The 70,977-nt window shown below is 42.9% G+C and overlaps 3 protein-coding genes across 12 annotated transcripts in view; 1 reads left to right on the top strand and 2 right to left on the bottom strand.

Moving 5' to 3' along the window:
• AP1G1 (adaptor related protein complex 1 subunit gamma 1) overlaps positions 1-13,824 on the bottom strand; it is an 80,019-nt gene extending 66,195 nt beyond the window's left edge. The window contains exon 1 of the mRNA XM_055305465.1: positions 13,438-13,824. The gene's annotated coding sequence lies outside the window, so the exon portion shown is untranslated. The remainder of the gene's footprint in view (positions 1-13,437) is intronic.
• Positions 13,825-37,934: 24,110 nt separating this feature from the next.
• ATXN1L (ataxin 1 like) lies at positions 37,935-48,833 on the top strand. 3 transcript variants are annotated; one of them, XM_055306466.1, is made up of 3 exons: positions 37,935-38,062; positions 39,968-40,035; positions 41,177-48,833. In XM_055306466.1, exon 3 carries the CDS (start codon positions 41,294-41,296, stop codon positions 43,355-43,357), a length of 2,064 nt encoding a protein of 687 aa, XP_055162441.1. In that variant the 5' UTR covers positions 37,935-38,062; positions 39,968-40,035; positions 41,177-41,293; the 3' UTR covers positions 43,358-48,833. The 3 variants fall into 3 exon arrangements, with proteins under 3 accessions (XP_055162441.1, XP_055162442.1, XP_055162443.1); XM_055306467.1 differs by having other exon boundaries at positions 41,174-48,833; XM_055306468.1 differs by lacking the exons at positions 37,935-38,062; positions 39,968-40,035 and adding an exon at positions 40,063-40,936 and having other exon boundaries at positions 41,174-48,833.
• A 1,841-nt stretch (positions 48,834-50,674) lies between these two features.
• ZNF821 (zinc finger protein 821) lies at positions 50,675-68,852 on the bottom strand. 8 transcript variants are annotated; one of them, XM_055306556.1, is made up of 9 exons: positions 68,581-68,851; positions 67,907-67,969; positions 66,627-66,714; positions 65,218-65,334; positions 57,218-57,343; positions 54,436-54,581; positions 53,722-53,826; positions 52,398-52,564; positions 50,675-51,629 (listed from the first exon to the last, which is right to left on the bottom strand). In XM_055306556.1, exons 4-9 carry the CDS (start codon positions 65,255-65,257, stop codon positions 50,975-50,977), a joined length of 1,239 nt encoding a protein of 412 aa, XP_055162531.1. In that variant the 5' UTR covers positions 65,258-65,334; positions 66,627-66,714; positions 67,907-67,969; positions 68,581-68,851; the 3' UTR covers positions 50,675-50,974. The 8 variants fall into 8 exon arrangements, with proteins under 8 accessions (XP_055162531.1, XP_055162533.1, XP_055162532.1 ...); XM_055306558.1 differs by lacking the exon at positions 66,627-66,714; XM_055306557.1 differs by lacking the exon at positions 68,581-68,851 and having other exon boundaries at positions 67,907-68,256.
• Between the last annotated feature and the right edge of the window lie 2,125 nt (positions 68,853-70,977).

The following is a 70,977-nucleotide window of genomic DNA, read 5'->3' as shown; positions in this document are numbered from 1 at the left end:
AGAGACCCGCATCAGGTTCCCTGCTCCCCAGGGAGCCTGCTTCTCCCTCTCCCACTCCCCCTGCTTGTGCTCTGTCAAATAAATAAATAAAATCTTAAAAAAAAATACAACAGCTTAAATATCTATTATTAGTAACAACTATCCTTTAAAAAAAATAAGGCGGCATGAATATGGTGTATACTGATGACTCAGCTAAACAGAACATAGCTGAGAATCCAAAACATATTTTTATAACTTCATGAAGCATTACAGAGAGCATCACATCAACATACTAAAACATCTACTTTACTCTATTTGCAGGCTCTTTTTTTTTTCTTTTAAGATTTTATTATCTACTCATGAGAGACACAGAGAGAAAGAGGCAGAGGGAGAAGCAGGCTCCATGCAGGGAGCCCGGTGAGGGACTCAATCCCAGGTTTCCAGGATCACGCCCTGAGAAGGCGGCACCAAACCGCTGAGCCACCTGGGCTGCCCTGCAGACTCTAATTTACAAATTAAAAAACTGGAGGGGAAATAACGGAGGGTGGGGAAGAGGAGACAGGCTGTTTTAGGGAAGAACACTGACAGTCATCAAAATGTCATCTAGCAATAAGAAACAGAAGTAACAAAGCAAACAAAACCCATATATAGCAGAAACAAGTATCCAAACAACATACCAGCAAGATTAATATATTCTACAGATTTGATATACAACACTGACCCTAGAGACAACAGTACTGTATCGTGCAACTAAAAATTTGTCAAGAGTAGAAATCTACTTGTATTCCTACCACAATTTTTAAGTTTGTGCCCTTTAAATCAGATTTTTATTTTATAAAAATGTTTAAATGATTAATCAAAAAGAAAACAATCAAATCACTGATAATCTCTACCTTTGAGTTCCATAATCTTAAATTATAATTTTTTTTTACAAATCCAAAATTAAAGTCTTTATCTTAAATACACACACACACAGAGCATAGTAACCTGAGCTTATTTAGTGTACTAGCAAAAAGCATTTGATTCTCCCTAAAATCTTAAGAGTTTTAAATAACAAAGAGTACCATAATTAGTTTTTATAAGACCCTGATTACCAAGAAATGGTTCCAGAACATCAACATTTAACATTTAATGCAAAGGATAGAAAACCCTGAATATAAAATTGTACCCTAACATCAAACTACATACATTTTGTGCATTCCTGCATTTATGTATATATTATATATAATTTATAATCCAATCCATAATGCAATTACAATCCAATCATAGGCATTTTATAAATACTGTGCATACCTCAATAAGGAGGTTTTTAAAAATTAAAATGACAATTACATGAAAACAAAAAGTGTACTTATGAAACAACCAATTTCTAAAAATTACATAGTTCAGAAACTGTTTGCTCTTATTAATTACCTGACCCATCCAAGTCTGAGAAAGATATGTTCAAGTCTACAACTATAGGGATGCCTAAGTGGCTCAGTCAGTTAAGCATCTGCCTTCAGCCCTGGTCATGGTCCTAAGGTCCTGGGATCAAGCCCTACGTCCAGCTCCCTGCTCAATGGGGAGCCCGCTTCTCCCTCTCCCTCTGCCCCACCCCCACTCACACTCTCTCCCAAGCCCTCTCAATTAAATAAATAAAATCTTCAAAAAAATAAATAAATAAGGGTTCCTTGGTGGCTCAGTCAGTTAAGCGTCTGCCTTCAGCTCAGATCACAATCTCAGGTCCTGGGATCGAGCCTCCTCGCATGGGGCTCCCTGATCAGTGGGGAGTCTGCTTCTCCCTCTCCCTCTGCCCCTCCTGGTCCCTGTCGTGTTCTCTCCCTCTGTCAAATAAGCAAATCTTTTAAAAAAAATTTTTTTAATTAAAAAAAAATAAAGCCTACTACTACAATTGTGGTTCTGTCCATTTCTCCTTTTATATTTATTCACATTCAGCATTTCAATAGTTTTATTCAATCCCTAAGTGTCCCTGTTTTATATTTACATGGCTTGTACACTTCATAAAAATAAGACATCCTTTTTTGTCCCAAAATACTTACTAGGGCAAGGATGGAAAAGGAATACAGAACAATTAAAATTTTGACTTAAGATACAGAGATTATGGATAAGTGTATTTATTTCGTTAATGGTTATCTGATAAATAATCCTGATCAGTTAAAGAGACGTGTGTGGTACCTGAGTGGGTCAGTTGGTCGTGTCCAACTCTTTTGAAAGTTTTTATTTATTTGAGAGAGAGAGAGAGAGAGACAGCAGAAGAGCACAAGCAGGGGAGCAACAGAGGAAAAGGGAGGAGGAGAAGCAGGCTCCGCATAGAGCAGGGAGCCCAATGTAGGGCTGATACCAGGACTCTGGGATCATGACCTGAGCCAAAGGCAAACACCCAACCTACTGAGCCACCCAGGTACCACACCAATCTCTTTGATAAAGATTTTCCTCATACTGCAGTACTAATCTCAGGCCATGAATTACTTTTTTTTTCTTGGAAATGTGTATTTTTCCCACTCAAATATAAGCTCCTAAAAAGCCAGATCCTTGTTAAGTCTTATTACTCTTGTATTCCCCTTATGTAAGGCTAGGAACTTGATAAATACTGTATTTAACTGAATTCTAAATGCTAGAAGAGTTTTAGATAAAATGCCCTTGTCCTTTCCAAAGCAAACAAAGTAAAGGCGCACTGGCTACTTACCAACGGCCATAAAGGCATCAGGCCTCAATCCAGTCCTAGATTCTACCCTGCTCAGTTAACTTTCTACTATTGCGCTCATACTACCTGGATGTGAGCTCTGAACCACTGACAGCCCAGTTAAGAACACAGAACCAAAAAGCTGGGGCTCTTGCTGTATGATGTCCTTCCCTCCCTAAACCTGAAGCTATGTGAGCTCTAATCTAAAAAGAAACCCTAAATTAAAAGCAATTTCTCAATATTAAAATTTCCTCCTTTTCTATCACAAAATCTATACTTGAAGTGTTTCTTGCTAAACAATGAGATTCAAGAAACTAGATTTCAATTAACTTTGCCAGTGATTACTGTCTAACATCCAGTCACAGATGTAAGTATGGCTAAGAACACTCAAGGGACGTAAGTTAACACTAGGCAAACCCTCCAAAAGAAGTTACTGCACTCTCTCACCCACATTCTCCACAAGGCCATTTTTTTTTCAAATTAATAACAGCAGTGCCTTTATTTTGTAAAAGATTTTATTTATTTGTTCATATGAGAGGAAAGGAGAGGGACAAACAGACTCCCAGCTGAGCACAAAGCCAGGTGCAGGGCGCAGGGCTTGATAGCACGACTCTTGAGATCATGACCTGAGGAAAAATCAAGAGTCAGAGGCTTAACCGACTGAGCCACCCAGGCTCCCCTCTCCACATGGCCATATTTTTTAGATTATGCTCCATACAGAAGCCCTATTTCAGATTTTTATTCCATGTATCTGAATTGCTTTAATGCATTTACAACTTACAAAACACTAAAACCGAAAGAGTAAAGCTTACACCAAACTGACCCACAGTATTAAAAGCTTTGATCAGACCTTTACTTTCCAATATATCTTATAGATACCAGCTGTCATTAATCTGACTTAGGTTCTTTTTACCATCTTTGTGGATTTCTTTCTTTTTTTTGGGGGGGGGGGGGAGGCAGTACACATGTATCTTCCCGGTATGAAGAAATGAAATGTGCTTAGAGAAGGGAAATGTTCTACAGAGTGAAGAAAAAGGGAGAGTGCTGTTAATACATCACTGTTTGAAAAAGAGAGATTAAATCTGAGGATAAGTATTTTGGTCACTGCAGAGGTAAACACCATTGTGGAACAGGGATAGTTCTTTCATCAGGGCCTACAGAAATTAATCATTCAAGACCATTCAACTTTATATGCTGTGGCTTCAGGCTCATAATCCAACTTTGTCATTATCAATTGTCTTCCCAAGTATCTTGTCTCCCAAATTCCTCCACACAAGGAAAGAGGTGACCTGGAAATCAGACAGGTAATTCAGAAGAAAAGCATAGCCCCTTGGAAATTACAACACTGTTATTCTAGTTCACACATCAGTGAGTTTGATTAGGCTAAATCATCCCTAGATGTAATACTAAAATGGAATTTTTCCATCTCCAAGGCTAAGCAACAGGCTGTGAAATGTGTGACCACATCAAGATACCACCACACCCTGTCTAGGCAGCCAGCTGGCAATCTTCTAAGAAGTCTTAAGCTCAATTCTCCCTAAAATGTGAGGGTAATTACAAGAATCTTCTTTTAAAAGTATCCATAACCAAAATTCACTGAAACTGAGAATTAAAAAAAAAAACAGATGTATATAAATGCAAATATGCCTTCTGAACAGTTCAATGGCATAAAGATGCAGAATATAAAGGCCAAATAAGGGGTGCCTGAGTGGTTCAGTCGGTTAGGTGGCTGACTCCTTAATTTCAGTTCACCAGTCGGTTAGGTGGCTGACTCTTAATTTCAGTTCACGTCATGATCTCAGGGTCCTGGGATCACGCCTTACATCAGGCTCCACACTCAGCAGGGAGTTTACTTGAGAATTCTCTCTCTCCCTCTCCCTCTGCTCCTCCTCCTCTCATGTGTGTGCACTCTAATTTTTTTTAAAAAGGCCAAATAAACAAGGATAAACACAATCAGTATCTAATTTGACACTAATAAAAAGCAATATTCCACTCTCATCCCTAATACTATTAGCAAAAACGTCCTAAGGAGCCCACAATTATGAACAATTGTCACAAAATTTTCGAAACAAAAATTTTGTTTTTAAAGCTATGCCCCAAAGGATACAACAAATAAATGTTAAGGGAGATAGACTATCTGTGCCTTGTATAAATACAGATGCCTTTTAAAGTTCTATATATTTTCTGCTACCTTTTAAGTAACAAACATTTATTTGAGCAATAAATCTTGATTTAAAAATTCAAAAAAAGTAATATAAATCAATAATGGATGAGAAAGGAAAACAATGAATTTTCCAAATAACAAGACAGCATTCATTCTGAAAGGACAGTCACTTTTACCTAATGGCATTTTCTGCAGGATGACATTAGAAAGTTACAAGAAAATGATTTCATAGTAAGATAATAAAGTTTCCCTAGAATATTCTTCATAAATCCAAGTTATGTTAGTTCTGGATACCAAGAAAGGAAGGGAGGGGGATCAGGTCCAAAATTAAAGATCCATTTTTTTATTTAATTTTATTTATTTATTCATGAGAGGTTTTTTTTAATTTTATTTATTTTATTCATTTATTATTCATTCAATAATAAATTTTATTCACTTATTATTATCCATAGAGAGAGGCAGAGACATAGGCAGAGGGAGAAGCAGGCTCCCTGCAGAGAGCCTGATGTGTGACTCGATCCCAAGACTCCAGGATCACACCCTGAGCCAAAGGCAGATAGATGCTCAACTGCTGAGCCACCCAGGCATCCCTAAAGATCCATTTTTAACCCACGTTTCTGACATCAGTTAGAAATAGAGGAGGAAGGGCCACATGGATGTCTCAGTCCATTAAGCATCGAACTCTTGATTTCAGATCAGCTCATGATCTCGGGGTTGTGAGGTCAAGCCCCATGTTGGGCTCCACACTGGGCAGGAGTCTGCATAAGATTCTCTCCGAAAGAAGAGAAAGAGAGAGGGAGGGAGAAAGAGGGGAAGTGAGGAGCTGAGGGAGAGAGGGAAAAAGAGAAAGAAAGAAATTAAGAAGAAAGAAAAAAGAAAGAAGAAATAGGGGCACCTGGGTGGGGCTCAGTGGCTGAACAGCTGCCTTCAGCTCAGGGTGTGATCTCGGGGTCCTGGGATTGAGTCCCACATTAGGGTCCCCAAGAGGAGCCTGCTTCTCCCTCTGCCTCTCTGTGTGTCTCTTATGCATAAGTAAAATCTTGAAAAGAAAGAAGAAATAGAGGAGGAAAAGTCCCATTGACAATAGTATCAAAAACTATAAAATACCTAGGAAGGCCTAAGAATTACATGAAAACTATTAAATTTATGAAACTTTTATTGAAGGACTTAAAACTGAAAAAGGACCTGAATAAATGGAAATTAATCATAAGGAAAAGTTAAGATAATTAAAAATATCAGCCCTCTCAAAATTAATATATGAATATAGTGCAATTCCAAACAGTGGGCTTTTTCTGAGGTTTTCTGAACCCAATAGAATTATTTTCAATCAGGCAGCTCAGGTGGCTCAGCAGGCTCAGCAGTTTAACGCCACCTTTGGCCCAGGGTGTGATCCTCGAGACCCGGGATTGAGTCCCACGTCGGGCTCACTGCATGGAGCCTGCTTCTCTCTGCCTGTGTCTCTGCCTCTCTCTCTCTCTCTGTGTGCCTCTCATGAATAAATTTAAAAAAAAAAAAAGAATTATTTTCAATCAATAGATATAAAAATGAATGTTTAAGACTGTCAAGAAAATGAAAAATGGCAGTGATAGGAGCTTTTCTTAACAGAGTGCAACTTTTTACAAAGTTATCACACTCAAAAAAGTAAAATAATAGTACAGAGAAAAAAAGAACCAGAAATAGAGCAAACATATATGGAAACAACATATAAGATGGCATTTAATTGAGGCACCTCATTGGCTCAATTAAGCATCTGCCTTTGGCTCAGGTCATCATCTCAAGATCCTGGGGTCAAGCCCCCACATCAAGCTCCCTGCTCATTGGGAAGTCTGCTTGTGCCTCTCCTGCTACCCCTCTTTCTGTATATGCTATCTCTATCTCTCAGATAAATATTTTTTTAAAAAGATGGCCTTTAATTCACTGAGGAAAGGAAGATTTGTTTAATCCTCCTGTAGCTGGCTCTCTCTACAAAGCAAAACCTTAAAAGACCCACTGCTTTTTATCATATAAAAGTTAACTTCAGATGAATAAATACAGGTGTCATACAACAAAGAATATACCAAAAGGTGTTCCTAGAAGATAAGGGGGACAAACCACGTAAAAGAAAAATGAACTAAGGACATGAACAGAAGATTTTCAATAAAGGAAATCCAAACAGCAAAAACCACAATAAAAAAGGCTAGCTCCAATAATGGCCAGGAAAATTAAGACAAACTGAAAGAGGATTCATCATCTAGCAGACCACTAAAAATTATTTACATCTAATGATATGATGATACAGAAAACCCATTATTAGTGGAGGTGGACACTACTTAAAGTAGGTGACAACCTACTTAAAGAATAATATGGCAATAAAAACATTTCAGGGAAAAAAAAAAAAAACATGTCAGGGACACCTGAGTGGGTCAGCATCTGCCTTCAGCTCATGGCATTATCCTGGAGCCCTGGGATCGAGTCCTGCATCAGGCTCCCCACATGGAGCCTGCTTCTCCCTCTGCCTATGTCTCTGCTTGTCTCTCTTGGTCTTAAAAATAAAAATAAAATAAAATCTTTAAAAAACAAAACAAAACATTTCAAGTATATTTCCTTTAACCCAGAAATCCCACTTTGGAGAATCTAATATGTAGAAATTAAAATAGCAGCAAATAAGGTAACAAACATGTACAAGGATGTTCACTGTATCACTGTTTATATTAACAAAATCTTAAAACAACCTAAATGTTCATAAGAAAGTAACTGAATAGGAGCCCCTGGGGGGCTCAGTCAGTTAAGTCTCAGAAACCTTTTCAGTGCAGATCATGATCCCAGGGTCCTGGGATCAAGTACCACATTGGGCTCCACACTCATCTAGGAGTTTGCTTGAGAATTCTGTCTTCTGTCTTTCCTCCCCCTACCCCACTCCCCACACTACCTCTCTAAAAATAAATAAATCTTTAAAAAAAAAAAAAAGGAACTGAATAAATTACGTATAGTACACATCCATGCTGAGACATAATAGAGATGTTTAAAAAACAAGATCTAATTATATTTACTGACCAGGATGTGTTAAGAAAAGCTTATTACAGAGGCGCCTGGGTGGCTCTGTTGGTTAAGCATCTGCCTTTGGCTCATCCTGGGATCGAGCCCCAAGTTCATCTCCCTGCTCAGCCAGGAGTAGCCTTCTCCTTCTCCCTCTGCCCCTCAACACCTCTCATGCTCTCTCTCTCTCAAATAAATAAAATATTTAAAAATAAAAATAAATAAAAGCTTGTTACAAAGTAAAATAAAAAGTATGATCTCCCTTATGTATGTGCATATTTGTGTTACTATATACAACACTTGACCAAACATGGGAGAGAAATACTGAAGTATACCCATAACCTGGTAAAATGGCTAGGGAGTAACAATGAAGAGATTGAGAGAAATTAATAGCTCTAAATGTTTTTAGATTTTTTAGCACTATATAAAAGTTTATAATTCAAACAGGAGGAGAGAAAATAACAAATCACTGAACTGTATCAACCAATTTTCATTCGGGGGGGGGAAAAGACTGAAGTTCTCAACTTACTATCAGTTTCTTTACCATAATGAATTACAAATTAGATATTCAAAAGAAAGAGATAGCGAAAAGAGTGATTTTTTTTTTAATTTCTTTGCTGCCACTTGAAACTTTTGCAAAACAAAGAGTCCCAGTAAATCACAAAGAGAATGATGTCAATTTCAAAGTTAAACATCTAAATAATATTTCCAAGGACAAAGACACAAGGTTTTATGTTTTCTAAATCTGAAAATAAACTTCCCTGACATCAACTCTGCACTTCACAAGTAAATGACTTGCAGTAGCTTGTCACAGCTCAGGATCCTGACTGCTATTGGCTCTGGTACCAACCAATTATCATATACCTGAGTACCTGAACATTTTCCCCATATTATTTTCATTCATATCATCTATTCCACGGAGTAGGTAAGGGCCAGGCACTGTGCTATGTACTACGGATGTCAAAATGAAATAGTCCTTATCCTCTGAAAGTTCAAGGAAAAGTAGACAATTCAAGTACTTTAAAATGGTACACCCCTTTGCCTGGGGGTGAAGAGGAAGGAAGAACATGTTCACTAGGTAGAAGGGAAAAAAGAAAAGCATTCCAGGTATAGGCAGAAAAGGTACAAAGAAAATGAAAGAACATGAAGTATTGGAGAAACAGTAAAAAGTTTAGTGTGCATAGAGGCGCCTAGCTGGCTCCACAGAGCATGTGATTCTTGATCTTGAGGTTGTTGAGTTCAAGACCTACACTGGGTGGACAGCTTACTTTAAAATTTTTTTAAATAAATAAATTTCAGTGTATGTAAATAAAAATAACAACTAAAAGCTAGTAAGCTACTTCCTCATTCTACTTTCTTATATATTCAACACCATTTATTATGCTTTTGCCATGGGATGTTTCTAAAGAAAATAAAAAGCTCAACTTCCACTGGTAGAAACAAACACACGTTTAAAAAACAGGGCAGCCCCGATGGCCCAGCAGTTTGGCGCTGCCTTCAGCCTGGAGTACGATCCTGGAGACCTGGGATCAAGTCCCACATCAGGCCTCCTGCATTGAGCCTGCTTCTCCCTCTGCCTGTGTCTGTCTGTCTGTCTCTCTCTGTCATGAATAAATAGAATCTTTAAAAATAAAAAATAAAAAAAATCACATATCCAGTGTACTATCTGAAAAAAAAAAAGCTCTTCTCACAACAGCTTACCTTCAATAAATCATACCCAAAACCTAGTTTCTACAAAAACTTTATTGTCACTTAGTTTCTCTATTCATCTCAAACCAATATTTTCAGTATATTTTAAAAGGATCGTGTTTTCAAAAATTTCAAAAAGTGGGAAGGACACCAAATCCTTTGTGCAGACTTTAAAAAGGAATTTTAAAAAATTACTTCCCTTCCTTTTCTTCAGCTTAAAACAGAATAATTTCCCAATAGTGAGGTTTAGTAAATAGCTTCACTAAAATGAGCTGTAAAAATACTAATAGAATTCCTTTTGGGTTGTACAACTATATGATCATTTACTAAAGCTAGCTCTTTTAACCCAATAGTGTACATCATCTATTTTGTCAGTCTCATTTTTAACTCAAAGATTTATAGGAAAAGGGGGGTGCAAAGATTTTACAGCCTCAAAAATCTAAGATCATGTCATTCTAATGTTTGCTCTTCCCAGAAGTCCATAACATTAACCTCAAGGCCAAACAAGCTGAAAAGCCTACAATGCTCAGTAAAACATAATCACAATCAGCTCCAACAAGAAAGCTGGAGTGAGCAAAGCAACTACCTATCAGGTTACACTTTGCTGCACTGTATCAACAGAGAAAGGAGGGAAAAACTATTTGCCTTTAAAATGTCTTCATTTATTTATAAAGTACAAAAGTCACATATGTTTCCATCATCTTTTTAAAAACTATGATTTTTTCCTTTGAAATCTATTTTTCATTGACAACATTTATCCCTTATCTTCTCTCTCCAATTGTGAGTAAGCCAAAAAACAAAACCTCCAAGTACCTAGTGAAAAACCATTTCTCGTGTCAACCATATTATCTTAAACCTTGTCCTGTTTACACATAAAAAGTGTTAGTTAATGCTGACTCAAATGTAAAGTTTTGTTGTTGTTTCTTTTACTTCTGGACTCTTCAAACTTTGAAAAGAGATTATGTAGTAACCAAAACTCATGCCAAATTAAGTGTTTTGAAAAAAAAAATTATTTTGTGTTACTCCTTCAGTGAAGGGGAAAAAAAAAAACTTTACATGTATTTTCAAGAGAGAAATGAATGCCTTCACACAATCAAAATTTTCTATACAAAAAAAGCAAATGGGAAAATCCTAATACTTTTTGAAAAGTTACAATTTTGAAAACCTAGAAGCCAAGAAATATGAGAGCTTAGACAAATCTATATGTTCTCTTAATTTTAAAAATAATTGTTAAATCTTATCCTGCATGAAAGAAACTGAATAAAAATAACAGAGATGAAAATGCCAAAATCAAGAACTCTAAACAATTCATAAAGCTGAGAATTAATGAATTTTAAGGACCAAAAATAGCTAAACAAGTAGTTGCAGTTTACAGAAAGGGAAAGTAATAGTTTTTAGAGTCTCTGAAGTTAAATCCAAGAGTTTTAAAGTTCTATTAGTTAAGTCCTGCTTTATACACAAAATTTTTAAATCCTCATCAAATGCAAGTAAGAGGATTAAGCATTTTGAAAATCTGTTTTGGTATGTAGTTTCCTAATTCTTTTTTTTTTTTAATTAAAAATAGTCTTTTGGAAAATATTCAACTTTTTCAGTATGTAAAGAGTTTTTATAAATCACAAAAAACTTGAGGGTGCCTGGGTAGCACAGCTGGTTGAGCATCCAACTCTCGGTTTCAGCTCAGGTTGTGATCTCAGGGTTGTGAGTTCCAGCCCCAAGTTGGAGGTAGAGTTCACTAAAAAAATAAAATTAACTCTCAAATCTACAAGGAACAAGCAACTGCTCCCAGAAGAAAATGAATTGAGATTTCCTAAACAATAATGTTTCTTACAAGTATAATCCCACCACCTTAGTTAGACAAAATAGACATTCAAGTATGTGATTAATCAACAGTGCAATCAACAGCACTTTGCTTATAATTTGTAAGGCAAAAGGACACTCTCCAATTGAATGTAAACCATTCAAGAATGAACGACGTTTAACTACCAATAATTATAACACAAAATGAATGAGTTGAGTAACACCTGATATTTCTTCCAATAACCTTTTAAAAAATTTAACTCAGAAAAAAATATATATAGCTCAGAAATGAACATTTCAATAACTACATGGGGATACTTGGTAAATGAGTTAGGTATCCCATACACGTTCAGGGGTTCGACAGTTCCTTCAAACCAAAAGAGAAATTCCCTATCTCAAGAGTAAATACATAAATACTAACATACTTTTGAAAAGTCTCTTTAAAACAAACAAGAACACTATTTACAATGAAAACATTCAGTCTTCTATTGAAACATCATATGACCAGTACAGGAATTTATCTACCTGATAAGAACAATGCACTTAGACATGGCTTAGAAGTATTAAAAGGTTTGATTCAAGTTATGTTTTTTTTTTTTTCATTTTCCTCTTCACTCCCTACATCGAGTCCATCAAGTTACAAATTTAAATTTCAGCAGTCCCTAGACTGTAATCTTAAATTATTTGTCTCTCGCAGATTTTAAAACCCAGGCTGCGATGAAATAGAGGGGATTCAATCACACTCGCCTAACTTAAAATGTAGGAAATAATCCGTGAATTACTGTGAAATGCTTTTTACTCAAGCACGCTACACTGCAAACATACTTTAAGAACAGCATAAAAGTGGTGAGATTATGGACACCTGGAGAGCCTATATTTTTAAGCCAAAAGGTTAAGGGTATAGTATAGTCTGACAAGTATTATGGGGAACAGTAGAAGCGAACATTTAAAATTCAAAGAGCTCCCCCCCCCCAAAAAAAAGAAAAGAAATCCCACACACGAGGTCTAAGTATTTTTAAGAATCAGCAAAGATCACTGCCGTACGAAACACCTGCAAGTTGAGATCACTAAGAAATCTTCAGTCCTCTCTTCTGTTAACTAATCGCGACAGGAGCCAAAAAAAAAAAAAAAAAAAAGTTACTTCCCTTACTACGGAGGTCGGATTAAGATCCTTCCTTCTCAGGCAATTTCCCTGCCCCGGGACATACAACACCAAGACAAGTACAGAAGCGTCAATAAACACCCCCTCCCCCCCCCCCCCAAAAAAAAGCCAACTGTTCAGCACAGGAAGAGAATTCACAAAGGAGAGAAACCTCTTACAGCCTTCTCCCTATCCCTCCCCAAAAGCCATTCAATCAGCTTTAAAACTGCTCAAGTGTGCTCCGAGCGAACGGCCCGATGGACCGCCTTCACCAAACCTTAACAAGGAAACATAAGCAATCGTCCCGACTCGTCCAGACAGGCGAGAAGATAGAATTAGTAGGAACTGACGTCCGCAGGGTCAGGGCTTTGCGAGAAGGCTAAGCAGTGGGACTCGCGGGTGAGTTCGGGAGTTGGGGAGGGACCCTGAAAATCGGGAAAGAAGTTGGTGGGAAGGTTAGGGAGAGGCGAGGCCGACGTCCGGTTCCGAGGGGCCGGCACTGCGGGGCAGACAGCGACTAACGGAGCCTCTGGAAGACCTTTAGAGAGTTCTACGAAAGACCTGACCCGAGTGCAAGACACGAGAACGCTGATACGTAGCTCGGAGACGACACGCGGGGGTGGGACCCGCCCCGCTAACCCCGGGCTCCCTGAACGAGCCCTCAAGAGAGGATCCAAGCCCGAGAAAGTCAATGGGTCCAGAGGAGGCCCGCACCGGCCGGGCAGCGCCACGACTCCGAACGCAGCCGCGAGGGGAGCCTCCGGGTCCGAGGCCTCGGGTCGGCCCTCAAGAAGTCGGAGCAGCCCCTGGGACTCCGCGCCCCTCCTGGGCCAGCCTCTGTCCTCTCTTCTCGCTCCCCGAAGCCGAGGACCGGACCCCCGGTGTTGACAGGAAGCTTCCGGCCGAGCGCTCCCAGCAGGCGCGGGGCAAAAGAAGCAATTTGTTCGTAGCGCCGCGAGTGACACTCACCGGCCCGAAACCTCGAATGAAACCAGCAGCTCCGGGGGCGGCGGCAGCAGTGGCAGCAGGAACCGAACATCCAAAATGGCGGCTCCCTCGGCCTCACCACCGCTACTGCAGGCGGAAGGATCCTCTTAGGAAGCGGGGAGTTTCTAACCAACTTCACGCAGTACTGCAGAAACTTGGGTCTCTATCCCCCTCTCCTTGTCGATTCCGTGTTCCCTAGCTGCAACTTCTTCTACCTCGCCTCTCCTATTAACCAAGAACTCGGACCCCGCCGAGGACTATTTGCCATGGAGGAGGTGACTGCTCCTAGCAGAGCGACGCAAAGCGTAGCAAGGTACGGGGCGGTCACTGATGACGAGAGACGCTGCTGCCGAGTCACCGCTGCGAAGAGTCTGAGCGAGAAAGATCCGGCTGACCCTGGAAGGCCTCCGAACATTGGTTCCGCTGGCGGGGGGCGGGGGGGGGAGCAGGCTGAGCTACCAGGAAGCGGCGGGGGCCACCGACAGGGGGCGGGACTACCGCGGACGAAGTGGGCGGGGCGAGGCAGGTGGGGGGCGGGGACTTAATGCACAAATAGCCCAAACTGCTTCCTCCGGTGTTTTGAGACCTCACCTTTCTAACTTCGGGGACATGCCCCAAGTGGTACTGGGTTCTATACTTTTGTGGTATCTCTGCAAAGTATCTTATAAAAAGAGCTAGAGGGTGATACAGAAGAATGGATCCCAGACCCAGTACCAGCCCTCAACCTCGTGTATAGGACAAGTCATTGAATCTCTCAGGGCTTCAGCTTCCTCGTGCGTAAACACAAAGGACTTGGACTAGTGATCGTTAGAACCTTCCAGACTGGGCTTTTCTCACTGTGTCTCCATCAGCTAAGGACCTGAGCCAAAGAGAGTCTACCCAGACGGTTCCTGGCTTGATAAATAATTACTAACACCTGACACAACTATTTTCCACGTGAACTTGCTAAAGAGGGTCATGATTATCCTAGCCCATTTAAGGGGGAAAGGTGACTTACCTAAACTAAAATCCTTCAGGTAGATTGGCAGTAAAGTTGTCCTGAAAGTGAATAAAGCACAGCACCTGGCTAGATGCCAAAAAGAACCCAACTAACCATAAATCTGGAGTTTAGGACCTGTCAGAGACAGGAGGTTGCACTCTCTTCCTTCGACAAGCCCTTTCATGCAGACATTTCAAAACATTTTCCAGAAATTGAACTGAGGAGGTCCGCCTGTACAGTTTTACTCCTTAACTACTAGGATTTAAAAAGTGACTGGAAACAAAGCCCTGGGGGCGTGATGGTAGTAATTATCACTTTTTTATTATCAAATATTCATATCATATTTTTTATAAAAGCATCTTCCTTGTGTAATCTAATTTGACCCTCCCACCAATCTCCTGAATCAGACTAAACAAGCATAACTAACTTAGTTTCACAAGTAAGGAGATTGAGAGTCACAAACTATTGCTTACTGCAAGACCCTCCTTCTCCCCTCCCACTTTGGGATTCTGCTGTTCAGTGCCACCTCCTGAATTAGAAAAGGGTACACACCTACCCACCCACACTCACACTCACACTCAGGGGGGAATCAGCCCAAATGGAAATGATCTGAGGAACAGAATGCTTATGGAATTCAGTTGCCTCCTACCCTGCAGTGCACTACTGTCCAATGCAGCCTTGGATCACGCAACTACTAAGCAGTAGCATGGAACTAGAACATGACGGGGCCCCTGGGAAGTTCAGTGGTTGAGCATCTGCCGTTGGCTCAGATGGTGATCCTGGGGTCCTGGGATTGAGTCCTACATCCAGCTGCCTGCATGGAGCCTGCTTCTCCCTCTGCCTATGTCTCTGCCTCTCTCTCTGTCTCTCATGAATAAATAAATAAAATGTTTTTTTAAAAAAACTAGGACATGGGCAGCCCTGGTGGCGCAGCGGTTTGGCGCCGCCTGCAGCCTGGGGTGTGATCCTGGAGACCCGGGATCGAGTCCCACGTGGGGCTCCCGGCATGGAGCCTGCTTCTCCCTCTGCCTGTGTCTCTGCCTCTGTCTCTGTTTGCCTAAGAATAAAGAAATAAAATGTTTTAAAAAAAATAAGTAAATAAACTAGAACATAATGTGACAAAGCATATTCCTCTGAAGTATAGCTAGACTTGAACACACATTAAGAACAGCTTGGGGCTGGGGATCTCTGGGTGGCTCAGCAGTTTAGCGCCTGCCTTCCGCCCAGGGTGTGACCCTGGACTCTCTGGATCGAGCCCCCCCTCAGGCTCCCTGCATGGAGCCTGCTTCTCCCTCTGCCTGTGTCTCTGCCTCTCTCTCATGAATAAATAAAAAATTTTTAAAAAGAAAAAACAGCTTGGGGCTCCCATGAGAATAAGGAGTTTGCAGGTTGCAAAGTAGTTGAAATGTTTTGTTTGCAACGTCACAGAAATTTGCTCAGAGGTATAATTCAAGTGTTTGCCACTGCAAACCACAAAAGAAAAATTATCTTCTTAAGAAAGAGGAAGGAACTTTTCTAGTACCATGCCAAGTCATATATCTCCCCTTCATGTATCTTTTTAATTATGTTTATCTTTATAATTACCAAACTCCAACTGAAAAATTAAAGCAATTGACCCAGTATATTAGCATGGTCACCATTATCCTAAGAGCTTTGGTTTCTGTGGTTAGCCATTAAAGTTAGGGAAGACTTACTATGCATCTAGTTAAGCATAATTCTTACTATCAGATAAATTATAGCACGTCAATAAAATAGAATGCTATGCTGCCAATAAAAATGAAGCTATAGCTCTATTTTTATTATCATGATACAACATATTAGAAAACATTATATTTATATTATATATATTTCATATAATAATTATATTATAATAATGTAAATTTATTTTATTATATAAACATTTCAATATTTGTATTATTTTAATATTTTATTATTTGTATTTTATATTTAATATTATAATATATGATACAATATAATAAATGATAATAGTACAATATTGTAAATTTATTTTACATTATATTGTATATTATATATGTTAATATATAATAATATTGTAAAAAGTGTATATAGGCGTGCCTGGGTCAGTTAAGCTTCTGCCTTTGGCTCAGGTCATGATCCCAGGCTCCATCCTGGAATCCAGCTCACTGCTTAGTGGGGAGCCCACTTTTCCCTCTCCCTCTGCCTGTTACTTTCTCTGCTTGTGCTTGTGCTCTCTCTCTCTCTGTCAAATAAATAAATAAAATCTTTTTTTCTTACAGTGTATATATACACAGAAAAAAGTTGAAGGATAAAAGTAAAATGTGAAAATGGCTACCTTTGGATGGTAGGATTATGGAGGATTTTTACTTTATTATGTTTTGTTTTTGCAATGAACATACTTTTTGTGGGAAAAAAGGCATACTTTTTTTTAAAAAGTTCTTATAATCAAGTTTTATAGATCCAAATGCTAAGGAGATCTTTGTTTTATTTATTTTAAAGTTATTATTTTAGTAAAACTGTATACCCAGTATGGGGCTGGAACTCACAACCCTGAGATGAAGAGTCACATGCTCTTCTGACTGAGCCAGCCAGGCACCCCAGGAGATTTTGTTTTTATACAGCAACATCCTGAAGGAATTAACAAAACTTTTAGGAAGAAAGAATGCTGGGAGAAAAGATAATTATTTTTATAGTTTTGTTTACTATTGATAACTCATGTATCAAATTTAACAAATAATAACAAAATACAAAAACTAAAGAGGCATCAGCCAGGAGTCAGACCATTCACATGCCAATCCTGGCTGGGTTACTAACTTCATGCTCTAAGCAAGGTGTTACTTCAGCTGTCCAATATTTATTTATGACTAGCCTTGTTCGAAAATGGATTCAAAGTGGCTTATTGGCAGGCTGGGTTGCTCAGTGGTTTAGCACCGCCTTCCGCCCAGGGCGTGATCCTGGAGACCCAGAATAGAGTCCCACCTCTGGCTCCCTGCATGGAGCCGGCTTCTCCCTCTACCTGTGTCTCTGCCTCTGTGTGTGTGTGTGTGTGTGTGCCTCTCATGAATAAATAAATAAAATATTTTTTAAAGTGGCTTATTATCCAAAAGGATCAAATATGTGAAAGTACTTTGGAAAGTATCAAGGATCATTAGAATGTAAGTGTAAATACTTTTTGTGCCACCAAATAATTCACCTAAGCCATTTATTGATTGTCCACTACAAGTCACAGTAGTGCATTGTGCCTTACAATTTACAAAAGTGTTTTTATATACATTGATTCATTTGCTCCTCACCTGTCATGAGCTTGTAAATTATACAGACATTATACCACAGTAGTTAAAAGTGTTGGTTTCTGGTGCTAGATTTCCTGGGTTTAAAAAGCTGCTCTTGGGGCAGCCTGGGTGGCTCAGCGGTTTAGTGCTGCCTTCAGCCCAGGGCCTGATCCTGGAGACCTGGGATCAAGGCCCACTTCAGGCTCCATGCATGGAGCCTGCTTCTCCCTCTGCCTGTGTCTCTGCCTTTCTCTCTTTCTGTGTCCCTCATGAAAAAATAAATCTTTTTTTAAAAATGCTGCTCTTCCTCTCTTTATTGTGTGACTTGCAGCAAGTTACCTAACGTATCTGAGGATTTCTGAACCTCATTGTACCCATCTATAAAGTGGAGTCAATAATAGTAGTAGCATTGGCATCTTAAAGCTGGTGTCATTATCAAATGAGCCAATACACTTAAAGTACTAAGAATAGTGGGAGGCATATAGTAAGGCCTCAATAAATATGAGCTTTCTCTAGGATAAATATTATCTAAATTTTAGCATAGTTATCAGGGAACTTGGCAGGGCAACTCTCACTGTTCGGTGTGCATGCTGCTTCTGTAAAAGCTCACTGAAAAACAAACACTGAATGCCATTTTCACTTTTCACTTTTTTTTTTTTTTGGTAGAAGTGAAAATCTTCAGATCTCCTTTGGTTATCGAAAACAGGTACTAACATAGGTCATTCATAAAAGTGAAGTGGTCTAATGTGAACTTTTGAAAAGTGAGTGGTAACTGTATATCTTATAGCCTATAATCATTTAATAAATGTACTGCCTGAGACTCTTCACTATATCACATTGTCCTAGGTGCACAGAATCTGTAATAGACTTTTCAAAAGAGACTGTCATACCTCTCTTAACCTCACTAAGGAAAACTAGATTAAAAAAAAATCCTCAAACACAAAAATATCAATGATATTATCATTCAGCAGATAAATCCTAGTCCTAAAAGAAGCAGAAAAATGAGGTCATTGGGCACCAAAACAGTGAAAGAGGTCTTTTTAAAAGACATCTGTGGTACCAGAAGGGGACCTTCTTTTTTGGGCTTAGATGTAGTGGGGTTCTCAAATGACTCAGTATCAGCAGCTGAAACCATACAATTTTACAGCAGATAGGGAAAGCTCTCCCTGCAGAAATGTGGTGAGCATCTTTCATGAGGAACTTTTCCTGCTTCTCCACGTGCCAGAGACCTCAGCCGAGAAAGGAGAGCGAAGGAGATACAACCCTGTAGGAAATACAGTGACAGTGACATGAGTCAAAGAGGCAGCTCCACTCCTTTGAGTCACCCGAATCTATAAATAAACCTGAAAGTCAGAGAGAAATTAGTCCCTCTGTTGTTTATGTAATGTTTTCACAAAAAAGCATTTTTACAATTCTTTTAAGCATGGTTCCCTACTCACAATTTATCCTGCCTTGAGAAAAGGGTTTAGGAATTAATCTTTCAGTTGTGACAAAAGAGGTAGAAATGATGTAAAAATTGAAACTCTAATTTGACCTCCTACCAAGACCATTAGGAAATGTAGTATATACATACTCCTTCAAAGTAAAGACCAAAGCCCACAGGATACAAGGTTCACCCAAGCTCCTTCTTTGCTTTAGATATTTCTTAAAAGAGGCAGTCCAGAGGCCCATTCAAGAAGTTTCATGTCACAATATTTTCTTTTTTGTGGAGTACTTATATTTGGTGTAAATGATTTTGTATTATGTTGGCACTTTTGGAGTGAAACTCTCACCAGATATGTGAGATTGCAACCAATTCAAACCCCAACTTGAGGAAATAGTGCCATTCTCTAGTTTAGGAAAGACAAAACTGTGGCCGCCAGAGAGGGACGCACCGTCCAGAAACACAGCAGGGCTCTGACTCATTTCCTACTCAAGTAATTTTAGTTTCTTAATATGGGCACCATGATTTGCCTAGAAAATTCTGTGGTAAATTGGTTTTGTTGTTCTTTAAGTGCGTAGCCCCATATTTACTCCTCCAAAATCAGGCAGATCTACAGTTGGCTTTAAAATTAGCCTGGGAAGGGGCACCTGGGTGGTTTAGCTGGTTGAGCATCTGACTTTTTTTTTTTTTCATGAGTGTCTGACTCTTGATCTCAGCTCTTCTTTTTTTAAAAAAACATTTTATTTATAAGATTTTTATTTATTTATTCATGAGAGACACACGGAGGGAGAGAGAGGCAGAGGGAAAAGCAGGCTCCATGCTGGGAGCCTGATGCGGGACTCAATCCTGGGACTCCAGGATAAGGCTCTGGGTCAAAGGCAGGCGCTAAACCGCTGAGCCACCCAGGGATCCCTCAGCTTGGGTCTTGATATCATGTTCATGGGCTTGATCTTGTGGTCATGGATTCGAGCCCTTGGGTTGGGCTCCACACTGGGCATGGAGCCTACTTTAAATAAAATAAAATAAAGCAAAGCAAAACAAAACAAAACAAAACAAAATAAGCCTGTGAAATCCAAGAAGTGTTGAGATATACACAGTAATTGATGCAGCAATGTCCTGGTACCCAGTTGAGGAAACACCCCAAAATCCTCAACCTGAACTGCTTATATATTCCAGAGGATGATCTAGGAGTGATCATCCAAAGAGGTGCCAGAGTGAGGCGCTATACTCCATAGGCAAGGCAACCAGCTTGCTGTGCAAGTGGGTCCCTGGCCTTGGATTTGGAAAATCCTTCCTCAGACTCCATAGTCTTTGAATGAACGTGCTTTTTATGAGGAGGAGAAAATCCTACAATGAAACATTCAAGATCAAACTGATTTTTTTAAAGAGAGAAGTTGGTTTACAGGTATCACTTTGTCACCTATAAAAGGGGCAATGCAAACTCTCCTAGACACATAAAATAGGATATTGAAATAAAGATTTTGCATAACCAATAACTGCACTTAAAAATTAATTTGGGAGCACCTGGGTAGCTCAGTTGGTTGAGTGTCTGATTTGGTTTCAGCTCAGAGCACGATCTCATGGGTCATGGGATTGAGCCCCATGTCCAGCTCCATGCTCAGAAGGGAATCTGTTTCTCCCTTTTCTTCTGCCCCTGCTCCCTGCTCATGCTCTCCCCCTCTCTCTCTCAAATGAATAAATAAATCTTTAATAAACTGCCCCCTGCTCATGCTCTCTCCCTCTCTCCCTCAAATGAATAAATAAATCTTTAATAAAATAAAATAAAAATTAATTTAGGGACACCTGGGTCAGCTGGCTTTGGCTCAGGTCATGATCTCAGTGTCTCAGGATGGAGTCCTGCAGAGGGCTCCAAGCTCAGCGGGAAAGCTGCTTGTCCCTTTCCCCTTCCCACTCCTTCACCCCTCCCCCATCTCACTCATGCTCTCTTTCTCTCAAAAAAATAAATAAAATCTTTTAAAAAATTAATTTGGCATTTTGCTGAGAACCTAAAACTGCTCTACAACATAAAGGCTATTAAAAAGAAAAATAAGGACGCCTGGGTAGCTCAGTGGTTCAATATCTGCCTCAGGTCATGATCCTGGGTCCTGGGATCAAGTCTCACATTGGGCTGCCTTTGAGGAGCCTGCTTCTCCCTCTGCTATGTCTCTGCCTCTCTCTCTGTGTGTCTCTCATGAATAAATAAAATCTAAAGAAAGAAAGAAAGAAAGAAAGAAAGAAAGAAAGAAAGAAAGAAAGAAAGAAAGAAAGAAAAAACAAGGGTGCCTGTGGTTCAGTTGCTTAAGCATCAGACTCTTGATCTCAGCTCGGGGGTGAGCTGGAGCCCTGCATTGGGCATACAGCCTGCTAAAAACAAAAGCAGCTGTACAAGAAACAAAATAATTAATCTGACCATCTAGTTTTCTCAGCCTCTCCTTTATCCAATCTCATAGAGTCACTAATATTTTGCCCACTAGAACTTAGCAAATAGAAACTGAAAAGGAAACTAATATCTATTGAGTACGTACTAAGTGCTAAAGAGCTTTACATACATTCTTTTCATTCTCATTATTGTCTCCATTTTACAGGTAAGAAAAAAGAGGCTCACAGCTAGTAAGTGGCAGAGCCTAGATTCCAAGGATTTCCTGACAACACCTCTCATTCACTCCGTGCTTGCACATTCTTTCTTTAAAATACTCATTTTTGTTTATTTATTTTTTTGTAAAGATTTCATTTATTTTTTCATGAGAGACACAGAGAGAGGCAGAGACACAGGCAGAGGAAGAAGCAGGCTCCATGCAAAGAGCTTAATGTGGGACTCGAACCCATGAATCCAGGATCACGCCCTGGGCCAAAGGCAAGCATCCAACAGCTGAGCCACTCAGGCATCCCTAAAATACTCATTTTTTTAAATATTTTATTTATTTATTTATTCATTTATCTATTTATTTATTCTAGAGGTGGGTAGAGGAGCAGAGGGAGAGGGACAAGTAGACTCAGTGTTGGGCTCTGTACTCAATCGCACAACCCTGAGATCATGACCTGGGCCAAAACCAAGAGCCGGACACTTAACCAACTGGGCCACCCAGGCACCCCCAAAATACTCATTTTTTTTTAATTTTTTTAATTTATTTATGATAGTCACAGAGAGAGAGAGAAAGGCAGAGACACAGGCAGAGGGAGAAGCAGGCTCCATGCACCGGGAGCCCGACGTGGGATTCGATCCCGGGTCTCCAGGATCGCGCCCTGGGCCAAAGGCAGGCGCCAAACCGCTGCGCCACCCAGGGATCCCCAAAATACTCATTTTTAAAAAGATACGTATTTCTCTAGTTTCTTTGCTCTCTTATTCACATCCAACAGGAGGTACCATTTACCAAAAATCTTACAGTTAATAAGTGGGTAGGGTTTAAATACACACCATTCTGCCTCCCTGAGAAAAGTGATACTTATGAAAGAAATAAGGACCCAGGAGAAAACAATTTATTGACTATAATTAATAAAATTTTTTAGGTCAGGAATCTTCATCTAATATTTAAAAATGTTTTAAAGACTTTATTTATTTGAAAGAGAGAGTGAGGGAGAGAGTATGAGGCGGGGGAGGGGGAGGGGCAGAGAGAGAGGGAGAAGCAGGCTCTCTGCTGAGCAAGGAGGCCCATGTGGGGTTGGATCCTAGGACCCTGGGATCATGACCTGAACTGAAGGCAGATGTTTAACCAACTGAGTCAACTAGGCGCCCCTAAGATTTATCAATTTTAAAAGACAGGAATAATTTTATGTGTATGTACAGACACACACACACATTATTACGGACAGAGAACCATAGACTTTAAGAGATGGGAGGGATTGTAAAAGAAAACTTCAGACCCACACATGTGTAGCCATATTAAAATTTGTGCTGAATAGCTCTGATTCCCAATTAATTGCCCAATCCAAGACCACGGAATTATGTGGTTTTCTTCAGCATTTCAAGTCTCCGGTTAAGATCTTCAAAATCGACTTCCTCAGAACCATAAGGGTCAATGGATAGGCTCACTTGAGGGTTTATATTGGGCAAATCAGGTAGCATAAAGTTATCAAAACCAATCTTGGATCTTGATTCTGGCTTTGGAAAAGCTGGGGGGTTGAGTCTTGGACCTGTTCATTTCATTTTGTTTTTAAAGATTTTAATTCTTTATTCATGAGAGACGCAGAGAAAGAGAGAGGCAGAGACACAGGCAGAGGGAGAAGCAGGTTTCTTGCAAGGAGCCCGATGCAGGACTTGATCCTGAATTCCGTGATCATGCCTTGAGCCAAAGGAAGACGCTCAACCGCTGAGCCACCCAGGCGTCCCTGGACCTGTTCATTTCAATACATATAATTAAAAGTCACAATAATACAGTCTTCCAGAAAGAAATCCCAGCCTCAAAGACAGTAGGCTATTATGACTTTTGAGAGTGCAGCATATAATCTGGCTGGCGAACGACATAACTCTTCTATCATGCAAATTGTGGTAGTGGTAAAATCTTTTTGGCCCTTTCTTTGAGGACAATCTGGACTTTTTAAAAAGGCACACTTTTTCAAAATATGTGCCATTATGATCCAGTGTGGTAGTGGTTTTAAAACTTTTTTGTGCTAAAGATCTCTCTGAGATCCACATCCAGTTTGAAAACTGTTAGCTATTATAAAGGAACCCACTGTACTTCTAGTGAATCAGTAATAACCTTCTCTCACCTATGGAGGAACAGTCTTTTCCTCCATAGTTTCAAGCGAGTTTCAAATGGGGCTTACACTTACAACTGAGATCAAGAACTGAGCTGGGACCAAGGGTCAAACCCTTAACTCTCTGAGCCACCCAGGCACCCTGAGGAATAGTCTTATAACAACTGGAAAACTTCAACAAATACTAAGCAATTCCAGTTTCTACCAGAATTCCCCATACTTACTAGGAACCAGTGAAGGAAGCAAATCGTTCTTCTTATAGGAGTTACTCTGAAAGAAAAAAGATCACTGGAATATGGTTGGAGTTCCAAACATATTTTTTCATAGTAAGTTTTCTTTTTTTTTTTTAAGTATTTCTTTTAATTTATTTATTTATGATAGTCACAGCGAGAGAGAGAGAGAGGCAGAGACACAGGCAGAGGGAGAAGCAGGCTCCATGCATCGTGAGCCCGACGTGGGATTCGATCCCGGGTCGCCAGGATCGCGCCCTGGGCCAAAGGCAGGCGCCAAACCGCTGCGCCACCCAGGGATCCCCTCATAGTAAGTTTTCAATAAATATTTCATAAAAATAACTTTATCACAGTCAAGCTTCATTCTTCTGAAGGTGAATTTTTTTTTATGCCTTCTGGAAATTAGCTTTACGAGTGGCTATGAGTTTTGCTTCTTCTGTCACCTGTGGTCGCCTACAAGAATTGGGAAATCTTTTATCTTTAAGCTTGGAGATGCTACTTGTGAAAGATGATTCAGTTTAATAAAGTCACTAGATTTTTTCTCCATCAAATAAATGGCAAGGAGAAAAGGACAAGCAGGAAGAAGAAAGTGTTAGGATGCAAAGATTAAAAAATATATCAACCAAATAAAATGTGAGATCTTTTTGGATCTTGATTTCAACAAAATAACTGTAAAAATGCATTTTTGAGACAATCAGCAAAATATAATGTGGATCAAGTATTACATAATACTAAGGAACTTTTCATTGTTTTGAGCATCATAATGGCATTGTTTTATATTATAAAAACAAACGGTAGGTGTTAGAAATATACACTGAAGTATTTACAGGTGAAATTATATGTCTGAAATTTGCTTTAAATTCCTTCTTCTCCACCAAAATAAGTGTCAGGAAGAGAGAAAGAGAAAAGAAATAAAATAAGCAGAATGTTGACAACTGTTAAAACTGACGGGTATATGGAAGTTCACTGTATTATTCTAATTTTCTATATTTTTAAATTTTCCATAATTAAGTTTTCTTTCTCATTTTTAAAGTTTTTTTTAAAAGATTTTATTTATTCATGAGAGACAGAGAGAGAGAGAGAGATGCAGAGACATAGGCAGAGAGAGAAGCAGGCTCCATGCAGGGAGCCCTATGTGGGACTCAATCCCAGGACTCCAGGACCATGCCCTGGGCCAAAGGCAGATGCTCAACCACTGAGCCACCCAGGCATCCCATTTTTTGGTTTAATTCCAGTTAATTAATATACAGTGTTATATTAGTTTCAGGTATACAGTGTAGTGATTCAACACTTCCATACATCACCCAGGGTTCATCACAAGTGCACTCCTTAATCCCCATCACTTATTTCATCCATCCCCCTTATCTCCCCTCTGATAACCAACAGTTTGTTCTCTATTGTTAAAAGTCTGTTTCTTGGGACATCTGTGTAGCTCAGCAGTTGAGCATCTGCCTTTAGCTCAAGGCGTGATCCTGGAGTCCCAGGATAGAGTCCCACATCGGGCTTCCTACATGGAGCCTGCTTCTCCCTCTGCCTATGTTTCTCTGTGTCTCTCATGAATAAATAAATAAAATCTTTTTTAAAAAGTCCATTTCTTGGGGTGCCTGGGTGGCTTAGTCAGTTGAGCATCTATCTACCTTCAGCTTAGGCTGTAATCGCTGAGACCTGGGATCAAACCCCTGTGTGGAGCTGTCTGCTTAGTGGGGAGTCTGCTCCTCCCTCTGCCTCTCCTCCTGCTTGTGCCCTCACTCTCTAATAAATAAATAAATAAATACATCTCTTTAAAAAAAGGAGTCTGTTTCTTGGTTTGTCTCTCTCTTCTTTTTTCCTTCTGAGGACTTGCATTCCAAGACTGGAAGCTGAGCAATACACAACGTGTGGTTCAAATAATTTCAACAAGGAAAATCAGGGTTAAATTATATTGAAATATAAAATCTTTTTTTAAAAGATTTTAATTTATTTGAGGGAGAGAATGAACACTGGGGAGGGGCAGAGGGAGAGAAGAGAAACAGATGCCCCGCTAAACAGGTAGCCCAATGTGGGGCTTGATCTCAGGACCCTGGAATCATGACCTGAGCTGAACGGAGATGCTTAACCAACTGAGCCACCCAGGCACCCCTACAATAGAAAATCTTAAAAAAAAAAAAAAGAGTTTCATGGCCCAGAAATGCCTACCAAGGTAAAAAGAATAAAACAATTTCTCTTTACTTCATAGAGAAGGAATAGAAAATAAAGAAAATTAATGTCTATGGCTCTTTAACTTTTATTTATTTATTTTTTAATTTTTTATTTATTTATGATAGTCACACACACACAGAGAGAGAGAGAGAGAGGCAGAGACACAGGCAGAGGGAGAAGCAGGCTCCATGCACCGGGAGCCTGATGTGGGACTCGATCCCCGGTCTCCAGGATCACGCCCTGGGCCAAAGGCAGGCGCAATCCGCTGCACCACCCAGGGATCCCTTTAACTTTTATTTATTTGACTTCTCCAGATTTATGTATACAAAGTTTTGAGATTTTTTTTTTAGTTTTGAGATTTTTATATTATTTTCAACAAGAGAGTAAAGTGTTTTCACTACAAATAAATTAATATTGAAATATGAATCTAAGTCACTGTATGTTAAAGGCTTTCAGATTTGTCCAGCTCATAAAAATGTTCCTTGCTGTCCATATTGCGGTATTGTCAGGAGGTTGATAAAAGACTATAGACCCATTTCTCATGAGTTCAGCATAAAAACACATCAAATGTCAGTTAAATGACTGTAAATATGCCCCCCAGGTTTACAAAACTTCACAGAGATTACTGTACTGTTCAAAAAGCTCAATAGAAATATACACTACCACTACTTGTAGTATCATTCCAGATTCAGTTTCTCTTTCTGTACTGACCTTTCAGTAGGAAGGCATGAGAAACAAGGTGCTAAGGATCTCATAGGAAAGGGCCCCCGGTACAGAGACTGGTGATGCCCTAAGTGGATCAAACCAGTTCCACCTGTTCTCCAAGAGCACCTTTCTTGATATCCTCAGTAAATTCAATACTGACCAGGTCTGTTGGTGCTTCAGCCTGAGGCAAAAGGGTAAGAATCATATTACATTCTCATTTTATCACACATTTGCTTATTGCATACCCACTACATGCAAAAATTCTTTTTTTTGAAGGGTATAACACATGTCTGTTAATTAATTAATTAGTTAATTAATTTTTAAAGTTTTTTGTCTATTCATTTGAAAGAGAGAGAGCGGGTACATGAGAGAGCACAGACTAGGGGGAGGAGCAGACTCCCCAACGAGCAGGGAGCCCCCTGGAGGTAGAGCTCAATCCCAGGACCCTGAGATCATGCCCTGTGTCAAAGGGAGACACCCAACCAACCTAGCCACCCAGACGTTCCCATGAGCAAAGAGACGTGATTCCTGCCTTCATGAAGCTTAGACTCCAATGTAAGTCAATGACAGTTAAAGCAACCTTCAATCTTCTGGCCCACAAGCTTCTTTTTTTCTTTTTAAGATTTTATTTATTCATGAGAGATACAGAGAGAGGCAGAGACACAGGCAGAGGGAGAAGCACGCTCCACGCAGGGAGCCCGATGTGGGACCTATTTCCCAGACTCCGGGATCATGCCCTGGGCCGAAGACAGACACTCAACCGCTGAGCACCCAGGTGTCCCCCACAAGCTTCTTCTTTCTCTCTCTTCCAATAACTATATTTTGAGTGCCTATGAGATCAGACCCTGTGGTACATCAATGATTAAGAGCTACACATAAATATGTACAGATAGGTCTACGAGAGAGTTTATCAAACTTTAGCAGTGGCAAACTCCGGATTTATTCATTTGCTTGACAGAATCTATTGGCCACTTACTGTAAACCCAACAGAGTGCTAAGGATGCTACAGTGAACAAAACAGACAAGAGTTTCTGTCCACATACAACTGATATCCCAGTGGAAGAAACAGATAATAAACAAGATCACTAAGTGAACTGTACAGTACGTCAGAGAAAAAAGCAATAGAGAAAAAACATAAAGCAGAGAAGAGGGAAGAGGTGACATTTTAGAGAAGGTAGCTAGGAAGTGACTTCCAGAGAAGAGAACATGTAAGTGCAGACCTGAAGGAAATGAGGGAGAGATGGGGCCAATTAGCCAGAGAACACAGAGTACTGAAAGTACAAAGGTCCTGAGGTGGGAACCAGCATGCGTGTTTGAAGAAGCACAAGGAGGCCGGTGTGGCTGAGGCAGAGTAAATAAGAGGGAGAGTAGAAAGAAAGAGGTCAGTGAGAAGAGGTGAGAGTGCATGTGGGCAGCCTCCTTGATGAGAAGAAAGTTGCTGCCTGTCATTCTAAGTGAAATAAAAAGCCAATTGACAGTGGCACCTGGGTGGCTCTGTCAGTTAAGCATCTGACTTCAGCTCAGGTCAGCATCTCAGGGTCCTGGGATTGAGCCCCACCCCAAATCTGGCTCAGCCAAGAGTCTGCTTCTCCTTCTCCCTCTGCCTCTCCCTCCCAACTCATGCTCTCATTCTTAAATTTAAAAATTAAAATAAATAAATAAATAATAAATATTTTAAAGCCAAAAGAAAGGCTTTAAATGCATAAGAGTGACATGATCTGACTTAGGTACTAACCAGGTCTCTACTATATTGAACCTCAGTTAATGGGAAGAGGAGCAGAGGCAGGAAAACCAGTTAAGAGGCTATTGCAGTCATCCAGGCAAGAGATTATTGTAGATTAGATAGATGTGCTGTGAGTGGAAGTGGTGAGAAGTAGTAGGATTCTGGATAGATTTAGAAGGTAGACTGGTTACTTTACAGATTTGCTGAAGATTGGTCAGTGGCTACGGGTAGGGAGAAGGGGTAGAGTCAAGGAAAATATAAAGATTTTGCCCTAGCATGAAATTGCCATGAACTATAGAATGAATAGGTCCTTGAAGGAGTGAGAGAACCTTTGGACATGTTAAGTTTGAGATGTCTGTGAAACATCCAGGTGAAGATGTCAAGAAGGTGAGTGGCTATATTAGCTTGGAGTTCATATCAAGCTAGAGGTCTTAGCTAGTAATATACATGTGGAAGCCCTCACCCTAAAGATGGGATTGTAAACCATGAGGTAGGATGAAATCACCTAAAGAAGAGAGAAGAAAGAGAAAAAGTCTAGAGATTGACCTCTTGGGTACATCTCTCATGGCATTTCATGTGGCTTTTACTTCTTCAAAGTCCCTTTCTGTGTTGTCTAAAGTTTTATAAAGTGTTCTCTTTCAAACAAACCATAGAACTCTTTGGAAGAGAGAGAACAAAAAGAGAGAAAGTAAAGGAGTCCCGATCAGATAACCACCAAGGAGCAAAGCATCAGAAAAGTGTGCCCCTTAACCATAATCCAACATGGTACATGCCACCTCAGCAGTTCAAAGATATTAGGGGCATATCTTTCTTGCCCCGAAACTCTCCATGACCACCTTTTGGAAGTTTAAATCATTCTCAGTGATGACAATGAAAGCAAAACTTGATTACATTGGCTACGTGCCACGTATTGCATTTAACTTCCTTATTCATATAAACTCATTTATTTTTTTCATATTAGCTCACTTAATCATCTCAATAAACTTATGAGTCTTGGTAATAATTATTAACTATTATTGTCCCCTTTCTTAAAGTTCAGAGGACTGAGTCTTTGAAGGGGTAATTCACTTGCCTGAGGTCTCACAGTTAACAAATGGTGAATCTATGATCTGAATATGGACCATCTCACTACTGAACCCATACTCTCAACCAACACCAAAAGAGAAAGTGCCTTACACCCTAGGATCTTGCAGCTTTTATTCCAAGAGCTCTTTATTAAAATGCAAATTATCCCTGGGATAAAATCGAGGTCTTAAGAACTACACTTCTTCGTGTATGTGTGGTTTTTTTTTTTACACACTTCTAAATACATAACACTTCAGATATCTTCATCTTTGTTTTCTACGTTGTTGTTACCAGCTTAGAAGGGTCATGTGACAGCAGAAGTCAAGCTCTGTTAGGAAAAGTATGTAGGTGAAGAAAAGGTGCAAATGTCACCTGCTTTACAATCCTGCCAGAGCTACTCTGGAAGCCACATTCCTAAGCAGAGAAAAAAATATCCTGGTGCACAAAAAATTCTCAGCTTTAAAGTCAAGTCTTCCTTCTTGAAAGTACTCACCATAATGGTTGCCTCGGGTTTATATGCCACATTATAGTTCTTAGGAATTTCTATCAGGTACTTTTCTACTAGCACCTGGGGTAGAGTGTTCACATTTAACTTATACAATAGCTGGGACACTAGGGTGGCTCAGTTGTTGAGTGTCTGCCTTTGGCTCAGGACATGATCCTGGGGTCCTGGGATGGAGTCCCACATCATGCTCCCTGTGGGGAGCCTGCTTCTCCCTCTGCCTGTGTCTCTGCCTCTTTCTGTGTGTCTGTCATGAATAAATAAATAAAACCTTTACAAAATTTTACACATTAGCTGCAAGATAAAGAACATAACAGATTTGGTTACACACATCTCTACAAACACAGAAGCAAAAAGAGTTTAGTTTATATATATAAGTCAGTCCTATCCTGGGAAGAAAGAACCTCAAGCCAAGTAAAATAAGGGGAAGAAAATAAGCATAAGAAAAAATATTTTGAATTGAGAAGTCTAATTTTTTAAGTATTTGAATTAAGTCAGAGGTGGTATTCAACATACTTAACCACCAGTACGGTAAGGCACCATCCAACCAGAATTGATACCTTGAAGGCTGAGAATGTCCACAAGCATGAAACAACACTGTAGCTAGATCTCTGTGTCTCAGCTGAACGTCAGTCCTGAATTCTATGTGTGTGGTCACGATGTAAGATGTTCAAATGTTGAAGCTTCTAAGTATATTAACTTCCTTCATATTAACAGGCCAGTTACATTTGGGAAAATGGATGCTTTCTTCATAAAGAAACCATCTCAGCTTGCTTGAGACTAGCTTTTTGAGAAGCATCTGAGTCCCCTAGTCCCAAATCTTTATCCAAGTTGCTCTACCTCCAATGCGAAACTTATTTCTAAATATCTTTCAGTCTGCCAAAATTATGTGCCATAAGTTTGTTCATATTTGCTTTTCCTGGACTTACTGGCTTAGAAAAATGTATGTCTCTGGAATGGTACTACCTGAGAACTGATGGTTCCAATCTAATTTGTTCAACACAGTTGGCCATATTCTTGGCTATACTTTACACACACCTGATTAGATACTGGAGCAGACCAACACCAAGAAAGAAATAAAGGTGAAATTCATGAAGTTATGTATAGCAAATGCTGGAGATGAAGAGCCACCAAAAGAGCAAAAATCACTTTCATCTTACCTCACTGGAAGTACATTCTTTTAGCATCAAAACAACAGCAATAGCAACAAAACAAGTGCTTTGCTTTGCTTTTAAATATGTGATAAACGTGATAAACTTAAAAACTCTAATTCTAAACACCTCATAAATTATGATTTCTGTCTCTACACAAAAGAAACCCAGTTTCAGATTTTGTTTTTGTTGTTTTAGGTAAGGTTTATTTATTTTTTTCTACCACTGCCATTAAAAGAAAAATATTTTTTCACTTAAAGTTGAAGAGAAGGGCAGCCCGGGTGGCTCGGTGGTTTAGTGCTGCCTTTGGCCTGGGGCCTGATCCTGGAGACCTGGGATCAAGTCCCATGTCAGGCTCCCTGCATGGAGCCTGCTTCTCCCTCTGCCTGTGTCTCTGCCTCTCTCTCTCTCTCTCTCTCTCTCTCTCTCTCTCTCTGTGTGTGTGTGTGTGTCTCATGAATAAATGGATAAAGTCTTTTTTAAAAATTACATTAAACAGAAGAAAATACCTTTATGGTTGTCCTTTAAGAGAAGGAGGGTGCCTGGGTAGCTCAGTGGTTGAATGTTGGTCTTTGGCTCAGATTGTGATCCTGGGGTTCTGGGATCGAATCCCACATCATGCTCCCTGCAGGAAGCCCTGCTTCTCCCTCTGCCTGTGTCTCTGCCTCTCTCTCTCTCTCTCTCTCTCTCTCTCTCTCTCTTTGTCTCTCATGAACAAATAAATAAAATCCTTAAAAAAGAGGAGAGAGAGAGAAGAAAGGATTCCTCTAACTAATCCCACAATTCCAAACAAGTAGCACTAGGGATACCCTTACCTATAGTCATGCCACAGGCAGTGAAAACTTATTAGACTTACTATTTTCAACTCAGGTAACTCTGAATGGATTTGAGGAGCTGCTCAGATTAGTGTAGATATAGATCGGCCAGACCAGAACCCAGTTTCCTAAGAAAAACACAAAGTTAAGCGACACAGGGTTTTATGCTTCTCTCTTGCCCCAACCCCTGCTTCAAAGGTAGCCCATCAGGGCACTTGGGTGGCTCAGTGGGTTAAATGCCTTCAACTCAGGTCATGATCCTGGGGTCCTGGGATCCAGCCCCTTGTGGAGCTCCCTGTTCAGCAGGGAAGCTGCTTCTCCCTCTCCCTCTGCCTCTTCCCCCTACTCCTGCTTTCTCTCTCTCTCTCTCTCAAATTAATAAGTAAAATCTTTCATACAAATAAATATTTTAAAGATCTTATTTATTTATTCATGAGAGACACAGAGAGGGAGAGGCAGAGACACAGGCAGAGGGAGAATATTCCTCCTCATAATCAGAGATCATCGATTTTTCAGTTTATTAAGGGTTAACAGCTCATGTAACCCATTGAAATGAGGAAAAAGCAAGAGGCAACAGAAAATAAGTTGTATTTAAAGAAAAGACTTTTGTCCGTTACTACCCCCACTCATGGGTGTAATACTACTTGAACTGTCACCTGATAGAAGCTTCTCTTGTGGGGGGGGGGGGAGTTGAAAAAAGGTAAGGAAGCCCTTCCAGAAAAATTTGCCCAGCAGCTCAAACTTATAGCTCCTGCACATTTGAAAAAGCTTGACTAGATAAAGTTCTCTGCTTTGGTAAAGAACAGTCCGGTAATCTGGACATTGTTTTGCATTTTAAATCTTTGGAAACTTCTTTTTAAATTAAACTTTTTATTTTGAGATAATTGTAGATTCAAGTGCAGTTTCTAAGAGGTAAATCAGAAAGATCCATAGTACCCCTTGCTTAGTTTTTGGCAAGGGTCATATCTTGCAAAACCAAAATACTGATATTGATACAATCAAGACACAGAACAATCTTTGCAAACTTTCAAGTGATTTGATCACCATAATCATCATTTCCACAAGTCAGGCACATTCCTTTGAATTCCAAAATTGCTAAGTAATGTCTTAGGAGATCTATGGGGTGAGGGAGGGTAGTGCTCAGTGATGAGAGGCAGCTTGCTGTGCTGTCTGGAGTATTTACTCACTTTTTCTTTTTTCCAGGAGCTTTAGGCGATTGACAACAAGTTGCAGGTAGACCCGAAGGCAATCAGCTTTGAAGGCAGAGGTGAACATGATGATTTCACCACAAGGCACAGCAGCTCTCCACTAACCTTGCTGAGCCAGTTTGACAGAGAATGAGTTATCAATGTCATGGGGGCATTAGTTTTTCCATATCTACTTTACTCATTTACGAGGCCCCTGTAAGGAATTCCTGGCTGCTCAGCAGTGGCCTAAATGAACTTCCTTCTCTGTGGCCCAATTCCCCAGATAGGACGCTTACAATTCAGAGTTAGGTTTCCTTCGGTTTATTCCAATCATCAGTCTTCTGACTGCAACTTTTCAGAGTTCTACAGGAAGGTTCTGATTAAAATGTAAGCTTTTGGCAAGTGTCTGAGGAAGTAGACAACAGATCAAGATTCCTCCCCCTGAAGGATATATTAGTCACTTATGGAGAAATTCCAAGACCTCCCTGCAAATAAAATATTAATGAATTTGAAAGGGAGATCCCCATCGGAATCTGTAGTGTGCACACAACATTAAAAGCGTGTGGAAATAAGGACAGAAAAAAAAAAAAGGAAATAAGGACAGAGAATTATTCAGAGAAGCAGGTAAAGCAGAAGCTTGAAAACTGCACATTTCTATGTTTGGACATCTAGAAAAGCTTTTGAAAAATAATCTAGGGGCACCTGGGTGGTTCAGCCTTCTGCTAGGTCAAGATCTCAGGATCCAGGGATGGAGCCCTGAATCTGCTCCTTGCTCAGCTGGGAACCTGCTTCTCCCTCTCCCTCTGCTCCCCCTGCTTGTGCTCTCTCGCTCTCTTTCTGTCAAAATAAGTAAATAAGGTCTTTAAAAAAAGGAATCTAATGGTAGGCACCAACACATTTCTTGGGAAAGCTAAATCTGCAAATTATTTCTAGAATTTCAACATATACTTGAGATTAATTGTTATTTCTGCCATTGGCATTCAAAGATAAAGTTCTTTCCTAAAATGACACCTTTACATGCTGAGTGATAAAAGCAAAAAGACATGACAGTTTGAAGAAAAAAAAATAAGAACACACCTATTCCTCTTGTTATGACACACATGGTTTCCCAAAATGCTAGAACTTCTCTTTGGTCTGATTCCTTAACTTCAAAAAAGAGTCGGGATAGTTGTCTGAACATCCTGCTGTCTGTACCAGAGGTCTAGAAAAATCACAAATGAGGAATTAGGCAACACAGAGAACTAATTTGAAACTCATGCCTACTTTGGGAGAAGAACCAGCTCAGCAGGGTTTTGTGGTCATTGGTTTTCTTTCAACAGAGTAGCTCAAACTCTCCCATCACACAAATTCAATCTACACACATCAAAGGAATTCAGTGGGAACCCAAGGAAAGAGAAGAGGTAGACAAGACATATTGAAGTATAACACTGTAGTTTCCAAATGTCTCAAATGCCTTTAAAAGTATCCTTCCGTGGGGGAGGGAAAAATGTTTTTAATGAAAAAAATCTCCTTTCAGTTCAATAGCTCTTAAAACTGTGTGGAAATTAAACTTGGTGAAAAAAAAAATGAAGGACCTTCAACTGAGAGAGATTGAAAACAGGTAACAAATAGGCAAAACCACAGAAGAGTAGACATGAGGAAATGGGACCAAAAAAGAAAAGTAGCAACGAGAGTCTCCCAGTTTGAGTATCCTTGTGAAATGTCATTCAATAACTATATATTAGGCCAGTTTACAGTGAATAAGGCCCTGGGCTTAACTTACCATAAATAACTTACATAGGGAATTACCCAGATTCCAGAGATTAGTACAGAGTTTTGGAGAAATGAGGTCACTTTTAGTTATTTTAGTCTTAAATATAAAAACTATGTTAGTTTACTCATCAGTAATATTCCTGTCAAATTGTCACCTTGGAGCTTCCTACCATCAATATGTAGGACCAAACAAATGAAGATTGCTTGGAATAAAGAGTTCTAGAAGAGAATACAGCAGAGATATGACCCATTCTTTTGGGACTGCCCCACCAAACGAGGAAATCAACTGTGTCTCACCAATCAAAACATCCTGTTTTTTTTTTTTTTTTTTTTTTTTTTTTTTTTTTTTTTTTTTTTTTTTGTGTGTGTGTGTGTTTTAATCAGAAACGCCTTTGCACTATGTAATCATGTTAACGGCTGGTAGCCAAAACATTCTTTTTGGTTGTATCTACCTGAGTCTGCTCTTTCAATTTTGTCTGAAACCCCAGCTGTCTGAGAGCATATCTTAAACCTGGAGGAATTGGCTTTCCTTGAATACACCTGGATGATTCAAGGGTCTCTATCTTGGCAGATTTTTAAAATATTGATTTGAATTTGTTGATATGGAAAAAACTGGCAAAGACAGCAGTATGTGTTGCCATTTTTTTCTTTGTTGGCAAATTGAATTTATTATTATTTTTTTAATAAATTAATTTTTTATTGGTGTTCAGTTTACCAACATACAGAATAACACCCTGTATTGCCATTTTTTAAAGATTTTATTTATTTATTTGAGAGAGAGAGAGCAAGGTGGGAGGAGCAAAAGGAAAGGGAGAAGCAGACTCCTCATTAAGTAGGGAGCCCCATCCCAGAATCCTGAAATCATGACCTGAGCTGAAGGCAGCTGCTTAACTGAGTCAACTAGGTGCCCTGCATATATCATTTTGATTTTCAAAAAAGAGTATAGACTTGTTTTTCTATCTTGGTAGTTTTTGTTTTATCTTGGTAGTTTTAATGCCAATTTAGAGAGCTAAGCAACGACTTAGAAGCCAGAATGCCAGTTAGTGCTAAAACGGAATCACTGAGTGACCACAGGACTTCCTTCTTGGCCAAATTGAGAGAGAAGATGACTGTCATGAATCATACTAACATCCTCGAAGCATAGCCCTCTGCTGATTTAGCTGGCTGCAGATCAGTAGCTTTATTGTTTCACCCACTGGTGCAAGGTGTGTGTGTGGGGGGCATTCAATGGTTTTGATGATCCTTTGTGTGTATCGAAGTGAGAAAATATCAAAATTGAGGTCAACTGATTCCCTAGAAGGAATCTTAAAGACCATATACTTTATTTGTATTTTAACTTACTCATCTTAATATTTCTAAGATAATATCCCGTAAGAAATCTAAACAATACGCCCTTTTTGTTATCTTTTTGGTCACCATCCAATGCTGCTTTCTTCTCCCGAGATAACCAATTTTTTTTTTCTTTTTAGAAGGAAGGGCAAAGTCTTTCTTTTTTTTTTTTTAAGATTTTATTTATTTATTCATGAGAGACAGAGAGAGGCAGAGACACAGGCAGAGGGAGAGGGAGAAGCAGGCCCCACGCAGGAAGCCCAACGTGTGACTCGATCCAGGGTCTCCAGGATCACACCCTGGGCTGACGGCAGCGCTAAACCGCTGCGGCCACCCGGGCTGCCCCGAGATGACCAACGTTAACTAGTTGTTACATAGCCTTCCATTCCTTTCCTGGTACAGGTACATAATATGTCTTTATATGTGTTACATATGTCTTTTTGCATTAAATACATGATATCACACTGTACACACTTGATTATATTTTCACTTAAAATGTTTAGGGAGAGCTCTTTTATCTACATCTTACTCCCACCGTCTCATCTAATTTAAGCTCCTCATTTTGCATACGTGGAAACCTAAGTCTAAAGTAGGAAAACGATTTTCCTAAGGTCAGACAACTACGGGCTAGGGACCAGAGCCCAGCCAATTATTTTCAAAATTAAACAAAAAAATCAGTTGTTATTTAGTGAACAAAGTCTGCAGAAACTGAAAGGGGAAAAACCCACTCGGATTCCATCTCTCTAACAGTTAAACTTAATTTTCTCTCTTGTCTGGATGCAGGACTCTTTTACATCGGTGTAACCAAAGCACAAACTCGACTGGGGTTCGCTTTCCCACTTGCTGTTAATCAGATGTCCATGCCATTATGGAGTTGACTAGACGACTGGCAATGAGTGGTGACCTAAGACTTGATCAAGTTAGCCAAGCCCTCTCTCCACTAACCAAACGGCTTCCCACTCTACTGAACCCCTTTCTCTCAACCCTCAAGTTCCCATCACTTGCTTCACCTTCCCCTGGATCCTGGATCCGGTCCATTCTCATCCCCCTCAAAGCCATTTGTCAACGCAAAGCGCTCCCTCATCTCCACCCTGGGTCTCCAGGGGCATCTTCTTACTCCCCTGGACAGGGGTCTCCGGGGGGCTCCCCGAGGTTCCCAACAGCAGGCTTCACCCGTCAGGCCTCGGAAGCCCAGGAGGGGGGGGGCGCCGTCGGCCACGCCCCGGGGCCCTGTTTGGGAACCCCCAGAATTTACTGGAGTAGAGAGATTGCGGGGGTCACAGTGGGGTCAGGGCGAGAGGGCTAGGCCCGCCTTCTCACGTGACCCTGTTTCCCCCCTGGGAGGAGTTCGTTTTCCCACCAGAGGGGGCGCTGGGGCCGAGGGGCAAGGGGCTAGGGGCCGCCTCCCTGCCTTCCTGCGTGTTCCTGGGCGTCGCTCTTGGCCTGGGCGGTGACGCTATCTGCCCGCGCCGGGGGCGGGACGCACGTGACGCCATCTCCGGGCGCCCGGCTAGGGGGGCGCTGGGTGTGGGGCGGCTCCGGGGCCGGGGATGGCGGCGGCCGCGGTGGCGGCGGCTCCGGGACGAGCGGGAGGAGCCCAAGGAGCGCCGTGAGATGGGCCGGTGAGTGTCGCGGGAGTGGGGGCTGCCGGGCGGCCTCTCTGCGGCCGAGCGGGCCTGGCTCGGAGCTTAGGAGGAAGTGGCCCCCTGGAGCCGTGGCCCCGCCGGACCGGGGCCCGGGAACCGCGGACCCGGAGAGCGAAGGAGGCCGCGCCTGGAGCCCCGCGCGCTTTTCTCCGGCCCGGCCCGGAACGCGGCCTCAGGCCCCCGCGGCCGTGTCCCCGCGGGCCGGGGTGTCCGAGGCTTCGGGGCGAGAAGGGGCCCCCAAACAAGGAAGCATCCCCTGCGGGGCCTTGCCGCTGCTCCTCGGCTTCAGGGATCGCCCCCCCCGCACCCCTGAGCGTTAAATTCCCAGTTTGGGGCCCTACCCTTGTCTAAGCAAGGAATGCAGGATCACGGGAAGCCATCACCCGTGCGTAGTCTCTCCCGAGCTCCACTCTCTGGCGGGCGCACCTCTCGCCCTCACCGAATTTCGGGTTCCGTCTCTTGCTTGTGGGCTCTGACTGGCAGCATTGGCAGCTCTCCGGAACAGACCCCCGGCCCCGTTAGCTCGGTGGGGTCCCAGGCTACGTCTCCCCCCCCCCGACAAGTGCTCTTTGAGCCCCCCACTCCTGAGGAAGAGGTTTCAGATTCCGAAATTGTTTGGCGTTGTTGGAACCTGGTTGCACAGGCTTGGCTCTTTGTTGTCATTCGCTCAGACCTTTTGAGCGAATCTTTTATTTATTTTATTAGGTCGTGTTTGGAGAACCCAGAGGCAGGTTTTGCTTAAGGTTTTAGTTGGCAGGAAGCAAATGTAATTCAGAGATTGGAGATGTGACCCCAATTTCTGTTGCGAATGAGGGAGAAAGCTAATTGCCTCTCAGTTACCCGGGGCTGCTACCGAAGAAGGGATGCAAGAGTCGTGCCCACTGTGTAATTTGTTTACAAAACTGAGGATTTTTCTTTCCCCTCGTTTTCCTATCTCATCACCTTTTCTTGTACATACACCTTGCCAGTCTTAAGAGATAAATGTTGCTTCGGTCTGGTTAAAGGCTTGCAATTCTGTAGGACTTGAATAGGGCAGTGGATAGTTTCTCAGTGCTGGTCAAAACTGCCTTATCTGGCGTCCGAGATTAACGCTTTTCTCTGGTCCTTGATGTTACCGGCATGTGTAGATTCAGATATTGATAGTTTAGCGTGAGTTTTGTTTCCTCATTGTTAATAAGCTACATTAGGACCCAGGCAGTGTTTTCATTTTCTGTCACACCTGATTCAGCACTTGGTACGAAGTTGTCACTCAGAAATTCTTACACACACATACAAGATTAGTCTTTGTTTTTGTTTTTGTTTTTGTTTTTTACCCTGAAAATCTGTTAATAAGGCTTCCCCTTGAATGACTCCCCCTTGACCTCTTTTTCTGCCCCAGAAACATAAATAATTGTTCTTTTTCCTCTAGTGCCATTTTTCTCATTTAAATAACCTCCACATCTGTGTTTTCATCAGCCCTGAATAATAGTGAAATCCATGGAGTTGATTTTTCCAGCTTGCCATTGTTCACATGGGAATAATGTTGAATCTTCCATTTTTAGTTGTGCATTTACCTGGAAATTGGGATTGGAAGTCAATTTAATCTTTGGGGAATAAAGTACAGGGAGAGAGTGAAGAATGTGATATTAAGGAAAACAATGAAATTTGACACACATTGAACATTTTTTTTTCAGGGATGTCTTTCTATATATTTAAAGCTTTTTCCTCTATTCAAATGTCTAGACACTCTGCATAAATGTGCTGTTACCTCTGGAGCAGAGGATGAGGCAGGGACTTATGGACTTTAATGTTTTTGTAGCTTTAGAATTACCTTTCTTGATGACCCTGGGGAAAGGGAGAGGCTAGGCTCCTGCTTACTTTATTCCTATTTCTGTCTTCTAGGCTCCCAAGGCAGCGGGGAGGACACTGCTTCTTACTACAGCTGCTCAGAGGCACCACTGGAAGCTCAGGTAAAAAAGGGAAATTTGGATACCTTGTTGCAGAAAAATACATCTGGGATTCAACGATGGAAAAACAGAACAGAGTGTAATATCCAGATCCAAAGATCTGGAGCCTTGTTTGGAAGAAATAGGTGACAAAGTTCATATGCATTGAAATGTACAGACTGAAAGGATACTTTATGACAATGGATAAAAGCATGTATGAAAGGTGACAATAAGAGGAAGGGGAGAGAGAACTTTCTTATGGATCATAGAGACCTAGACAGGTTTGAAGGAATAGAACCAGAATTTAGGAAATGTTGCCTAGAGTAGACCTAGGGCAGTGGAAAAGGAGCCATTGGCAAAAGAAAACACACAGGAAAAAAGAAAGAGAATGGATGAAGAAAGTACATTGAAGATAGTCGACGAGAAGAAAAGCAATCTTTCCAAACTAGGGGGGGGAAAGTCTTTGTGTGTGGCCAGAGAGTTTTGTTGTTCTTTAGGGAGGAGGAGAAACAACTACATTATAGTAGAACACAGAAGTGCAATCACTTTCCTCGTGGGGGAAATGTAGTATTTCCTGGGGCAGAGAAGATGCTATTTTTCACTGGCATCCCGGTCTTTGAGGTAGTAGTGATATGAGGCAAAGGAGGATGAAAGTTTAACTAGGCCTGGGTTGGGGGGATGGGAAAGGTGAGATCATAACCCGAATTGGGCTGGGGAAAGGAAGCGGGGATGAGGTCATATGTTGGAAAGAAGATAGCACGGTAGTCTTTGGTGACAAAAGGAGAAGCTTAGGAAAAAGAACTGGCAGCAACAACCATGTGGCAAATTTTCTCTTAGGGGAGAAGGCTGGGAAGAGTCAGGATCCCTATCAGAGGCACAGCTAATCATGAAACTGTTGGTCTTGCTGGAATTGCAGAGCCCACAGGTTGTTGACGCATCAATGAATGTTTGTTCTTGGAGCTCTATGCAGTTTCCCTGACTGTTTTCATGTCCTGGATTGGATGAATGAGGGGAGGGTGGCATCCATGTTTGCTCCTTTCTCATGCTTTTTTCCCCATTGATCCCCTTTGTTCCATCTTCCTCCATGGGCACAGTTTCTGCTACTTCCTTTGCCTTGGTTCGCCCCTAGGTTACTTTTCTTTGCTTCTGATTTGTTCCCTAGCAGATGTGGGCGCCCCAGCCAGCAGCAGAGAGGGGTGCAGGGGAGCCACAGAGAAGCCCCTTCTGATGCCCCAAGGAGCAAGCCGACCCCTTCCAGGCTCCAGGAACACCACAGAGCAATATGAAACCTGTTCATGAGAGGAGTCAGGAATGCCTTCCACCAAAGAAACGAGACCTCCCCGTGACCAGCGAGGATATGGGGAGAACTACCAGCTGCTCAACTAACCACACACCCTCCAGTGATGCCTCTGAATGGTCCCGAGGGGTTGTGGTGGCCGGGCAGAGCCAGGCAGGAGCCAGAGTCAGCCTGGGGGGTGATGGAGCTGAGGCCATTACGGGTCTGACGGTGGACCAGTATGGCATGCTGTATAAGGTGGCTGTGCCACCTGCTACCTTCTCCCCAACTGGCCTCCCATCTGTGGTGAACATGAGCCCCTTGCCCCCCACATTTAATGTAGCGTCTTCACTGATTCAACATCCAGGAATCCACTATCCCCCAATCCACTATGCTCAACTCCCGTCCACTTCTCTGCAGTTTATTGGGTCTCCTTACAGCCTTCCCTATGCTGTACCACCCAATTTCCTACCAAGTCCCCTCCTTTCTCCTTCTGCCAACCTCGCCACCTCTCACCTTCCACACTTTGTGCCATATGCCTCGCTCCTGGCAGAAGGAGCCACTCCTCCCCCCCAGGCTTCATCCCCAGCCCACTCATTCAACAAAGCTCCTGCCACCTCCCCACCTGGGCAGTTGCCACATCACTCAAGTACTCAGCCACTGGACCTTGCTCCAGGCCGGATGCCCATTTATTATCAGATGTCCAGGCTACCTGCTGGGTACACTTTGCATGAAACCCCTCCAGCAGGTGCCAGCCCAATTCTTACCCCTCAGGAGGGCCAGTCTGCTCTGGAAGCAGCCGCTGCCAACGGACAGAGACAGCGAGAACGAAATTTAGTAAGACGGGAAAGTGAAGCCCTCGACTCCCCCAACAGCAAGAGTGAAGGCCAGGGACTGGTGCCAGTGGTAGAATGTGTGGTGGATGGACAGTTGTTTTCAGGTTCTCAGACTGCACGGGTAGAGGTGGCAGTGCCAGCACACCGAGGGACCCCAGACACCGACCTCGAGGTCCAGCGGGTGGTTGGCGCTTTAGCTTCTCAGGACTATCGTGTGGTGACAGCTCAGAGGAAGGATGAGCCCAGCCCCCTCAACCTGTCGCATCATACCCCTGACCATCAGGGTGAGGGGCGAGGGTCAGCCAGGAACCCAGCAGAGATGGCCGAGAAAAATCAGGCCCGAGGGTTCTACCCTCAGTCCCATCAGGAACCGGTGAAACATAGACCTTTACCCAAAGCAATGGTTGTAGCCAATGGCAACCTGGTGCCCACTGGAACTGACCCAGGTCTGCTGCCCATGGGCTCGGAGATCCTGGTGGCATCAAGTTTGGACATGCAGGCCAGAGCCACCTTCCCAGATAAGGAGCCAACGCCACCCCCCATTACCTCCTCCCACTTGCCCTCCCATTTCATGAAAGGCGCCATCATCCAGCTGGCTACAGGGGAGCTGAAGCGGGTGGAGGACCTCCAGACCCAGGACTTTGTGCGCAGTGCCGAAGTGAGCGGGGGGCTGAAGATTGACTCTAGCACGGTCGTGGACATTCAGGAGAGCCAGTGGCCTGGATTTGTCATGCTGCATTTTGTGGTTGGTGAGCAGCAGAGCAAAGTGAGCATCGAGGTGCCCCCCGAGCACCCCTTCTTTGTGTATGGCCAGGGCTGGTCCTCCTGCAGCCCTGGGCGGACTGCACAGCTCTTCTCTTTGCCCTGCCATCGGCTGCAGGTGGGAGATGTCTGCATCTCTATCAGTTTACAGAGCTTGAACAGTAACTCAGTTTCTCAGGCTAGCTGCGCTCCCCCAGGCCAGCTGGGTCCCCCCCGAGAAAGGCCTGAGAGGACAGTGTTGGGACCCAGAGAGCAATGTGACAGTGAGGGGAAGAGCCAGCTGTCAGGTGAGGGCTCCCAAATGGTAGAGCCCTCGCAGCCGGAGCCTGGTGCTCAGGCCTGCTGGCCAGCCCCAAGCTTCCAAAGATACAGCATGCAAGGGGAGGAGGCGCGAGCCGCACTGCTCCGTCCCTCTTTCATTCCGCAGGAGGTAAAGCTGTCCATCGAAGGGCGTTCCAATGCAGGAAAATGAACCTCTCTCCCAGACCAGGACTGGGGCTTTACCCCGGAGCTGGGCCTCACCGTGCGCAGGCAGAGGATTTGCACATGCCGAGCAGGGAAGGCACTCTTGGCAGTGAGATTGGGGGGAAGGCGGAGGCGTGAAGGCAGCCTCCCGAGGCAGGGTCTGTTGCTTGTTACCGCACAGCACCCTTTCAGGACAGCCCCAGAGGGTGCTGTGGTGGGGAGCAGCAGGCCTGACCCAAGGGAGGATGGGGGTGCACACAGGATAAGAAACATTCCAAATATCAGGGCCTCCCTGTTCTTTCCTCCCCATCCCTAGCTCCTGCAAGGGGAAAGTCAGGCTTTGGGGACAGGTGGCAGAGGGAGGGAGCAAAGAAAGAGCCAAAAATGATGATCCACAGCTTATAGTAGCAGTTCAACTGTCTGAAGTTTTTTTCCTTTCTTTTTTGTGGTGGGAGGGCAGGAAGCCCCATGATCGGGATTAAGAGGGTTCCCACCCAGAACTCTTCTTTTGAGAGCTGTGCACTTTAAAGGGTGATTTTGTTACAGACGTCTGTGGGTTTGTGAGGGAGAAGCACTCATCTGCAGGACTCTGCTTGATCTGTGCTTCAGCCCTTTCCCATCTCCCCACTGTTCCTCCCACAAGGCTTCTAGCACCAGGAGAAAGAGAAGCCCCTCCAGGGTTCAGAGTGAAGTCCTGCTTTGGCGGGGACCCAGGCAGGGGACTTTGGGAGAAAGACCTGATGGCCAGGTAACTGGGCTCTAGGCAGGGCTTCTGGAAAGGTAGCTGACCTAGCAAAGGTCCTTGTACCCAGCATGCCAGACCTACTTCGAAATCGTAACGAATTTCTAGTTCATAATGGTGAGTTTTGAAAGAACCAGTGGACCTTTGTCCCCAGTCCCCTACTCTCCTCCTCTGTCTATGTTGTGCCTAAGTGCCTGCGCTGCCCCCACCCTTCTGCTGCCCTGTCCTCTGCATGGTGTCTTGACCTGGGCCTACTTTGTAGCTGCACTGCCTTTCCTTTCCCCTTCTGCAAAATTGTTTTTGTCCACTCTGACCAAGACCTCTAGTTTTTAGCGTGTAGGGGTCTCTCTGATTTCCTCTTCAGTTATAGTCCCTGTTTTTAAAAACTCAAAGAATCATGTCCCCTCCTCTCTGCAGCTGAACAGCTTGGTAGTGAAACAAGAAGGGAACTGTGCCCTGGGTCAGGGCAAATAGACCTGGCTGGGCAGTGCCCATCCTGGTGTTTTTACACAGCCCCTCCTATCTCACTCCACTTCCCATCAGCATTCAGGCTTCTCCAAGCCATCCCCTCCCACAGCCAGCTTGAAGGTTCTGGGATAGTCTCGATAAGTTTCCGGTACCTGAAATCTTCTACATCGTATTTTGTGGTGGAGTGTTCCTCTGCAAAGAGCATTCTCAATCTTAGTTGCATTTGCCCCCTTGTGTGTTAAGTCCATGCTCTCCACAACTTTTAGCATTGGCTTGGACTGTGGGTTTCCACTGGGTATTGAGAATTAGGCTCCCCCACCAGCTTTCAGGTGGGTGGGTGGGTTTTTTGTTTGTTTTTCAGGGGTCTTCAGACTCTTGAAGCAACTCAGGGTATTGTCCACCCAGCTCTCTGATGAGGCTTCTCCCAGCGTATGATCCTGGCATTTCCTTTAGAAATGTACTTGGACTGGCTGAGGCCTTGCCCGTCATCAGGAGTCCCAAACCTCTGAGGTCTGATCTTTGCTCTGTCGAGGACTTCAGGCAAGTCTTGTGACCTCTCGCTCTTTCACTTCCTCCCCAGCTGCCAAATGGGGATAAATAATCTTACCTACCTCCTAGGGGGAGGGGGAGTTCTGAGAATGGAGTCATTCTTAGTGTTCAGGTGCTAAAGGTTGTTCTCCTGGGGGAACAAAGTGACTGAGACTGGCTTGTTTGCTACAAGCCCAACACGCCACTGTTTCATTCCTAGAGAGCAGTCAGGTTTTAGAGGCCCATACAAAGGAAGCTGTTGACCTGACTGTGAGGACTTCAGTCTCCGGGTCACCTCAGAACCAAACGCCAACTCTGGTGAACACTCAACCTTGTATGCTTTTGGGATCCTCACCTTTCCCTTCTCTGACCCCCATTTACTCTGAATGCTGCTTTCTCTGGCTTGCCTCCTATAGCGGGGGGCCTGTGGGGCTAAGTCTTAGGGGAATCTTCTCAGATGACAGCCCTGGGAGAAGGCCTCATCTCTGGCTATTCTGTGATTGACTCATTCCTAGGGATTATTGTTTGCACGGGTTTCTCAGAAACCTCCTTCCTCATTGGGAGGCTCACCAACTGAATACAGTGGCATGCACACAGTAGACACTCAAGAAGTGTCCATCAAGGACACCAATTGAGCTTCCTCCTGGTGGGAGCAAACCTATGTCCAACCAGATACAGTAGTTTAAACTGAGTGACCCTCCACTTCCCAGCCTGGTAATGTCCACTCAACCCTGGAAAGAGAACATCTTGTGCATATTGGCAAGTTGTGCCCTGACCTTTCTGCTGCTGTTCCTCTTTTGTCTCTTGCCGGTGAAGAACATCAGCAGCTCTTCTCATGTATGTGTATGGAATATATTAATACTCGGTTCTACTAAGCTGCAGAGGTGTTTTGGAAAGTATGGGCTCCCAGGAATAGAAGCTCTGTGCTCTAAATCTTGGTCAGAGCTGTGTCATTCCACTTGCCTTTTCCCTCTGGTTCAGTCTTCTCATCGAGGCATGAGAAATAAAAGGAGCCTGTGGTGGTCTGTTCTTCCTTAAAGGAATTTCCTAAGTTGGCAAGAAACCGAAGAGTGGTTTTGAGATAGCATTATAGTGGGAAGCTGTCAGCTTTTTGAGAAAGGGGCAATTGAAGAAGGCCAGAGCCGTTCCCTTGGTGGTTTGAAATTCCCAGAGTTCAGGAATAGAAAGGAGGACTCCTAACTCTGGCACTTAACAGGAATGGCTATACCAGTTTGGGAGTAGAGTGTCCAAGTGAAGGATGAGTAATACATCCAAGTCTTGGATCATCGTTCCTATCAAGATTAGTGTACATGGGTGTGTGTGTGTGTGTGTGTGTGTGCGCGTGCGTGCGTGCGTGGTTTGTAGTGGCATGGGGGAAGGGAATTCAGAGCTGAATACTTGTGCCCAGGGGGAGGGGCTGACCCTTCCACAGTCTTGGTCCCAGTTGGTCATAACACCAAGGGCTTTGCTCTGTGCTGCTTTGCCACTGCTGCTGTCTGCTCACTGTCCTGCTGCCTGCTACCCTTTAGAGCTCCCTGTCCTTCCATGTCTGAACATATAGAGGAAATCCAGGCATCCTCTGCATTCTTACCTGTGCAAGTGTTACTTTATAGCAAAGTCTATTGAATAGGGATAGAACGAAATGCTGCTGGTGGGCTGGCGAATCCAAAGGGATGTGGCTTCAGTGCTTGTCAGGAGCCTTTGGCTCCCAATATCTGTTTTGAGGGAGAAGCAAGCAGGTCTTATTAGTGGGCATTTTCTATGTATTAACTGCTTTCCTTTGTGGTATCTTGTATCCTGTTTTTAAAAATAAATGATGGGGAACCAGGTTAGGGCCTTTGTCAGCATCCTAGGGAGGTTCATCTGGCTCCAGTTCTGTGGATTCTGGGGTGAAGAGGGTTCGGAGTGTGACCGAAGGAGCCCCTCAGTGGGGTTTAGGGTTTTTTTCGGTGGACATCGTAGGAGATAAACAGGGTGGTGGGATGATTTAAACCTGCAACATGCAGACGTATTGGAGAATTGAATGATCACACTGGAGATGAAGGGTGGACATGGGCTGACTGGGAAATGGCCTGGGTCTTTTGGAGTAAAGATACCTGATTAACTGAATTGGCCATGGAGATAAGGTTACAGTCTGAAGAGCAAAGTCAGTTAGGTAGAGGCCAAGTTTTAGGGAGACTTCCTGGCCTCTTAGGGCTAAGTTTACTAAACCACACTGAAGCTACAGTACTTTCCAGATGGGAAAAAGTGTACACTACAGTTGAAGAGCTGGACTGTGCAAGATTGGATGTTGACCAGGAACCTATTAGCCCTCTGCTGGGAAGCCTTCGCCGTCCAGCTTCCCTGGGCTAGGGAAGGCCTCCCACATTATGCAATAATAAAATAAGCATCTGGGTCTTTGCAGCTATCATTTGCTCTTTCAACTCTAGGGTCCATCTTTGGGCCAGAAACCTGATCTGGGCCTAGGATGACACTGGCCCTCGAGATGCTAGAGTCGACTGCACTCTCTCCTTACCTGCAGACTATGCACAGTGCCTGGGGTGGAAGGAGGAGAGGTGGTGCGGTTTGCCCTGCTGAGCCTCCCCAGCAGGAACAGTAGTAATAAATGCACTTTTCACACTAAGGTTTCTTTATTAGTTCTCCTGTTAAGCCTAGATCCTCCCCCGGTAGATTGCAAACTTAAAGTCTGTGTGATCCCAAAGCCATTCTACTGCAAATGCCCAGCAGTGAAGATGGCCTCAAATTGGGTTCCTGTCTGCAGTGTATGGCAGCAGCCCATGTGCCTTTACCTATTGTCAAACTTACAAGCATTTATTTCTGTCTTTATGACTGTCACGGGGACCGAGGTTCTTCAGAGAGTGAGCAAGCTGGTGACACAGTGGTTTTACACCCACTCCCTGGACAGGGAGTTTGCACATAGTTGTGAGCTGTGAGTGGTTAGTGCATTGGTGGTATTGCTGAAGGCAGGGTTCACCCCTATTTGCTTGACACTCACACTCAAGAGAATATAGATTGTGCTGGGAAGAGACTGACTGTACTCGTGGCAAACTTGAAGTATTAAAATAAGGCTGTCCCCCTACATCCTTCCTAGTCACACACAGGATCCCTGTAGCCAAAACAGTATATGTTCCAGCTGCAGAGAGCAGATTGCTCTCAGCTTGCACAGCACCTTAGGGGAGGGAAGAATATATGGATAGGGAATGGGGTGGAGAAAGGAAACGGGAATGTTGTCATCAGGTGGCTTTAGGGTCCTGAGGAGTAAAGAAGGACGGCACTGGGGAGGTCTGGATGGATCTGATTTGTGTAGGAGTTCCCTGTAGATAAATTACTGATCCCCCAACTACTACCCCCAGTATGTAATGGCTGAATTAATATGTAATCAACTGCATTGTATCTAAAGCCTTAGAACTAGTCAGGTGCTCCCCCCACCCAGTACCATTTCTTACCCTCTAATCCTACCTGATCTTTAACAAAGCATTAATAATTCTAAGGATAATCTCTATTTTGTTGTGCTTTTTTGTAACTGTTTTAAATAAATCAATTTGTACTGTATATTTGTACTTTTGTGAGATCCTTTTTGCTGTTTTACCATTTTAAGTCTCTGTACTTGGCTACACACAGATTGTATTTTTATTGTTAATGCTCTTCTTATGGATACCTGCATTTAACTTGTGGACTATGTAAACACAATATATATCAATATCTATATATCTATATATCTATCTATATAAACTACTAGCTTTTCCTTTTGGTGTTTGCGCCTTCTTCTTATCCCAGCCTTAGGTGGTGGCTGTTGGGTGGGGGATAGAAACCCTTCATGGGAGAGCTTGTAATGGCAAATAGTGCCCATCTTTATGTGGTGGGCTCTGGGCAGATTTGCACATTCTGTTGGTGTGTATATGTGCTGCCGAAGTGAGCATGTGCACGTTCTGTTGGTGTGTATTTCAGTGACCCAGAAGTCTACCTATAGACTTAGATACTAGCACAATCAATCACAAGGACCTGTAGAGGTCCTCACTGCTGGCCTTTTCTCCAGTTTTTTTTTCCCCTCAGGAATGCTGCCAGAAATTGCTGAAATACATCAGCTGCAATCATAGCTACTGTTTCTAAACTAGAAAGCTTGCCAGGAGGAAGAGGCAAAACACTCAGATACAGGACTGTGACTCAGATACATTTATTGAGCACTTACCAGGTGCCACAAACTATCCTAAGTTACATATATTAATAATTATCAATATGTTAATTATATACTTTGTATATTAATAGTCATTTGTTGCTGATACTATTAGATCCATTTTGTTTGTTTGGGGAAACCAAGACAGGTTAAGTAACTTGCCCAAAGTTAGTTTTTCAATGGCAGTACAGCATTTTAAATCCAGGCATTGGGGTTCTGAGTGTATCAACTCCTAGTTTGTTGTGAAAATTAAATGAGATAATCTATGTAACATGCCCAGAAAAATCTTTGACACATAGGGAGCGCTCAACCATTTTGAAACATCCCAAGTAGGACTTCAGCATGGAGCTCTGTGAGACAGGCATTTGACTTAATTTTAAGTACTCTCTTTCAAATGTCCAGTACTTTGGAATAAACTTATTAAAATTTTTGTGTTCCCATAAGAGAAATATTTCAGCCTGCCTGGTAGGAATTAACCCTAGCTTGGTGGTGGGAAGGGGGTCAGTTAACACTACCAAATAGCCTTAAACCGATGGAGGTCAGAGAGGAGTCCAAGTTTCCTTGTTATGATATTGGAAGAGGTCTACATTCCTGGCATAGTTATTTTTCTGGCTACAACTTAACTAGGGCACTTCCTTCTGGACCTCAAGATCTATAATTATCTAAACTGTACACAACCTTTGGTGCAGGCTAAGGAAAGTTCTGTACTTGTTCTGTACCATCACAGACACTTTTTAGAAATGACCTCAGCTCTTGTCTCCTCCTTGGTTTGGCAGACATACAAACTGGTCATTTTGCTCTGGCTTTGACAACTGTCAACTTGGGCTCTCATCTCACTTTAATTCTGGATTTTTCTCAATGGGTTTTATCCTACTTTGGCTCTGGGGAAAAAATTTAAAAAATGGATCATCTCTTCTTTCAAATAAGAGTTCCTTGGTGCTATAGACCTTAATATTAGAGCTATTTCTATGAACATATTCCTGAATGAACGTGACTTCTGTCTAGGATAGAACTTTTAAAGTTTGACAAACTGAAATCTGCCGGGAAAAGTAGCCAGGAACTAGCTTAAATACCACATCTCTTTAGAAAATGCCAGTTAGGAGGGAAGGCTAGATGTCTACTTCTGCGTTTGGAAAAAGCTAGGTTTAAATGGCCTTTGGGATCAGAGATGATCTTCGTTAGGGCTGTGGGAATGGACCCTCACAAAGTCAGCATTGGTTCCTTAATGTCATACTTATGCCTCATCAACTTGTAAAGGCCCAAACACGGGATCTCTGGGCCACCTAAATGAGGAGCACCTTCTCTTCAGAAAACAATCCACTAGAAGGCCCTGCCTAAAATTTCTACCCAGGTCTCTCCTAGATCACTTCATTTGCTAGAATGAAATGGAGAGGAAAGCAGAAAAAGGCCAGTAAAGATAAAATTAATTTATTTGCCCTCACAACTCCATGGGCCGCACTGGGCCCCACAGTCCTATAAGCATGCCCTGCAGCAGTGGGCTGGGAGTCCAGGTCTCTGGAGTGCCTACTCCCTTGTCCAGAGCTGCCTTAAGCTGGCTTGCTGCTGACCCCATCATCCTGCTCCCACATGCAAGAAGTGTTTAGGTCCACCTGCAACACACCCAGGCCTGCCTCTGGCAGTAAGGACAGGGCCCTGTGGGTGGCTGCAGCACTGATCCCTGTGGCCCTGGGTGAGTGGGAGGGCAGGTGGGTTCAGTGCAGAGAGCTGCTGTTCTGCTCTTCAAAGGCCATCTTGCCCAGGAGCTGGCTGTCCAACTCCACCCCACTCACAGGTAGCTGGAAGAAGTTCATTTCGGCTGCTAAGGCCGCCATGGCAGAAGGGTCCTGGCCAAACTGGGCTCGTAACATCATGTCCATTTTCTCCAGCCTCCTCTTGAGCCGCTTGGCTTCCCGCTCCCGGATGAGCCGGGCCTGCCTCTTTTCTGGGGTTTCATTGGCCCGCTTCAGCCTCATAGCCTCCCGATCCCGCTGCAGCCGGCGTGCTCGCTGCTCATCTGTCTCCTGCATGCGCTGCAGGCGCTTGGCTTCACGGTCCCTCATTCGCCTTACTTCCCGCTCCTCTGGGGTCTCATTGTCCCGCCGACTTTTCTTGGCTGTGCGCTCTCGTTCCAGCCGCTGCAGCCGAACCTCCAAAGGCTCATTCTGTCGGCGTAGGGCCCACTTGCGAACACTGGGGGTCTGTGCTTCCAGTAGCTTACGGTAGGCAGCACAATTGTTGCACACAAGCAGAATTCCAGCAGGGTACACTGGAGGACTAAAGGCAATGTCCTTCCCCTCAGCACTGGAGGGGCCCTCACTATGGGCTGGGGGTAGGGATTCCATGTTAAGTACTTCAGGGAGTTTCTCACTGGAATACAAAAATTTTGGATGGTTAGTGTCTCCTAGCAAGGCTCAGGTATCCAGCTCAGACTCACGCTGGTCCTATCAGGCCAGTTGCTCCAAGTTCACCACTAAGGGTCAGATTTGAGTACTTGAGAGACCTACCTCTCCTACCCAGCACCTTCTCTGAGCTAGGGGGTCTACCAAGTTTTAAAGCCCTCCTTGAGGTAGAGACTGAGCGAAATGCCAGATATCCCCCACAAATGTGCAGTTTTCATTCCAGCTGGCTGATGGTGTTTGTAAGAGCTGTGTAGGGCAGTCTTTCTTGAGATGGAAGCTTGCCTGTAAGGGAGTCCACTGGCTCAACCCCTCCTGCCCTGGCCAACTCTGTAGAGTACCCCAGGCAAATGGAACTAGGACACAATTCACATACTTCCAGTCTTCTGGGACACAGTACAGACTATGTCCTCACATCAGGGGCCTCTCAGCACCCTGTAACTTCTTTCCCCAAGCTTTATCATGAATGTTATTGGACTCCCCCTGCCGCCCAACCATCTCTTTCTAGATGAAAATAAGAATATTTTCAGGGGAAAGAAATGGATAGGATTCAAAGAGAATTCATTTCTCTTTGGGGATAACTAATAAAATGGACATATTTACTAGCTTTATCACTTGTATTTCCAAAGAGTCAGTTGCCTTTGCATTACCTATTTCTAGCTTTTCTCTTGATTTGGGAAAGCAGAACCCATACCCGATAATTTGTTCCCAGAGCAAGAGGGTTAGGTGACCAGCTAACCTGTTAAATGTGGCATGGCTGGTAAAACGGGCTCCACACACAGCACAGTTAGACCTCTGGTCTTCCGAGTGGATTAGGAGGTGACGACCCAATGACCCTGGGGAGCTTAGGGCCCGGCCACAGACAGGACACATGTAGCTCTTGGCGCTCACCACTGCTGCAGTGTGCTGTAAAACAGAGCCTTAATCTGTAAACTCATGCTACTTTTAATATAATCTATGCCCACTCAGAAATTGCTTTCTGGGAAAATCCCCTTTCCTTAGTCTCAGACAAGGGATTTGCAAGTATGCTCCCTGCTTAGCACCTGGAAGTCTCTTGTGTTAACAGGCCTTCAGAAGGGCCAGACCCTTCAGATTATGGTTTCAGATTTCATTAGTTTGAGTTTTGACTATATTCTGGAACATGTGGCTGGCTTGGTGAACAATAAGGTGCCAGAGCCCTCTTCAAAACCTGTGAAGAATTCATGCCTGGGATAATTTCTATCTGCTTACCTCACAGGTGTCTGTCAAGGGAGCAGTGAAGGCCAACTGCAGAAGCTGGCTGGGAAGACTGGTATCCAAAAGCATTTTGTCCTGTCTTTTCATAAATCTTTTAAAAACAATCTTCTAAAGAAAGGCCTCTTTTCATGAATCAACTATCATTATGGTAAAACCCAGGCTGCATGTGTGCTAATGCCTTTCTAATATAGATCACAAGACACAGGTGCTCTGCAATTGGATCAGGGGCAAAAAGAGCACAAAAATTTGTGTTTTTCTGATCCCCTCATTTATACTTTTTCTAGTTCATAGAAACTTTTATGTTAACTCATTATTTCTTCTTTAAAACAAAGCCCTCATTTTTAACAGGTGTTAGTTTCTATTTCACTATTTAAAATATGCATTAGGGCACCTAGGTGGCTCAGTTGGTTAAGGGCTTGACTCTTGATCTTGGCTCAGGTCATGATCTCAGGGTTGTGAGACTGAATCCAACCCCCCTGGAGTTGGGCTCCAATGCTAGGAGTGGAGTCTTGCTTAGGATTCTCTCTTGTCCTCAGCTCCTCCCCCACCCCCTCTCTTAAAAAGAAAGAAAAGAAAAAGAAAAAAAAAAAAGAAAAGAAAACATTAAGTAACTTTGGAAAAAAAATACTTAATTTTCATAGTGCATCTGCTTGGGAACCCAGAACAGCTTTACCCAACATATCCCACTTATTCTCTAAAACATTCTGGGGACTAGAGTGGAGTCTTACTGGAAGCCACAACCCAAGGTTCCCCCTGGGAGCTGGAAGCAAAAGCTAAACAAGCTGCTGGCATTCATGTTCTGGAGTGTGTGGCTCCCCAGCCCATACCTGGTACACATGAGCAATCAGCTGCTCCCGACTCCCACAGTCTAGCTGACAGAGGGGACACTGGCAGATTCCAAGTAAGGGGTCAGAATTCAAGTTCCCCGTGACCTGCAATTCAACAAGCAGGCAATTCATTAAGACTGTTTACCACTCTTTGCCCTGCCCCTACTTCTTTTAACAGGGTATCCTGTTAAAAGGAACACAACCTGATATCACATGTTATTCTTAGGTTCCTATTATGGACCAAAGGGAAAAGTAATAGGGAAAGGGAATCACATTTGCCTCTATCTTCATTTTCTTCAAGGCTTCCTGCCCTGAGGACATAGGGGGCTGCCCCAGGGAGAACTGATCTATTTTACCCCCTCTCAGGATTAGCTTCCCTCCTGCTGTGCTTCTTGCAGGAATCCTCAGGAAACAATTTAAAGAGAAGAGAGCACCTCAGGTAACACTGACTTATATTTGCAAGAGTAGACTTCAGGAAGTTGGCTGATAGTCTTGCAAAAGTGATGTTCTGTCTGGAAAGAAGTAGGGAGGCCGTGCTAGGGTTAGTGATATATGGGTAAATAGGAAAGCTGGTGTGTTGGGAGTTGTGTGTGAGGTTTGGATAAATGGAATTGTGAAGGAAGACAGGCTTCACATGAAGGCCCAGGAGGCCACCAGAGGCAAGACCATTACTGTGGCTCAAGCCTCCTGGGCTTGGGAGCCGTTGTCACTTGCCTCATGCTCTGGCACTTCATTCCCACCAACAGGCTGCTCCGTATTGTCTAACTCTTTCTCCACTTTGACCACCCCTCCATCTTCCTCTGATGTGTGGGAAGAGACTTCATCTTGTGTGGTCTCCTCTTCATCACCCTCACTGTCACCTGGAACATACAAATTGGTCACTTGTTCTGATTTTGCATGAATACATCTTGAGTTGCTTTCCACCTTAGGGTTTGTAGCTATAATGGAAAACATTTTCAGATCTTCCATAATAGAGTAGGTATCAATGTAAAGCTTATATAGTTGGGTACAAATCATGTTAAGTGGAAGAGCTATAGCTATTGTTTATAATGTCATTTATACTACAGAGAAAATCTGAGGCAAAACTGCATTAGAAGATAGTTATTGGACCGTTATATTATCATAAAAGTAATTCTTCTTACACACGATTTCCAAATATCTCATACTTGAAATCACACCTCCATGCATCTCACACCATGCTCATTCCCACAACACACCACCTCTGACTTACCCACATTTCTCAGTGATTTTATTACTTAACTTTCTCCATAACCCCCTGCACAATTTTTCCATGGTATCACATATACTATTATATTCTGAGTCCCACTAATCTTTTCTCTCCCAACAAACCCTAAGGCACACTTAGAGAAAAACCAGCAAGTTTTTCCTTCCTCTTATTTATAAAGGAGGCAGTAGTTAATTAGTTAAAAATGATGTCACCCTCTAGGGAAAAGCTTGTTCAGTTCAGTGGTAAAAAGAGCACAGCAAACCACCTTAGGCCATTTGTTGTGCTACCTGACTCAGTGTGCTCTTACTCCACTAGTAACTCGGAATTCTAGGCTAAATAAATCCATTGTTTCTGTTGGTTCTCTGGATTATCTGACAGATAAATGACTGCATTAAGTGGAGGGGAACAAGCCATTCTATAGGATGAAATCTAATTTCTTGTGACTAAAGATTTGAGTTTGCTTTCATTTAGGGGCTAGGATGTGGCTATGGGGAGGTCTGCCTGTGGTTGGGGGATCTGCAAGGATTTTGTGGGCTGATGTTTTCCCCTGTTACTTATAAAATGGGGGGGGGGATTTTTTAAACGCCACAATAAAAAAAAAGGAGTTTTTTCTGAAAAGGAAAAAAAGAAGTGCTAGTATCTTGAAGATCACAAGAGGAAGCAAAGCCTAGGAAAGCTGTGAGACCCCAGTCCCATCCCAACCACACTTAGATCCTGGATTCCTGGGCCGGACTGTGAGCAAGAGAAATACAAGGTAGACTTGCACCTGTGAGACTCAGCTTCCCTAGCTAACAGTGCTTGTCTTCTCTCTGCTATCCCTATGTAATGTTTAAATCCACTATTATCTGGGAAAAACTGATTACATTCCTTCTCTTCAAAGAAAAATCTAACCAGATCATCTGCTAGTAGTTACGTGTGTTCCTATTAAATATTCCACCAGCCTGGTGGACTGGATTTGGGCCCTGGAACATCTATGGTATGTATGCCTTATTCCCTAAGCCCAAAGCTTTCATCTGAGTTCATCTCAATAATGAAAGATTGGAACAGATTAAATCATACCATATTTTCTCACCAGTTTATCTGGAATATTTGTAAACTTGATCTAAGACAGCATTGTATCAAACACATTACATGACTGATCAAAAATCCAAACATAGCTCTCTACTAAAAATATTTTTAAAAAGTAAGTATGCCTTCTAGAAGGATGATGCAGCTTTTCCAGAATGGAAACCTATTAGACTTTATAGATGTTGCTGTTCCTATCCTGTTACTCAAGCTGGTGGTTCCCACAGGTTTTCTAGAAATCTTTGGTTTCATTTTTCTGTACCTAAGCAATTAGATGCTAAATTATTATTGGTTTTTTGTTGCTAAATTATTAGTGTGAGTGGAAACTATGGTTCCTAGAAGGCTGCTGAACTCTTTCCCTCTTTGTTATTCTTCAATCCCAAATGTGGAGAAAAATAAAAAATGTCACTCTGAATTGACAGTAATACCAACCAATATCAGATGGATATGATTAGTAAAGTATGGAAATCATCCTAGGAAATAATACGTCTCAAATATATTTGTTCAGGCAGGTCATGGGGCATATGATCCATGAAGTTCAGCTAGTTACCAGCCACTGTCTTTTCCATCTCTTTCCAGAAGTTTCTTAGGACTTGGTGTGGGAAGACCTTGGCTTTAGCATTTTATTTCCTTTTTTAAAAAATTTATTTTTTTAATATCTACACCCACTATGGGGCTCAAACTCTTGACTCCAAGATTAAGAGTCAGCTGTTCTACCGAGTGAGCCAGTCAGGTGCTCTGACTTTAGCATTTTATATGATGCATAATCTCATCAGTAAGCAAATCTTCTTGTGTAACATTAAACTGGGTACTCAAGCAAAAGTTTCATTAATGCCACTCTTACATTTTGTTGTGAGTATACAGACTCTAGGAGACAGGGATTCTCTTCTTTTCATTTGGCCTAACCCAGGGACAGGTTGAGTACTAATTATCCCTATGCACCTATCACAGTCATCACAAACCTGTCTGTGTATGGTACTGCAACAACTACTGCAGTCCATGGGTTAAAAAAAAATAATGCCAAACCTGTCCTCTCTCTGGATAAGCATATGCTCATATAACTTAGAGCACCTTTGGAAACACTGAGGATCCACAAATCTTCATATCTTCCTCCCAACCCCCATGCACAATCCCCAGAGCACACACACTCTGATAATTCTTCTCCCATTGCCCTGAGTCATTACCAGAAGGTGCAGAACTCACTGCTACTGGAGTCCTGATCTCTTAGTTGTTGGATAGCTTGTCGCTGACTGCCAAGGTCTCCAGGAAAATCAGTTTTCATCATCGCCTGGCGGGCTTGCTCTTCTAGCCCAGCAAATACTTGATCCCCTGGTGGTCACAAGGAAAAATAGTCAGGCCACCAGCTGGGCAACATAAATCCCCAGGCAAGCTGGTTGAAAAGTCAGACCATTCAAAGGTAGGAGACAGGCAGGTACCCTATGGTGGGGTCATTCATCTCTAAGTCAGCTTGCTGCTTCCTAGAATTTCTGGGCATGGCTACTCTTCCTGGGTAGTAAGCCAGATGCTCTAGAAAGTATAACTTGCTTAAATCCTCCTAATCTTGAGTCCTTTCAAAAGGTTATCAATTGCTACTTTACAAATTTAGATTCAGAATCTCAATTCCATTTATAGCCTTCCGTCAGGATTGGTGAGAGAGGCAGAAGAGGCAAAGTGACAGGATGATAAAAAGGGCAACATATCTGGGCACAATCTCTGAATCTTAGTGTACTAACATTATGGCCCTGACTCAGTGTCTATCTCTGACTATAAACAAGTGCTTCGAATAATCCTTCCAAACAACAATCTCTCTAATCTCATCTTTCAGCCACCCTCCTTTCAAGACATGGTTTGGAAGTTCTTCCTTGCTTCTCCTATGTCTATCAGAATTAACCACAAGCAAATCAACAACTGGTTGAATAGCAAATCAACAACTGGTTGGATAATAAATTAAAAGAAGAGATAATATATGAACTAATTTTTGCTGAGGAATGAACTTCCTGAACTACACCAACTAATTAACAAAAAATAATATTTTATCTAGTCTCCTTGGTCAATGTCGTCTTTTTTCTTTCTTCTTTTCTTGTATGAAATATCCAAAAGCCCCGGACCTGTCCTTGAGTATGCATTTACTTTTTTTTTCTTTCTTTATTTATTTATTCATGAGAGACACACAGAGAGAGAGGCAGAGACATAGGCAGAGGGAGAAGCAGGCTCTTCACAGGGAGCCCGATGTGGGACTCAGTCCTGGATTCCAGGATCGCGCCCTGAGCCGAAGGCAGCTGCTCAACAGCTGAGCCACCCAGGTGTCCCTGCATTTACTTTCGATGAACTCTGCCTACAATCTGTGTGGTTACTTAAGAGTTAACATTTAAGTACTCTTTTATTTCCAAAAGGCCGGCATAAGGAGAAAAAAAGAATTGAGTTTCTAGAGGTTTCCATTATCTCAGTCAGAGTGGAAACTACAGTCCCCATTCTCCAGCCACCAAGAGAGAATAATAAACAGCCCTAGTGAAATGTCTGACAATAGGCCAGGCACTTTCTTACTGGAGAGAAAGGAAAGTAAACAGGCTCGGGTTCCAAGACAGGATATAATGAGGTAGGAGAAATGGTCAGTTGACCTGTGCTATCGTTGTCAGGCAATGAAAGAACTGATGTGAAGCAGGCTTCATGTGATTCACTTAGGCATTTATTCGGCAAAAATTCAGTGAGCATCCATATCCTAAGTGCTAAACACTAATAATAACTACTATTTGGTATGTCCTAGTTCCAGGCTCTATGTTAAGTGCTTTATAGTTTTTATCTTAATTCTCTGCCAAACTCTATGTGGTAGGTATTCCTACCCATATTTTACTTAAGAGAAAACTAAAGTTTATAGTAGAGCAAAGTATTCGAAACAGGTCTGTACAGCTCTAATATCCATATTTTTAAACTAAGAGAGATGTAAGCAGGTTAGATGGTTCATCAGAGTAGTTTTGCTGAAAACAAATGCTTGTCTCTCTGTGAGAAGAATGGCTCTGATCCTAGAGATAATATTACCATCATACCATAAGTAACTCATGCTACACTTCAAATACCAAAATAATATTCTCAGGGCCAGTAAATGACAAAGGGGCCCATCATTTTGATGGTTCTGATACCCTGTGATGAGTTACCATGCTGAGGTGAGACTAACCCCGGGGCTACTCTGATTGATAATGTGAGTAGGAGGAGAGGTGGTGAGGGTTCAAGCAAACTTCTAGCCACACAACCCTCAAGTAAAAGAAAAATAAGCTGCTTTAAATTCATTTTCAAAATATCACAATCACAAGCTGGATATAAATTACTGCTAAGGAAAGCAAAACATGAATGCTGTTATAAGCACCTCCTTATCCTTTTTGCAGAAGGAAAATATTTTTCTTCATGGTGTTTGCACTGTAACCACAAGACCATGGCCAACTGGACTAGTTATTGAATTCTTCTGGGTAGATGCATGCTTTCAGACCTAGAAACCATGGGCAGAAATGGCACTAAGGAACATGTTATATACCAGCAGATAATTATCAAGGGGCAGACCATTCTCATCAATGACACTTCTCATCTCTGAAGAAACAACCTAGGTTTATAATGCGTGAAGAATACTTTTTTTCCCTTAATAGGTAATTACCATTAGATTAGTAGAAGGGCCTCTAAAAGAATAAGTGCTTTTCAAGATCAACTAGTAATTCAGTTTAGATGTACCAACTTGAGCTTAAATTTTTTTTAAATTTTTTAAAATTTATTTATGATAGTCACACACACAGAGAGAGAGAGAGGCAGAGACACAGGCAGAGGGAGAAGCAGGCTCCATGCACCCGGAGCCCGACGTGGGACTCGATCTCGGGTCTCCAGGATCGCGCCCTGGGCCAAAGGCAGGCACCAAACTGCTGCGCCACCCAGGGATCCCATCAAATTTTTTGTCTATTGATATTGTCTAGATATTTAGGCCTTCACAGAACAGAGGAGAGTCTATTCCATATGATGGCCCTATCTAGGACTTTTGCTGGCAATCCCACTTAGTATAGTTGGAATAAATTAATTCTGTTATTCCTTTTTGTCAGTTTGGAAAGAAAAGCTGTGCTCTTATATTTGGTTCTATTCCTCACTTGGGAAAAAGGGTAAAGTAAAATTCATTCCTCATGGCTATTCCTATCTTAAACATCAGTATAAAGCAAAATATATAAAAATCTTTTAAAAAGTGATTTTGGCATATCTCAGGAGAAGATATGTGAATGATCTTCCAGTAATCACTATTTACCTAAGTTCTAAATCCCACTGTCCAAAACTATCCTCTCGTAAAAGGACAGTGATATTTTGCGCTATGATACTGAAAGTGGTGATACCTTTTACATACCTAAAAGTATGTCATAGTAACTCAAGTCAAATGTGATCCATAGAGATACTGGTGCTTAAGAAGTGTTATATAATTGCCTGCTTTTATAATGCAGAATTATTATTTTCCTTCTATCTTGAGACTATTGTAGTAGGTTAAAAAAAACCCTCAGGTCTCTAGATATTAATGTAGGGCAACCATCTTATTTAACATGGGTATTTATTTATCTATTAATAGCTAAGAACAAGTCATCTAAGCTCTACAGTAAAAAGGAAGGTGCCACCTCTTTTTTTTCTTTTTGGTATAAAATCAAGATACTATTTGTCTGATTTGACTGTTTCTCAGACAAGAACAAGGCCATCCAACCAAGTCTGTAGAACAGATGAAAAGCCCGGGATGAAAGTTACTAGAAAGGCAAAGATCTTACAATTCTCTGCTTTAAGTCCTTGGTGCAATTAAATAAATGCAATGTCTGGCTGACTGAAGTTAAGTAAAGCAAAGCATCTGAAAAAAAATTCTAAAAGACCAGATGTCGAATTCAGAGAAAAGTGAGCTAGTCTTGGGAATGAGAACCTTAGGATTCCATTCCAGCTGACAGTATCTGTAACCCAAGGTGCTACCACATGCTGGGAACACAGCCATTTACTCACAAGGATGCTGACAGAACGAACAAGGACAAAACAAGTTGTGCTTTTTGAAGAGAAGGAACTTTAAAGGCTTTTTTTCCTATTCCTCTGTAAAAGCCAAGAAGCTTGTATTGGAGTTCAAAGTTTTTAGTCTTGTTTGTACTTTGCAATCTGAAAACAAAAGTGCCTTAAGGTTTTTAGTGGTTTGCTTAGCATAAACACACCAAATGAGAGTATACAAGGGACTCTATTTTCAACCTCTCTAGAAACAGTTGACAGAAACTTTTACTCAGGAGGAGGTGAGATGAGGAAGATCTAAAAGCCCATCAGCAGTTTCTCCGAGACTAACAATTCTGGGCTTTTTATTCAGAAAGCTCTGTGTCAAATCTGTTAATGAACTAAGGAAACTACGAAATATTTCTGGATGTTTCTGAGGAAAGGAGAGATCATTATGGTAATTTAGATACAGAGGCAGTCCTGAGGAAAGCTGAGTAACTGCCAGTGCAGCCTGCCTGTCGGCTTTTAAGGTGGATGTGACACATGCTGCCAGGCCACAGCAGTGGGATTCTTAATATATTCTTTTAGGCAGGCTTTGAGCTTCACGCCACAATCTTCTTCCCAGAAGGCAGATGTAATGGAGCTCAGCCATTACTCTACTGGAGTGCTGATTAGCTTTAACATTTCAACAAAACTTGTGCAGACATTCTTGCCTCCCAGACCTTCAGTCCATTCCATTTACTTTAAATAGATGAGCAGCATTAAATCCAATACATTTGATTGGTTCCATTTCACTGCAAGGGAAGAGGAGACCCAAGTGGCCAGCAGACTGAAATTACCTATTCCTACTTGCCATTATTGTCATGGGCAATGAGAAGATGCCTTTTTGAAAAAGGAAGGATCAGCTTCAGTCCCCAAACAGTTAATAAGTAGAAAGTCCTGAGAAACCAGGGAATCTTAGTGTCTTTTCTTTGGTAGTCAGACTTAGTCTATAACCTGAGAAGCCTCCATAGTTCCCTTCCCAAATGCATCACTGAAAACAGCACCTCCCTGTGGGTCTGCTTTTTAGTTACAGCTAAACATTTCTGTTCACAGCCCTCCTAATGGTCCCTACCACAAAGTCCTCATAGTCCCACCCACTCCACCAGAGTATGATGTTCACTTGCTCTGGAAACTATTTCTGCCACTGTGGATACATGATAGTCTCTTCTCCATGGCCTATTTGTCCTTCTGTTTTATTTTTTTTTAAGATTTTATGTATTTATTCATGAGAGACAGAGAGAGAGAGAAAGGCAGAGACACAGGCAGAAGGAGAAGCAGGCTCCATGTAGGGAGCCCGACCAGACACAAGACTCGATCCTGGATCAGGCCCTGGACTCAAAATGGCACTAAACTGCTGAGCCACCCAGGCTGCCCTGTCCATCTGTTTTCTGACCCAATACCAGCTCATCCTGGGTTCGGCTATGGTGGGAGGAGATTCAGCGGATGCTCCATGGATGCAGGCAAAGGCCATACAGGCCTCCACTGGCTTCCTCTGGCCTTATCATGATCATGCCCTCATCTCCGCCACTCTCTTAAGGCCTACTCTCCTTAAATCTAACCAAGTCTCTTTGGACAGGTGGCTTTTATAGGTAAATGTCCAACTCCTCTGATTGCCTTATCTGTGACCCCCTTATCTCTTACTGAGAGTACCTTTCCTGCCCTGCCTTCTTAGGGTCACATCCATGTCTTTAATTAATACTCATTTTCTTTTTTTTTTTTTTTTTAAGATTTTATTTATTGATTCATGGGAGACACAGGGAGAGACAGAGGCAGAGACACAGGCAGAGGGAGAAGCAGGCTCCATGCAGGGAGCCTGATGTGGGACTTGATCCCGGGTCTCCAGCATCAGGCCCTGGGCTGAAGGCGGCGCTAAACCACTGAGCCACCCGGGCTGCCCTAATACTCATTTTCAACCAGAGAGGAGAAGACAATCCTCCTAAACCTCTGTACTGGATTACGTAGGCCAGAGATATTCCTCTTGACAATCCTCACATTCAGGCCAACTACATTTCACTGTTATAGCAGCAATTTCTAAACTCTTCCTAAACCACTCACTCACCTTTATATTTAGACTTCCACATCCACCTATTCCAGAATATACTCCTAGGAGCATCAAACTTGCTCTCTTAGAAAACTTTTATAGGACTTAAGTTGAAAAATTGTGTATTAATCTAAACTCATTAACCTATACAATGCTGAAGCTCTCCTGATTCTTCTGTTCCTACTGTTATCTTTCTCACTCTTAAAATTACCCAGTAAGTTAAGGTACATAGTACCTGGCATACAGTACGTTTTTAATAAATTATCTTATCTAACTCCTTGACCAGTCTATCCTCTCATATGTAGAGTTCTTTCCTCAAGAAAAAACCTGTCATATGTTGTGCCACTGAATTCTTGCAGATGTTGCTGTACCTTATTTAGTTAGTCCCCCATAATAATAGGGTGCTATTGGGCTCTTTTTTAAATATTTGGGTAAAGATGCTTATCTGCCCAGATCATAGGAAACTGGTTAACTATATCAAATCTGCATTGATATATTAATGTTAATTTAGGGCAGCGCCAGTGGCTCAGCGGTTTAGCGCCGCCTTCAGCCCAGGGCGTGATCCTGGAGACCTGGGATTGAGTCCCACGTCAAGCTCCCTGCATGGAGCCTGCTTCTCCCTCTGCCTGTGTCTCTGCCTCTCTCTCTCTTTCTCTCTCTCTGTCATGAATAAATAAATAAAATCTTAAAAAAAAATATTAGTGTTAATTTAAAGAGGCACTTTTGGGCAGCCCGGGTGGCTCAGCGGTTTAGTGTCACCTTCAGTCCAGGGCGTGATCCCAGAGACCCGGGATCGAGTCCCACATCAGGCTCCCTGCATGGAGCCTGCTTCTCCCTCTGCCTGTGTCTCTGCCTCTCTCTCTGTCTCTATGAATGAATAAATAAAATCTTTAAAAAAATTTTTTTAAAAGGCACTTTTGAACATCCCCTATAAGCAGTGCTAGAAGTAGAGAGGAATAGCAGGAAGTATGAGTGGGACATAGTCTCTGCCCTCTAGAATTACCCAGTCTTATGGATGAAATAAAACAAATATAGAAAACTTCTGAGAAACAATGCAAGGCAATAGTGCATACCTGGTTTTCCTGTTACCAGTCTTTATCTTGTGTGATCTATCCCACACACTGCTTTGTCGTCCTAAAACACTGCATTCTAAATGTCACTCCACTTGCTCTGCTTGAAAACTGTCAGTACTTCCTTATAGCCCACAGTATGAACTATGAACTTGGACTGGCCTTCAGGCCTCTACAAGGTAGAGTTAAACATCTCCAACCTCATCTCATGTCCTATGACATCTGGACAAATAAAGCTTCTACTTCATACAAAGTTTCCTTATCCCCTAAATATGTGCATTCCTTTTTTTTTTTTTAAGATTTTATTTATTTATTTTAGAGGAAGACAGAGAGAGATAGAGAACGCATGTAAAGCAGAGTAAGGGGCAGAGGGGGAGAGAGAGAATCCCAAGCCAACTCCCTGAGTTGAGCACGGAGCCCAATGTGGGGCTCAATACCATGGCCCTGAGATCATGACCTGAGCCAAAATCAAGAGTCAGAAGCTCAACTGACTCAACCACCCAAGCGCCCCTGTGCATTCCTTCTTGTATCTTTGCTCACATCATTTCCCCTACCTAATTTTACTTCTTCCTTCTTCCTTTTTTAAAAATTCACTTCCTACCTTCTAAGGCCCAGTTCAAGTTCACAGTCTAGGGCCTCTTCCATGAAGCGTTCCCTGCTACCTCAGTCCATGGAACTCTCTTCTTCACCTTCTGTAGTATACACAGTCTGCTGCACCCTTATATGATACTCAGCATATGCTACTTGTGTTTTTAGATATTATTTTATGTATGTGGCTACATTATCGGTTTATATATCCTTACATTGGTTTACAGCCCTGGCATCTAGCACAAGACATTGTACAGATATCTTATAAATGTTTGTAAATGTGAATACTAAGGATGAAACAAGTGCACATACTAAAGCAGATTTCTAAAACCTCCTCCAGCAACTAGACACACTTTAAACCTATCATGTTCAACCTCTTTAGCCCTTTTTTCCTTCACAAATTAGTGTGAGCCTTTCACCTAAATTCAGATTACTCTTTCATTTCAACTCTCAATGTTCCCAGGTTCCAGAAAACAAAACCCAATACTCACAGTGAACTTTATTCGGATTTGTCTGTTTCCGACGGGACATGTTTCCCCAATCCAAGAGCTCTGGCCTTTCCCAGTTTCACAACTGGATATGTTACTACCTCCTTGCAGGATGCTGACCTATAATAAAAAAGATATTGTTAGCACATGTCTTTTTTCCCAGAAAATAAACAAAATTAGAAAAAATTAAAAAGAGTTTTAAAAATAATCATTGAGCATACAAAACTCACCAGTTATAAATAATTGATTCAAAAAAAGAAAGGAATAGATTTCTAGCATAACATCAAGGTCCCAAGAAGTTTAAGAGGGGACTCCTTCAAAGGATTTAGAGAATTCCACTCTAAATCTATCTGTGGAATCCAGAATACTGTTAAGTGATCATGATCAAGATCATAGGATAGAAAATGAAGCAAAAAACTCAGGCAAACAGCTTTAGAAGCACTGCAGGTTCAAAGGGGGTAACCCCCATAAATGCAAAAGGAAGCAAAAGGAAGGCAAGGAGGGTGGCAGCTCACATGTTCCACGCCCACTGCAAGTCAAGCCCTGCAATCTGAACAAACGGGAACCTCCAGATATTTTTTTTTTCCAAAAAGTTACCTTGTCTGGAGGTGACAAAGCATCACACCTCTGTGAGGCACGAAACACCGCAAAACTTTTAGGCATCTATCAATGCAATCAACAGGGGAAACAGAGCCCCTATCTAGTGAAGTTGGCACAGTGCTGGGCACTGTGGATGACAGGGCACTAAATCAAATCAGGCTTCCAATGTTGAAGATGAGCTCTCACCAGAAGAGTCAGATGCACTCCATACTGTTGAGTAGTAATTCAACCTCCAGTGTGGAACATCAGTCTGGCCCGGCTAACAGAGTGGCAGTCAAAGTTAATAAGTTTAGTGCCTCCTTTCAATCCAGCCTCTATGTAGCAAAGAGATTAGTGGGAAGAGCAAAGAGAAAAGCTCCCCAAAAACAGAGGTGCTGCAGAGACCTGCATCTGCTCCCCTGAAATTGGAGAGAACAGATACTTAAGCATGGAGGTTCCCAGTTAGTTTATAAGAAAGACTTTCCAAGCAGTAAGTGTTGTTAGAGAGTCTGAAATGGATTAGTAGTTAAAACTGAAATTTTCTATGAAAGGCACAGTGAATAAACAGATAAATTAAAAAAGAGAGATTCCCTTTTCTACCAAAAATAAGAATATGGATCTGGTCACCCTCTAAATTTTCTTCCAGTTCCCTGCCTTTTCAAATTGTACTTACACTGAATAAGCAAGTAGTTTAATGCCTTAGGAGGCACTAAGAGAGGCAATTGCTAACTATACTTTGCTCTCCAGTTAGTGAAGACTCTTCTCCTGTTATGCCAACTAACTCCTAGCTAGAAAGGACCTCAGACCTGTAATCAGATCCTGCCTCCCCTTACCAAAAGAAGAAAGAAACCGCAAATGGCAAAGACAGGCCTCCACAGGAAGTGGCAAAGGAAGCAGCTTTCAGGCAGTCTTCTATCATATCTGCATATTAAACACAGTTCTTTTTCAGACCTTTAATTAAACAACAACAAAAAACAAAAACCCAACTCCAAATGTATACAGTAAAAGTCAATTTTAACTAGTTAGAGGGCAGTATGCTGAGTGCTAATGGTATGTATTCTCCGTCCTAAGTTTTGTTTGGATAAATCATTTCTTTCTAACCGAGCAGTTACTTTATTCATGGAAGCAGTAAAGGAATATTCACTTTGAGTCTTTTCCTATAACTCTGGGGAATCACAAAGTAGAGAGTTGAATAAAATGCAGTTTGTCTATCATTTTTTTCTAAAACTTGCAGACCTGCACCTCTCTATTATATAGGGGAAAATATTAACTAATCTTTAAATTTTTTCTTCATCGAGATCAGAAATTGAAACTGTGAGATACTGAAAGAAGGCCAAATAACTTGAGACAGGCTCAATTCAGATCATCCTGGTGAGGCAACAGTTCAATACTAAAGCTCCAAGTCAGAAACAGAGATGAGCATCTGCATATTTAAATAGGCAGCGTCCACGGCATCTCACTATCCTCCTAGTGGCCGAATGGGGAACTGACCAGATGGTACCCAATGGGACTTCACACCTGAGGGATTAAGGGGGGGAAAAAAAAGCACCCTTTCCTCCCTCAAAAAAGAAAGCCCGTGGAGTCGTGGGCTCTTGAAAATAAAAAAAGAAAATACATACATACAGAAATGGCAATGTAAGTGCATTCTTGACTACACAGCAAGATCTCAAGAGGTCAGACAACAGTCTTACAGGCAATAAAAGCTAATAAAATTCATAGCCACACTGCCCTAAAGATCACTCATCCGGTTTTACTTTTAACACTGCCTCAGTTCCCAAGCCCGAATCTGAAACCAACACAAAAAATGTAAATGAAGAGCCGCCTGAACATCACCATCTGGAAGAAAAAGAAAAAAATGGGACGGGAGGGAAGAAAGGTAAACGGTGAGATTCAGGCTTACAAGGGATGCTATGTAAAAAGGAAGGGAGCTTTGTCTTCAGGACGAGGTTAAGAGTCCTAGGGGGTGGGGGCGGGGGAACATCTCCCCTTAACATTGTCCCTGCTCTCCCACAGGTGTTAGGTTGCAGCTTCCAGAACACACCACAGACTTGAGCATGAAAAAACAAACAAACAGGTGAAATCCAAGCTTTAAGAAAAGAGGGTGCACTCCCACCTCCAGCTCTGGTGCAGTTCCCACGGCGCAAAGTAAACTCGCCTGAACCCCAGCGATCTGTATCTGCCAAAAGGGAGAGGACAAGGCAGCGGGTCACGCAGCGGCCTCGCTGCGCACCCGGTTCCCACTCGCCCGGGGCCGGAGCATGTGCACCGTCGGCCAAGAAGGTCCCCTTGGCTTCTCCCGGCACGGACACAGGTAGATTCCCAGGAATTCCCGACAAAAGCCAGAGGTGTTCCGAGGCGGCCCAGTCAAACCCTCGGACCACACAGTCTTCTCTGAAATCTATATTTAGAAGGCGCGCGGCGGGCCCGCGGCGCGGGGCTGCCACCGGGTCGGCGCTCGCTCGCCCTCCGCCCCCTCGCGCGGCCCCACCCCCGCCTGTCAGACGCCGGGCCGCCGCGCCGCGCCGCGCCGAGCCCCGCCCTGCCCGACCCCGCCGCCCCTCCCGCGCCCGAGGCCGCCGGGGGCTGCGGGGCGGCCCGCGGGGAGCCGGCGGCTCCGGCCTCTCCTCTGGACGCGGGCGCGGGGCAGCGTCGGCGCCTGGCCGAGCCCGGGCCCCCTCCCGGACGCAGACAGACAAAAGGACCGACAGCCGGCGAGCCGGGGGGAGGGCGAGGCGGCCCTGCATCCTCAGCCCAGCCCCGCAGGGAAGGAGACGGGGGTTTTTTTACCCGGCGCCTCGGCGCTCCGCGGCGCTCCGCGTCCCTGGGCCCCGCCTCCGGACAGACGGACCGCCGGACAATGGGCCACGGGCCGCAGCTCGGGCCGGCCGCGCCGGGGCTCTCGGGACTGGGCCCCGGCAGGCGGAGGGCGGCTTCGAGCCGAGCCGGTGGCGGGGAGCCGAGGGGCGGCGCTGCAGACGGACAAAGCCAACGGCAGACAGACAGACGGAGGGGGAAAAGATGGCGACGCGGGCGGCGGGAGCGCGCTGCTCGCGCACCCGCAGCGAGCGGGGCGCGTGCACGAGCCTCTCCTCTCCCCTCCCCCTCCCCCAGCCCGGTCCCCCTCCCCGCTCCCCAGGCGCGCGCCCGGCGGCGTGGGCGGGGCTTGGGGGAGAGGGGTCTGGGAGGCGGGGCCTAGGGAGCATCCAATCACAGACGTCCTCGCGCCGCGGAGACCACCCAGCCTGGTCCCTCGGTGGGTCTGTCTGCGGCGCCGGCGGCCTCCCGGCTGCCCTAACCTTTCCTGGACCTGTGAACTCCGCCCTGACTGTCAGCTCCGATCCTGGTTTCTTACCCCACCTTTGAATTCAGCCGCAAAACCCACATCCCCCAACCACAGCTTCACCGCAGGTTCCCCCTCTCCGTAGCCCAACCTTAGTCTCTCCCCCACCCCAAGCCTGTTCCCCTTGGCTGCCCGCACGCTTCGTGGGGTTTTTTTTTCCGACCCCCCAGGGCATTCAACGTGACCGACACCCAGGGGCCACAGGCCTTGGTGGGAGGGGCCAAGTTCCGCTGTCAGAATCTCCGAGGAGAAAAATCTTTAGATTTCTTTTAAGGCGTTTAAGTTTCCAACATAATTCTTAACTAATAACAGTAGCTGTAGACCTGGGGGCAGAAGATAGAGAGCAGAGTAACTTTGGTACTGCTAACCACTTAAGGGGCGTTTGGGGCAATTGAAAGTGGTTGGACTAATTTCCTAATAAGACACCTTCCCTTATCATCATCCCTATTTCCCCACTACTTTCCTTTCCTTCCTCTTACTCTGTCTTCTTGTAGAATGCCTAAGACTGCCTCTGACATAGCTTACTTGAAGTAGGGAATGGAGTGAAAAGAAGATGAGATCTGGTAATAGGATATCTAGCCTTGGGTCCCAGCCCTGCCACTGACCAGCCTGGTGACTTGGAGCAAGTCTCTATTCCTGAACCTCTGCTTCCTAAAATGTAAAATGGGTAACAATGTAATCATCCCTAACCCCTACTCTCTTGGGTTGCTGCAATCATAGGATTAAGTAAAATGAAGATATGATAGCATTACGCAATTAGTCCTTGTGACTCCTGGGCCCAGGAAGGCAGAAGAGCTTATGAAGATGCTGACCCTTGTTTTAAGCAACCGAGTCCTGGTATTTGCTTAAAGTGCTTTTGCAAAATGTTCTTCCCATAAATCTCCAGTGAGGTGTCTTGTTTTTTTTTATTTTTTTTTAAATTTATTTATTTATGATAGTCACAGAGAGAGAGAGAGAGAGAGAGAGGGAGAGGCAGAGACACAGGCAGAGGGAGAAGCAGGCTCCATGCACCGGGAGCCCAATATGGGATTCGATTCCGGGTCTCCAGGATCGCGCCCTGGGCCAAAGGCAGGCGCCAAACCGCTGCGCCACTCAGGGATCCCATGTCTTGTGTTTAATGTGAGAGAATGGCTGTATTGAAGGAACTTAGTCCTTCACAATTGTGTGGTAAACAGCTTCATTCATTCATTCACTTATCGTGGCTGGGATAATTAGGTAGAGGTTATTATTTAATTTTAGTTAACAAAACATTTTAATTTCATTTTAAATTTTAATTCCTAGGTAGCCAGAAAGTGGAATATTCTCATCTAAGTAGAAGTTTTTAAGACAGTTTCATATAGGGGGCACCTGGTGGCTCAGCGGTTGAGCGTCTGCCTATGGCTCAGATCGTGGTCCTGGGTCCTGGGATCCAGTCCCACATCAGGCTCCTCACAGGGAGCCTGCTTCTCCCTCTGCCTGTCTCTGTTTCTCTCATGAATAAATAAATAAAATATTTTTTAAAAGACAGTTTCGTATGAGAATGCAAGCTGGAGGGATCCCTGGGTGGCGCAGCGGTTTGGCGCCTGCCTTTGGCCCAGGGCGCGATCCTGGAGACCCGGGATCGAATCCCACGTCGGGCTCCCGGTGCATGGAGCCTGCTTCTCCCTCTGCCTGTGTCTCTGCCTATCTCTCTCTCTCTCTCTCTCTCTCTCTGTGCCTATCATAAATAAATAAAAATTAAAAAAAAATAAAAAAAAAGAGAATGCAAGCTGGAATAAATTGCACTACTAGGTATTTACCCAAAGGATACAAAAATACTAATTTGAAGGAATACATGCACCCCAATGTTTACAGCAGCATTATCT

The sequence above is a fragment of the Nyctereutes procyonoides genome, unplaced genomic scaffold, assembly GCF_905146905.1.
Source record: "Nyctereutes procyonoides isolate TBG_1078 unplaced genomic scaffold, NYPRO_anot_genome, whole genome shotgun sequence".
NCBI lineage: Eukaryota > Metazoa > Chordata > Mammalia > Carnivora > Canidae > Nyctereutes > Nyctereutes procyonoides.
This window is presented reverse-complemented; position numbering and strand designations above follow the sequence as displayed.

Excerpts from the sequence above, each read along its gene's own strand:
- ATXN1L (XM_055306466.1), top strand. The coding sequence starts at position 41,294 with ATGAAACCTGTTCATGAGAGGAGTCAGGAATGCCTTCCACCAAAGAAA.
- ZNF821 (XM_055306556.1), bottom strand. The coding sequence starts at position 65,257 with ATGTCCCGTCGGAAACAGACAAATCCGAATAAAGTTCACT. Across the intron at positions 53,827-54,435 it reads ATGAAGTGCCAGAGCATGAG|GTCACGGGGAACTTGAATTC; the intron begins GCAAGTGACAAC and ends GTTGAATTGCAG. Across the intron at positions 51,630-52,397 it reads AGCCATGCCACATTTAACAG|TGAGAAACTCCCTGAAGTAC; the intron begins GTTAGCTGGTCA and ends TTTGTATTCCAG.